Below are 72,089 nucleotides of genomic sequence, written 5' to 3' on the forward strand. Positions count from 1 at the left end.
AAGCTATCTTCCCTAAGTCATCTTTTGCAGACATACTACCATGAAGTTTGATATGCTCACCTTAGATTTATATTTGGAACCCATGAAAAGATATATAAAACTTCATTCTGTTTGATATCAGTCACCTTTCCTATACTGTCCAGATCTTTTGAGTAACTTATCTCATATATATACTTTCTCTCTTAGCTTCTCGTCAACCCCAGATTTGAGATTCATATTATTATATTGTCATACAAGCCATTGCTGGCCCTTCGGCACTAGATCCCAATGATGTTGGTGGAAACACCAATCAGCTCTCTAATTCACATTTCCTAATTCAACCAAAGTGCAAAACTATGAACTATACTCTTATTCAGTCGACATTTTTCCACCAGGCTCACTTGGCTACTGTGGAAATGAAATGAGTGTTTTCTTGGGGAAAAAACCCCCAAAACTCCACATTTATTATTATTCTGTCACCAGTCAATAACTAAAAATAACAAGAGTTGATATTTATAGAAGAGGCAAACAGAACAAAAGATGTAGAATGACTTGCAAAATGACACAAGGATAGTGATAAAAATGGTTATAAAAATTTAGATATCGAGATTCTCAATTTAATTTTCTTCCTCTCTCACTCCATTTTACTTGTGAGTTTGCTTAAGAAACAATGATGGTGAAACATGGCAACATCTCAGAAAAAATTGTCCAACCCTCACTACATCAGTTATCATTAACTTACTATTTATTCTGTATTCAAATCACTTTTCTTTTTAGTCAGAGGCAGGTCTATTGAAATTTGGGTTTTAATTTTTTTTAAATATAAGGATCCTTAGTATCCTACTTTATATATGATAAATCTGTACTGATATTGTAGCTATAAAATGTCTGGCTAAGCATATACTAATAGTAAACTAATCATATTGCGCTGGCTGAGAAGAATATCAAAATAAACTGCTCCTACCTAATATGGACTGTATCACTAGCTATTACACAGTAAATATTCAAACTCCATTGTCTTGCCTCAAGTGTGAAAGCTTTACTGCCTCAGCCTTTCTCAAGTTGCATTGATCATATGTAATGTTAATATGTGCTAATAAACATCCTCGGCTGCATTTCACCCAGCTGGGATTCCCCAGGAACAACTGTCACATTTGATGGTAGTTGATCCAAGCGTGGTGTGAATTTTGTAACTGGACACGTATAAGGCACAGACTAGATATGCAAGTACATACAAATATATGTCCATGGCTTTTCTTACTTTCTTTAGATTCCAAGGCCACCATTCAGAAAATAAAAATAGTCCTCTGTCTTCTTGATGTGTCTTAGCCCTCATTGGGAAAGAAAATGACTGAAAATAGTTATTTCAATCATATATACTCTCCAATGTAGTTTTTTTCTTAGCATAGCATTTTAAAAAACTTTTAATATTTAAACATTATAGATTCATAGGAAGTTGCAAAACGCTGTAGTTGAAAGTCCTGTGTATCCTTTACTCAGTTTCTCCTAATGATAACCATAGTATAATAGCAAAGTAGATAACTATAGTATAATAGAAAACCAGGAAATTGATATTGATACAATCTGCAGAGCTTATTCAGATATCACCAGTTTTACATGTTGTAGTATGTGTGTGTGTGTGTGTGAGTGTATGTGTGTAGTTTGATGCAACTTTATATCATGTGTAAGTTCATGTTACCAAATTTTGTTATTTCAAGAAAAATATGTAAATGGAATAATACAGTACGTAACCTTTTGTGACTGGTGTTTCCATGCAGCATAATTCCCTTAAGAGCCAACAAACTTTTTGGATGTGTGTTCAATGAAGTTTTCATTGTAGTTTCTTTTTATTGTTGCATAGTATTTGAAGGTCTGGATATACCACAGTTTGTTTACTCATTCACTGGTTGAAGGACATTTGGATTGTTTCCAGTTTGAGACAATTGTGAATAAAGCTGCTATGGACATTCCTGTACAGCTTTGTGTAAACGTAAGTTTTCATCCCTCTAGGACAAATACCTGAGAGTGCAATTGCTGTAGCATACGGTAAGTGCATGTTTACATTTATATGAAACCTCCAAACTGTTTCCAGAGTGGCTACGCCATTTTATATCCCCATCAGCAATATATAAGGAATGCAGTTTCTCAGCAGCCTCACCAGTATTTGGTGTCAAATGTAATTTTAAAGTCACAACTAGGTTGTAAATTTTTTGTGGCCAGGTGCTATTTCATATTAGCTTAAAAAATGCTTCTATAACATAATAACATGGATATAAAAGAAGCTTATTGGATATTTGCTATAACCAGGATATTGAACAGGACAAAGACATGCCTTTTCTCCAGGCAGCAAGTCTAGATTTGTTTGCATGCAGCAAATGCAAACTCAAACATCACAGGCCAGTCAGACAACATGAATAAGTGAAGCTGCCAGGAGATCAGGGTCTATGGAACGTGATGGGGACTGTGGCACACAGGAAAGCAAAAGTCTAGCTAAAGGAAGACTATATCCAGGTAGCCATTCTGTCCATGTTTCTAGACATTCTGATTTTTCTAAAAACGCCCTAAAGTAAAATTTTTTTTAATGGAAATTCCCTTGATTTGTAAATGCAGACTCAAATTTTCAAAGACTCCAGCCTCTGCCAAAATCTTGAGGATCGACTTTGGCATATAGATAAGTTACTTGAGAATTATCGGTTAGAGAGGTGTGACACCCACTAAAAAAGAAAATGAAAGTGTAGTATTCTCAGACACCAGGAAGAGGTTATTATAAATAGGAAAAATTCAAAAAGCTTTTATAGTGTAGGAGTGTGCTACTCAAACTTGAATGTGCTTATAAATCTCCTGGGGATCTTATTAATCTAATTTAGTAGGTTGAGGTCTGGGACGAAGTCTATGATTTTTATCATACTAGCTGGTGATGTTGCTGGTTCAGGAACCACTCTTAAAGTAGAAACATGTACATGATAGTTGAGCTAAACCCTGAAGTTTGGGTAGTGCTCGTATATGAATCCTGGTAGAGAGAACGGTACCATCAGTCATAAAGGTAAAAAAAAATTGGAGATATTTGGGGAATTGTAAAATTTCCAGTTTATGTTGTAAATAGTTTACACAAAAGAGCAGGAGCCAAACTTGGAAAGGTATATGTTGAGATGCGATCATCCTACATTTTCTTTATGTTCCAAATTTCAGCAGCCTGTGATACACATGTACTCAGATTACTATCAGCTGCAAACACCTGCAATTTCTATGATTACTCCTTTGATTATAAATGAGTCTGTCAGTTATAGTCATGCAGTGGCACCTAACCATGTTCCTCTCAGCTTATAAGATGCTCTCTGCCCAAAATTTTAAAAAGTGTGCGCTGCCTCAGTGCTCACTGATGTCTGTATCAAAGATTCTGTCTGCTCTGTCTCTCAAATGCACTAATGCTTAGAGACATATCTGTGTTGGTTACATGTATAACAAGGATTACTTGCCTTGTCTCTTAGGGAAAAAAGATTTTTTACCTGAACTCCAAAGTCTCTTGAAAACAGATACTCACTCTTTTGGTTGTCAGTATTTATATCCATAGGGGTTCCATTTCTAAAGGGATGAACTTTCTACTTCATTTTTCTTGTCTTTTTTTCTCTCTCTCTTTATATAAGGAATTTTACAAAAACAAACAAAATAAAACATAAAATACTTCTCACTCTTCTTTTAAAAAAAGTCAAAGGCCATGTGTTTATTAAATCAGGCAAACACCTACTTTGAGGGGTCACTGATCCACTCGGTCCATACATAATTAGAATGAGATTTCCCATATTTAAAAATAAATGAATAAGGAAATGAACAAATGAATGAATGCATGCATTTATATTTTAATAGGGAGATGATAGAGGGAATAAAAAGGAGATAAAAAGAAAAGTGAGAAGAAACAGATGGAAGAGCCCTTGAGAAGAAATGCAAATAATTAGCAAGGAGAGACAGAGGAGGGAGGTGGGCCTAAGGAGATATCCAGGCTAGAAATCATTTTACGAAGGCTTGAAAAATTAAACTGGTGAAAACCTAGGTCCCTGCTATACCTAAAAGGGTAGGGGCACCAACAATGTGCTGAATATCTGCCATCAGAATTATTTTTGGTTCTTTCTTTCTCTTTCTCTTTTTTTCAGTCTTTCTTTTCTTTTTCCTTTCTCTCTCTCTCTCTCTCTCTCTCTCTCTCTCTCTCTCTCTCTCTCTCTCTCTCTCTTTTCTTTCTCTTTACATTTTAGTGAATATAAATCTTTATTGTCTGGGTTATTACATGGTTCTATTGTATAAGATGCTATGTAAATGTTACATATATAATTTTTAATGAGGTCATTACATTCTGTTCTGTAACAGCATTTATTTCCATTTAGTAGTATATTATAGAAACCCTTTTAAGTATACTCATACTTTGAGTCAGTACTTCCTTGTGTTTTGTAGGTACATAGCATGGATGCCTGCTGTAGCCATGAGAATGTGGCTACAGTTCACCAGCCTCAACAAATATAATTGACCAAGGGCTCTATCTAGCAACTGTCCTGAAATTTATCACCACATTTGCACAGAGGCTATGTCTTCCACAAGCTGCTCCAGCCAACCACTGAGTGTGGCAGTTTGTCTGTTCCTGGTAGACATCTGCCCCTCTGGTGGCTGACTTTGTCTTGAAGACTCTGATGGCTTTGCTGAAACTTCTTTAGACTACATGGCAGTCTAGGATGCTTCCATCTAATCTTCCCTCCCTCCCTCCTTCTTGGAGAGAGACTTGCTTTGTAGCCTGATGGCTCTCACTGCCCTATCTGGCTCCCTCCCAATTTTCCTTCTTGATATGCATTTCCCCTAATGAAATCCTTGCCATCTGCATCTTTGAAGAATCAGACTAAGCACTGCCTTCTCCATAATTTATGAAATATTTCCTATTGATAGAAATCCAGCTTATTTTTTTAAAAAAATTTTGTTAATACAAATAACATGGTAATAAATAACATCGACTTATGTCTGTTAAAAAAGAGACAACAGACCCCAAAGGAAGTTAGTCGTGCTAAGCCCCTTATCACTAAACCAAGACTTAATACCTAACCTAACTGCAGTTTCTGCTATCCCAGGAATGTAACCTGAAGCAGTCGGTCTGGAATTTCCTAGTCAGCATTAGTGAGGTAATCTGCCTAATAGATGCCTTTGTCTCCTAAACAAAAGTGACCTTGCCTGAAACAATCTACTCATTTTCCTCGTCTGCTTAGAAAAGTCTTCCACTTTATACAGCGCCTTGGTGCTCTTTCCATCTGCTAGATGGGATGCTGCCTGATTCATGAATTGTTGAATAAAGCCAATAAAATCTTTAAAATTTACTCAGTTGAATTTTGTTTTTTAACATATTTTTATATATTGGTAGTTTTTTTTTCTTTTGCTGACTAAATTCTGAGAATGAAATTGCTTAAAGCATATGTATATTTGAAGTTGAAATACATGAAATACAATTACAGTAATGAATACATTTAAAATAAAATACAATATAGAAAACCCTTGGTATTAATTAAGTACTTTTCTTATCTATAAGGGACAATATAGTAAAAGTAGAGACTAATGAAATTAATCTCTTATATGGTGTGCATAATCTGTGCCGTGGCTTAACAATAAAAACTTAGTAGCTCGTATGTAAAATATCAACTAATAATTGATATATGTATTAATTACCTAGAATATGGATTTCTGTTTACTTTTTGATTGCTAGCACTTATCTCAAATGGAAAACCAAGAAGAGATATAATTCTAATGGAAATAATTCTGTTTATTTTTATTCAGCAAGTTTTATAAATTATTAATGTTCGAAAAGTGATATCTAGATGTTTGTGTTATTTGTAGCTATAGTTTATTTTTCTCTGTTAAAATTTCCAAGGATTATTAAAAGTAGACAGTAGTTGCAAATTTCAAATGCACTGAGTTCTATGGTTCTTTAAAAAATAATATAGAAATTTACTCTGTTGTATCTATCTCACCACTATGCATTATCTGGAAACTTGCATAACAATTGATTATAATATGAATTAGAGAGAGTGCTTATCTAGAACAAGTTTTGTCCATGATGTTTGTTGCAAATAGTACTAGGGAGCTAAATTCTTTGGTCAAAGATGAATGCTGCATCACTGTCAAATACCATTTGTGTTTAAATGGAATTTGTATAAATCAGCTCTATTTTGTACATTTCTCAAGTAATTATTTTACTTATGTATCAAAAAAATTATTATGCCACTTTTTCCTAATAGGCAAATAGTTTAATATAGAAGATCAGGATATAATTGACAGAATTTAAAAACCGCTACAGAATGATATTCTTTTAGACTAGCATTTCTACAAGTACTTTTATATATTCTGCTAAAATTCTAAAACACCATTTCAATCTATACAGCCGCATTATATCAAGTCAAAATTAAACATCTAATCTATAATTACTCAGAGGAAGGAAAAATGTTTTAATGGTGTTTTAAATCTTGTTAATCTGATGAGTTTATCAAAGGCACTTTTAACACAGATCCTTTTACATCTTCTTGCTGATATAAGATGATATGTAGGCACTGAGATGTACTCTATACTCATATTAAAAAATAATCTTAGAATTTTAAAAACTATCTCTTTAATGAAAACAAAGTTTTTAAAAGAAAGAAAGAAAGAAAATCAGCCACACTATCTATGTGCAACTAGGTATGAAATTAACGAGGTGGTATTTTAACATTTTCTGGTTATAAGGGACAATAGAAATTTGAGAAAAATTTGAATATCTGATAGATTCAACACTGGAAAGGTAAATTCTATCTAAGCAAAACTGTGCAAAGCATAGAACAGGAAAACTTTAATATGTTTTCATTTTACCTTGGTCAATATATACCTTTCCATTTTAAATATTTTATTGGCAGCACAAAAATATTTCAAAAGATACTATCTAGACAGATTAGTTTGTCTATAAAATATACTTAGATCTTTTAAAGTTTTCTTTCCCTCATTTTAAAGGTAAAATTACAAATGTAGCCACACACTATTTCAAGAGGTATCCTACCCCAAACAAATATAGTTATTTGTATATAAAAAGCTTACTATTTCTCTCTCTATATATATACTAACCACAGTGCCCAACAGTTTTTCTGTGGAACTCCGTATGTACTCGTCACCTTTCTCTACTCTGCTCTGTATTCCTGGGGCTGAATAAATAAGCTGCATCAATGTGTTTCCTTGTTCTCTAACTTCTGGTTAATTTGGCCAATAGCTTTGGAGAAATTCTGATTGTCCTGATTCTTCCAGCCATAATCTAGTGGGGGAAATTTCACAGTATCCTACAAAGGCAAAGTAGAAAAATATAAGTTGGGATGATGCTTTGTGGTAATTATTCACATTGATTCAATTAGTCTCCTTCTGATAATTGTGATATTAATCTACCTAGGCATTTTATTTCAGCATCATATATTTTCAAATGCTTCTAATGCCCTCCAGAATTAGACTTCTAGTATTACTAGCCAAGAAACTGTTGGGTAAATGCCAATGTTTGCTGTTGTTCTTCAGCCAGTAAGGCATTTATATTTCTTTATAACTTGGAAAAATTCAAGAATTTTTCATTTTCCCGCAAGTTCCCAAAGAAATATCTGCTTATATCCACCACTTCATAGGATCCTGTTGACCCTAAGGAGAAGCCACACTCTAACATGATTTCTGATAGATATTAAATTTTTAAGTTATATTAAGAGTTTCATTTTCCTTTGAAAGCAGAAATGTATTTGAATATGTTAAACACAATTGGAATTGCTAACTTTAATTAAAATAATTAACAAATTACCAAATTAACAACTTCAGTACTTCACCCAAAAAGTATTCATATAAACTAGTGATAGTGAGATACAACTGCCACATACACAGGAGCAGAAACCAAGATTGAATGCAACTTACTCTGAGTCATCCAGAGAGTGAGGAAAGGAATGAATACTCAGCAGAAAGAGCTGTGAGTGTATATGTGAAGGTATGAACAGGTTTCTAGTGATATGTACAGTGGCATGTTTATACTGTATAATGTACCCAAGTTAAAATGTGGAATGTATAGTAGCAGTGGCAGGAGATGAAGTGGCAATAGGAGTTATTTTTTTAAAGCATTATTTTTTAAAGCACTTGTTAGCTCCTGCCTCTGGGCATTCTGCCATACTATTCTCATTTATTTCTGAGGGCTAGTTGCTACAAGGAAGTGTAAAATGTATATTTGTCAAATATGTACCTTTGCAAAAAATACGGTACGAATAAATTGATAAAATAATAACAATCTTTCAGAATTTTTTACTATCACATTTTCTTGGAAGGTTAAAATTATTTTAGGTATGAGTTTACTAGATAGTCTACATTTAATTTAGGTTTTTTTTTCAGGTTTATTGAGATATAATTGACAAATAAATTTGTGAGATATTTAAAGTGTACAGAGGATTTGATACACATATACATGTGAAAGGATTTCCCCTAAGGAGTTAATTAACATATCTATCACCTCACACATTTACCTTACACAGTAAAGTGTTACTAACTATAGTTACCACAATATACATTAGATCCTCAGGCCTTATTCATCTTACAACTGAAAGTTTGTTTTATTTCCCCATCTTGTCCCTATTTCTCCTACCACCAGCTCCTGGAAACCACTTTTCTATTCTGTTTCCATGAGCTCGCTTTTTTTTTTTTAAAGATTTATACCACTCAGTATTTGTCCTTCTCTGGCTTCATTCACTTAGCATAATGCCCTCTTCCCCAGGTCCATCCATATTGTTCCAAATGACAGGATTTCCTTCTTTTATTAAGGCTGAACAATAGTCCATTATATATGTAATACATGTTCTTGATCCATTCATCTGTTGATTGACACTTAGATTATTTCTATACCTTGGCGATTGTACATAATGTTGCATTGAATATGAGAGTACAGATTAAATATACTGCATTTAAATAAGAAAATAAATACAGTGACCATTTAATTGAGATTGCCTTCAGCCACATAACTTCAAAGTCACTTCTACAGTGAAGTTTATTATAAAGTAAGCTTAAAATTATCAAAATAATTATTGAAAGGTATGCATAGATTCTGATAGTTCACATTTTCTTATTTGTGTTTTGTTCTAAAAGCAACAATTTTAATTATGGTCCATGTTCAGTGTTTTGAAATTGAGGTTCCTCTTACTTAACCAGCAGCACACTTCGAAGGTAACATTCCCACTGCTGGATGCACTTATCCCTTCCATGTGGCATCTGTGTAAGGGCAGCTTCTCTCTCCTCATCTCCGTTGCAGTAACGCAGGCCTATCTACTTTATAAGGCTCAATTTCAGTGTATTATACTCCAGGAAAACTGTCCCAACCAATTAGGCTGGATTATGTGGCTTGGTTGTGCTCTTTAATGTCCTTTGCACTTAAAGAATAGTTGTGACTCCATCATTACACCTACCATGTAGTTTAATGATGTTAATGTGCTTGTTCTCTCACTAGATTGTGAACTCATTAAAGGAAAGAACTGTGTTTTATTTTTCTTCATATTCCCAATATCTACAATGTTATTGTTTACTTAGTAAGCTATCAACAAATATTTGTTTCATTAATGAATGAATAAATTAATTAATTTCTCTTTTTCATAACAAGACAAAGCCTTACACAGTTGCCCCAGTGGAGTTTAAAACCTAAGCAGAAAAATGACATTGAAAGTTGTCAGAGAGCAAGTCCAGCCTCATCAGTTAAAGTTAAACCTTCCTGGAAACCAATTCTGGAAGCAGTCCTTAGGAGTTGCTGCTCCTGAATACAACCTATTCTTGACTCCTTTTTAGCAGTTTTTATTTATTTATTTTTTAAATACGGTTTTTGTGGTTTATTTTAAAAGATATCTTGCCAGCCAAACAACCTATTGATTAACTCTTGCTAACTTTGGTTCTGGTCTGTCTTGAGAAACTGACCATGACACTAGGGTGATTTTATAATTAACTGCCTGATTTTAGATATTACTCCACTATTATGTCCTACCTATAAAGCGTGAAGGATCCATGGCTTCTTTAATCCAAAGAACATTCTGTGAGAAGTATCACAAAGTATAATAGTCTACTGCCTGAACTTCTTTTCCATGTCTTAAGTATGGCTGGGCATAACCGAAATAATGTAGCTAGCATCATTTCTCCAGCTTTGCTTTTTTTTTTTTTTTCAACCTAACTTTAACTTTCTTACCATCTGTACTTGTTTCTGATAATGCCCTGGTAATATTTGGGAGTCCCCTGTTAGGCTGTTCTCCAATTTGGGCCCCAAGGTGGACCTCTCAATGCTTATTCACAGTTCGTCATCAGTGAAAACCTTGATGTATCTTACACTTTATAAATCTGATTTCATCACTACCAGGCTTTCTGACCTTGTAAGAGAATGTTAGTAAGATGAATCTGATAAGTAAATTTATTCATTGGAGGAAGGTTTTTAAAAAATCCAAATATTTACATTGTTACAGTTATTCTTTTCCAATTCTATGTTTCTCTGTTTAAATGGAAGTAACAGCTGTTTCATGGCTAATTATCAGGTACTCATTTTGATACTGAATCACTCTACATATACTCTTTCATACTGTATCTATTCACAGAGTCATCTCGGGTTTTGATATGAGATTTTGCAATGATTTTCAAGGTAAAGCAGGGTTTTCACGTCTCACTTAGCTGTCTAAAATACATTTTTTGCTTTCCAGATGACTTGTAATTTGAATCTATAAGAGATGTATAGGTAGCACATAGATTGGTCATAAAACACTGTGAACGATACACACAATACATATGATAATGCTGTTGAATATATTTGTAATGATAACTGTTGTATCTAAGTTTTTATAATAATAGACAATATTTCAATTACCTAAGAAATGATATATTTTTACTATTAAAGGTATTTTACCTGGTATTATCAGTTTCTAATATGATAAACCACATGAAATTATTCATCATAACTTTAAGATTGAAAATATTCATGAATTATGTCAATTTTACAGAGTTTTCTGCACTGAAATAGTTAACACAAATATCAATTTTACTGATAAATAAGGGGAATAAAATGGGACTAATTTTTCTTTTACAACTTGCATATAATCCAAAGTGAAACAAAAAGGCATGCAGTCTGTGCACAGTACTGATTAGAAGGCCCAGAGTGCCAAAAGTAGCAAGGATTTTATGTCCTTTGTCTAATGAAGTCTGTCTGCATGAGAAGGAGTTCAATGAGGTTTTTAGCATATTATTCTTTTCAACTATGCAAGAATTTCATTGCACAAATCCAGTTAATACAAATAGATGATTAGTGGCAAAATTTCTGCTCGTTACAACAAAAATTTTAATTTACTTTGCAGAGTGGAAATTATTGACGCAGAGCTTACTGCATTTTAGGATAGAACTAACCTAGGGAAATTGAGTGAGAAAAACGGTAGGCATGTTGGATGAAAATGGATATTTCCTCAAAGATAATACTCATTTTACAAGGATAACCAGGTAAATTTCGTATATATGTGTATATATGTGTATATAAAAAAACTTGGAGCACTTTTCAATCTTACAGTTAAAGTAAATATTAGTGACTTTATATTTTAGTATATTTGTAAACTAAAAATGTAATATAGGTCAGAGCTATGGGCGAATTTAAAGGAAAGTGGTTAAAAGCAAGAAAAATATTATCCAACATCCTCTTCTGGGATTTTTAATTGCCAGTTTTCCTTCTGGTTTTCCATAGCATTAAACTGAATTCCATTCAATTGTAAGATGCATAGAATAAGAAACATCACTCTTTGATATACATACAGAAAAATGATTTAAAAAATCAGAAACTCTTTAGAAGCTAATAACATGTATAAAATTGCCTAGGATAAACAATGTTAATGAATTTCTTTACTGAACTTTAAGAAGGCCGCAATATCATTTACTATAAAGCAAAAAAAATATTTTGGAGGCTGATATTTTTCATCTTCCTTTAAAATGAGCAGCTTCTGAAGTACTGATACCATAATTTCTCTTAAAAATCTTTCATTTTAACAAAAGCCCTTTGCTAAACATTAAGCAGAGATCTTTCTGTGAAACTAATATTTAAGGAGTACCAAGTGAATATTTAAGAATGCTATGGGATGTTCTGTGAAAAAAGTTCTTGAAGACATTGACTTTACTAGGTACTGATGAATCTTTAGAGGGAATTGGGATGAAAGGTTAGCATATTCTTGCTTTTTACCTGTTAAAAGCTATCCTGTAAATAATCTCCATATTACAGTTTAAGGGTTTCTTGCTTTTCTATTGTGTGTATATTTCAAAAGAATTTTTTCTTAGATTTAAAGAAAAAGTTTTTAGACTTTATTTTTTAGAGCAGTTTTACATTCTCAGCAAAATTGAGTATAAATACAGAAAGTCTCCCCACACACTCAGAGCCTCTCCCACCATTAACATCTCTCACTAGAGTGGTACATTTGTTACAATTGGTGAACCAACCATAGTTTACATTAAGATTCACTTGGGTGTTGTACTTTTTGTGGGTTTTGGCAAATGTATGGTGACATTATCCACTTTTGTAGTATCCACCATTGTAGAATCATACATAATAGCTTATTGCCTTAAAAATCTCATGTTCCACGTATGCATTCCTATTTCCCCTCTACCTCCTGGTAGCCACTGATTTTTTAATATCTCTACAGTTTTGCCTTTTCCAGATCATATGTTCAGAATAATAAAGTATATAGCCTTTTCAGATTGGCTTATTTTACGTAGTAATAGCATTAAAGATTTCTCCATGTGTTTTCATGGTTTGATAGATCATTTCTTTTTATTGCTAAAAATATTATATTATCAGGGTGTACCACAGTTTATCCATTCACCTGTTGAAAACAAATTGGTTTTCTATGTTTTGGGAATTATAAACAAAGCTGCTATAAACATCCATGAGCAGGTATCTGTGTAGACATAAGTTTTCAATTCTTCCAGATAACTACCAAGGGGCATATTTGCTGGATTGTGTGGTAAGAGTACATTGAGTTTTATAAGAAACTGCCAAACTATCTTTCAAAGTGGCTGTACCACTTTGCATCCCAACAAGTAATGAATGAAATTTCCTATTGCTCCATATTCTCACTGGTGTTGTCGGTGTTTTGAATTTTGGCCATTCTAACAGGTGTGTAGTGGTATCTCATTGTTGTTTTAATTTGCAATTCCCTAATGACATACAATACTGAGTATCTTTCCATATGTTTATTTTCCATCTACATATCTTCTTCAGTGAGGTGTCTTTTCAGATCTTTGCTCATTTTTAAATTATTGTTGAATTTTTAAAATTCTTTATATATTTTTTATAATAGTTCTTTATCTGATATATTTTTTATGAATAATTTGTCCCCATCTTTGGCTTGTCTTCTCCTTCTCCTAGTATTATCTTGTACAGAGCAGAAGTTTTTAAATTAAATAAAGTCCAATTTATCAATTCTTTATTTCATGGATCATACCTTTAATATTATATCTAAAAAGTCATTGCCAAATCCAAGTTCATCCAGATTATCTCCTTTGTTATTTCTATGAGTTTAATAGTTCTTTCTATATGTTACATTTAGACCTATGATCCATTTTGGATTAATTTTTGTAAGGGGTGTAAGATCTGTGTCTAGCTTAATTTTCATTGCTTATGGCTATCCAGTTGTTCTGCTATCTTTTGCTGAAAATATTATCCTTTCTCCATTGAATTGCCTTTGCTCTTTGAAAAGATTAGTTAACTACATTCATATGAGCTATTTGGGGGCTATTTTGTTCTATTAATCTATTCTTTTGCCAGTTCCCAAATTGACTACTATAACTTTATATTAGTCTTGAAGTTTGCTGCTGTCATTCCTCTGCCTTTGTTCTTTTCTTTCACTATTGTGCTGGCTATTCTAGGTCTTTTGCCTCTTCATATACACTTTAAAATCAGTTAGTTGATATCGAAAAAATAACTTGCTAAGATTTTGATTCGGGTTACACGGAAACTATAGGTCAAGTTAGAAAATACTGACATCTTAACAATATTGAATCTTTCTAATCATGAACATGGGCTGTCTCTCCTTATTTAGTTCTTCTTTGATTTCTTTTAGCAGGTTTTGTAGTTATCTTCATGCAGACATTGTACATTTTTTATTAGATTTATAGCAAAATATTTTCCTTTTTTGGTGCTAATGTAAATGGTGCTGTGTTTTTAATTTCAAATATCAATCGTTCCTTGTTGATATGTAGGGAAGTAGTTGACTTTTGTATATTAATTTTATATCTTACAACTTTACTATAATTGCTTATTAGTTTCAAGAGATTTTTGGTAAATTCTTTCAGAATTTCTATGTAGACAATCATGTCTTCTACAAACAAAGACAGTATTCCTTCTTTCTTTTCATTTTATATACCCTTTATTTCCTTTTCTTGTCTTATTGCATTAGCAAAGTCTTACAGTATAATGTTGACAAGCATGTTGAGAGGGGATAGCCTCGTCTTGCTCCTTAACTTAGTGAGAAAGCTAGTTTCTCACTGTTAAGTATGGCATTAGGTGTAGAGTTTTTGTAGATGATCTTTATCATGTTAAGGAGATTTCCTTCTATTCCTAGCTTGCTGAAATTTATTTTTTATCATGAATTGGTGTTGGTTTATTGTATATTTTTACCTGGAGATGTATCAATTAATGTTTTTAACACTCTTTACAATGATAAGATTATAGTTATGTACTAATTATAATTCATATAAATAAATTGGGGGCAGGGGGTAAGGGCTAAGCAGATTTTCCCATGACCATCGAAGAAAAAAATATTTTGGAACATACTCTTTGTTTAAAAACCCAGAATGAGGAACATAGTTTTGAAAAAAAAAAGCCTTCAAATATTTAATTTGTGTTAAACATTCATAAAGATAATAATGGCTATGAGAATCCCCTATAATCCACCACCTATCACAACTGTTAATCATTTTTTCTAAGTGCTTTTCCATTTGGCAAATGATAGCTTAGTAGCTCTCAGTGAAAATGGACAGCACATTTTCTACTTAATCACATGAAACATTTAAGCAAAAAGAGACAGTTTCACCTATAGGCAAGTTTTTCACTGACATCTTGAATTATTTTTAATATGCATGAGATTTTTCACTTCATAATCAAAGAGTTGGCTTTGATTATTATGATAGAAATTCAAGATTTTTTAACCTTTCTCTTAAACCTCTTCTAAAGTCTTACAAGAAAATAATATATATATATTTTTAAAAGTACTCAGTGGTAAAAGAGAACTGAAATAAACTACTTCCAAACTATATTTACAAACTCTTACTATATCTTCAGCTTGGGTACTTTATTTTTTCCCTGCTTTCGATGAGCTCTACCCTTATGTGTCAGTTTTGAAACCTGAACTTAATCATCTTCCTGATTCTATACTCTTCCTCTTCTTAGTTCTGAATCTAGATCCTTCTTATTTTATCTGCCTGGTCTAGGGCTCTGCTTTGCTCAGCTGCCTCTAGAACTTAGCTTGCCTATAATTTTCACAAATGGCTTTGAAATTATGCTCCTCTTTACCTCTAGTATCATAAGACCCAGAAATGGCTCTAGGAGTCCCCCTTGCTCTTCAGTGTCCTTTTAAGGACCTTTTAGCTCACTCCTTTCTAAGTTTCCCAGCATTGAATCTGTTAACAGAAACTTTATTGTTATATTATTGGTTGATCATCAGTCATGTCTTTATTCTTTAGTAATTATGGCTCCTGGCTCCCTGTTGCTCTCTTCAATATTATTCCCAACTTAGTTTTTGTCACTTCAATATTTGTTTAGTTTCTTGAGTCCACATTTCCAATGATCTAATCCTCTATTCTTTGTCAACTATTCACTTTCACTATCCAAAACCTTGCCTTTGCCATTATTATAATTATAACTTGGGACTGCAATTGTCTGAATCAAGATGACATTGCTATTAGGGCTAGGAACTGAGATCACTAGTGTCAACATGACTGTGCTATTTGTTCTAGAAAAACTTTACCCAGAATAAGTCAAAAACTATAAACCAATAAAGAACTCTATCGTTTTCTTCAAGAAATTCCTACAGATCAATTTATCTAAACTCAAAAGGCAAAAAGTTTTCTAAATCAAGTTACTTACTTACTTTTGTTTCAAGACTCTCCCTTATTTTGTCTATCAGTTCTAAACTATTATGTCACACATTTTGCTAGTTCCCAATTTTATGTCTTGAAAACTCCACTTTAAAACTCAAGTCCACACCCCAACCCCTATAAAGACCTTTTCCTGATTTTCTCCTTCTGAAAAAAGGAGATTATATTCTCCCTTATGTCAAGATTATATTCTCCCTTACTGTAATGAGTTCTAAAAACTTAGTTTTGCTTTGTTAACAGATCGCTGGTGATATTTTGGAGACTTTAACACAACTCACCCATGATGTTAATTTCAAGCAGTCTACGCTCTGACCCTATTACAACACATACCTTCTATCTCAACTCCATCAACCCTATAACTCCATGGAAAACTTAAATCCATTAATCTTAACAGCATTCACTATCCTTCACCACTTCTTGTCCTCATTCTCTGCATATCTAGCTTAAATTCTCTAATAATTCATATTCGTTCTCTTATATATACCCTTAATATTCTATCCCCTCACTTATGTCATTACATTTACTTGGAAAATCAACAACTGACAACTCTAATTCTCCTCTCTTAAGGGGCTGCACCTTTTCAACTGAACATGGTTGGAGACACACACTCATGTGGAGCAGTCTCACTTTAAATTTCTCACTAAAATCTTTAATTGGCCCTTATCATTGCCTAAAGTACATTTTCTGTTGCCTCAATTCAGTCACTCTCTCACATTTCCTCTTTCCAACCTTCTCATCTCTCTTCTGAGTTCAAATGTCCCCTTCTCAATTGATTACTCTTATAGTTCACTGAGAAATTTGAAGCAACCAGAAAAGAAATCTCTTAAGTTCCCATTCATCATTTACTTACCAACCAGAATTTGTTACAAAATCCTTCCCTTCTTCCTATTACTAAAACGGAATCACATCATCTTTTCTTCCCCTTTTATTCATTTGTTCACATTAGTATACAACGCATTGACACCAATGGACAGATCTTCCAGAAAGAAAATCACCAAGTAAACAGTAGCCTTAGATGACACATAAGACCAGATGGATTTAATTGATATTTTAGAGTGTTTTACTCCAAAGCAGCAGAATACATAATCTTCTCAAGTGCACATAGAACATTTTCCAATATACATCATATATTAGGACGCAAAACAAGTCCTAATAAATTTAAGAAGACTGAACTCAGATCAAGAGTCTTCTTTGACCACAATGGTATGAAACTAATAATCAATTACAAGAAAAAAAAAAACTGAAAAACACACAAACAGGAGGCTAAATAACATGCTACTAAACAATTAATGGATTAACAATGATATAAAGTAAGAAATCAAAGATACATTGGGACAAATGAAAATGAAAACACTATAACCCAAAATCTATGGGACAAAGCGAAAGCAGTCCTAAGAGGGAAATTTATAGCAATATAGGCTTACCTCAAGAAACAAGAAAAGTTTGGAGAAACAAGGCAGAGTGAGGGATGTACTCAGATCTCTTCCTTTGAAACAACAATAAGCTGAACATCTAAAATTCAGCAAAAAGAATACCCAAACTGCACACCACCACGTCTGAGCGTGGCATCTGCACAAAAGAGCTACCACAGGTCAGAACCCTGGATGTCGGGCGGTGGACTGGGAGAAATAAAGAAGCTGCCTCTCACAGCTGTCAGAGCTCCCTGTAGGAGGAGGGATAGGGAAGAAGTTACGGCAAGTTCCCTGAACAGCCATGCCTAGAAGAGTTGTGAGCTCCATGTGGCCGGTGGCAGGGCCCAGTCATCAGGGCAGAAAACAGAGAAGCATGACGGCAGAGAAATAACAGTTGATTTTTACCAGCCACGGTTGCAAAACTGAAGCTGAGCCACAGCCCCCAAGCCCCAACTCAGAGGGCCCCTCCCTCCCCATACCCTCCGAGACCAAACACTGTGGAGCCCCAGGGGAAACTGAGCAAAAACTACCAAAATATCAGCAATACTGACAGGGACTGAGACTGAGGGTAGCGAGCATGATTAAATATCTACAAGAAAGTAAAAAGGCATTATTAAGGCTTTATATAAAGCAGGGATCCAAGAGCCTTAGATGCCATCTACTGGAAACCAAAAGAAAAGTGTCTTCTTTGCAATAGGCTAAAGAGAGATCGTTATATAATAAATCTTTCCAAGAAAAAAAAAAAAAAAAGCAGAATACATTTCCATTAATGCCAAGGTGGAGAAATAGTCCATTAAACACAAGGAAAAACCAAGGTGACAAGCATCTCAGAAAGAAAGAGATGAATCTCCAGAAAATAAGCTTACAGATATAGAAATATGCAACTTAAATGACAGAGAATTCAGGGTGATACTCTCTGAAAAAACTCAGTGAGTTCCAAAATGAGTCATATCAACAATTTTAGGAATTGAAAAAACAACTAGATGAACAGAATGAGTTCTTTAGCAATACAATTGAAACCCTCAAAAAGAACCAAGTAGAACTTCTGGAGATAAAGAACTCTCTGCAAGAGTTGAAAAATGAAATAGCAAGCTTGGGAAACAGAATTGACAAAATGAAGGAAAGGATCAGTGATATCAAAGACAGAAATCTAGCAATAAATCAGAAGTAAGAAGAGAAAAACGAAGAATAAAAAGTAATGACAGAGGAATACAAGAACTAGCTGGTACAATCAGGAAAGGAAACATAAGAATAATGGGCATTATCGAAGGTGAGGAAAAGGAGCAGGGATTAGAAAGCATTTTCAGACAAATAGTTGATGAAAAATTCCCAAATCTAAAGAATGAGCTGGAGCTTGGAATTCAAAGTTAACAGAACACCCAATTATCTCAACCTAAAAAGACTCCAAGACACATCGTATTAAAGTTATCAAAAATCAGTGACATAGACAGAATTCTCAAAGCAGCCAGGGAGAAGAAAATGGTAACTTATAAAGGAAAACCATTATATTATTGTCAGACTTCTCAGCACAGACCTTACAAACCAGAAAGGAGTGGAATCAAATATTGAAAATATTAAGTGAAAGGAACTACTAGCCTAGAATAATGTATTCAGATCAGCTCTCCTTTAGATATGAAGGAGAAATAAAGACCTTTCCGAACATACAAAAATTGAGGAAATTCTCCACTCTGAGGTCTGCATTATAGGAAATACTGAAAGGAGTCAGCTCACCTAAAAAAAATTGACCTCCCCCCCAAAAAAACATAATTAAGAGTAAGATGACTATCAGGCAAATAGAAACAGAGGAGTGCAACCATTACTAAGAACAGGACATAATAAGCTTAAACAATAAGAAAAGATTTGCTATAGCAAGATAGTAATGAACATTCAGTATATATAGGGACAAACTGAGACAACAATGCTGAAAAGGGAGGATTCAGAGATCTAAATTCACAATGCGGAATGGAGATAAAAAACGCATAGTAGAAAATGGAATATATATATATATATTATGGAATATATATATATATATATATTACGTGTATATATATACATATATTCTGTTTTATATATACATACATAAAACAAGAAGAATCAGAGGGGAAACCCACAAAAGCCAACCAAAATAAAGAAAACAGAAACACGAGAGCAAGGAAGCAATGGAAACACCGAGCTACCAGAAAGCAGAAGATAAAATGGCTATAAGAAGACCTCATATTTCAGTAATCACTGTCAATGTAAACGGACTGGATTCACTAATAAAAACACAGAGTTGCAGAATGGATCATAAAACAAAACCCAAACATACGCTGCCTCCAGGAGACGCAACTCAGTTCCAAAGACAAATATAGACTGAAAGTGAAAGGATGGAAAATGATATTTCAAGCAAATAGCATTCAGAGAAAAGTGGGAGTAGTGGTGCTAATATCAGATGAAATAGACTTCAAAATAAAAAAGGTAAAGAAAGATACTGAGGGATATTTCATAATGATAAAGGGAATCCTGCACCAAGAAGATATAACACTTATTAATAACTATGCTCCCAATCAGGTAGCCCCGAAATATGTAAAGCAATTACTAACAGAACTAAAGGGAGAAACAGACCAAAACACTATCACAGTAGGGGACCTAAATACCCCACTGTCAAATATGGACAGATCATCTAAACAGAAAATCAATAAGGAAATAACATCCATAAATGACACATTAGATCAACGACATAATTTTCATTTACAGAGCCTTCCATCCAAAAACAACTGCTTATACATTCTTCTCTATTGCACATGGAACATTCTCAAGGATCAACCACATACTGGGACACAGAGATACCCTCAACAAATAGAGAGTTGAAATCATACCATTCATAATCTCTAATCATAAAGCTTTGAAATTAGAGATCGACTGTAAAAAGAAAGAGGGAAAAACCACAAATACAGGGAGATTAAGCAACATGCTACTGAATAATAACTGAGACAGAGAAGAAATAAAAGGAAAGATCAAAAGATACATAGAAAAGAACAACAATGATAGTACAATATATCAAAACTTTTGGTACATGGCAAAAGAAGTTATAAGAGGAAAGTTCATATCATTACAAGCTTATATCCAAAAACAAGAACGAGCCTAAATAAACAACCTAACACCTCATCTTAAAAAACTAGAAAAGGAAGAACAAATAAACTCTAAAGTCATCAGAAGAAAAGAAATAATCAAAATTAGAGTAGAAATAAATGAAATTGAAAACAAACAAACAAACAAAAAAACAATACAAAAAATAAATGCAACAAAGAGCTGGTTCTTTGAGAAAGTTAATAAGATTGACAAACCCCTGGCTATACTCACTAAAGAAAAAAGAGAAAGGACACAAATTAACAAAATCAGGGACAAAAGGGGAAATTATGACAGATATGACAAAAATACAAAGGATCATACAAGAATACTATGAAAAAGTATATAACACCAAATTTAATAACCTAGAAGAAATGGACCAGTTCTTAGAAAAATATAACCTTCCTATACTAAATCAAGTAAAACTGGAAAATCTTAATAGACCAATCAGCAGTATGGAAATTGAAGCAATCATCAAATATCTCCCAAAAAATAAATGTCCAGGATCAGATGGCTTCACCAGTGAATTTTAGTAAACATTCAAAGAAGATTTAATACCTATTCTCTTCAAATGCTTCCAAAAAAATCAAAGAGGAGGAAATATTTCCCAACTCATTTTATGAGTCCAACATTACACTGGTAAAGATAACCCCCCAAAAGAAAACTACAGACTGATCTATATCTCTCATGAACAGATGCAAAAATTCCAAATAAGATACTAGTGAATCGAATACAGCAACATATTAAAAAGATTATATGCCGTGATCAAGTAGACTTCATCTCACAGGCACAGGGATGGCTAAAATCGATTAATGTGATACATCACTTAAATAAACAAATTAAAAAATAAGAATGATATGATCATATCAAAAGATGCAGAAAAAGCCTTCGACAAGATACAGCATCCACTTATCAAAATACTTAATAAAATCAATATAGAAGGAAAGTATCTTAAAATAATAAAGGACATATATGACAAACTCTCAGCTAATATTATACTTAATGGTGAAAAACTAAAAACCTTCCCTCTAAGATCAGGAACAAGGCAAGGCTGTTCACTAGCACCACTCTTATTCAATATAACATTGGAGGTTCTAGCGAGTGCAATCAGGCAGGAGAAAGACATAAAAGGCATCCATATAAGAAACAAACAAGTTAAATTGTCACTATTTGCGGATGACATGATTCTCTATATAGAAAATCCTAAAGACTCCACAAGAACACTACTAGAAACAATAAGTAAATATGTAAAGTTCTGGATACAATATCAACTTTCAAAATCCATAGTGTTCCTATACTCTAATAATGAAATGTCAGAAAAAGAAGTGGAAAAAATAATTCCTTTCACAATTGCAACAAAAAGAATAAAATACCTAGGAATAAATCTAACAAAACGTGTGAAGGACCTATATAATGAAAACTACAAGACTCTATTAAAAGAAATCAAAGAAGATAAAAAGAAATGGAAAGATACTCCATGTTCTTGGATTGGAAGAATCAACATAGTTAAAATGACCTTATTACCTAAAGCATTATACAGATTTAACGCAATCCCCACCAAAATCCCATCAGCATTTTTTAAAGAGATAGAACAAAAAATCATCAGTTGGCCCTACTTCAAATTATACCGTCGCTTTGTAAAGTGACAGTAATCAAAACGGCATGGTATTGGCAGAAAAATAGACACACAGATCAGTGGAACAGAATCGAGAGTTTTGAAGTAAACCCATATTTATATGGGCAAATAATTTTTGACAAAAAAACAAAAAACATACAGTGGAGAAAGGACTGTCTCTTCAAAAATTGGTGCTGGGAAAACTGGAAAGCCATCTGCAAAAGAATGAAACTAGACTGTTGTCTATAACCACACACCAAAATTAACTCAAAATGGATTAAGGACCTGAATATAGGACCTGAAAAAATAAAATGCACAGAAGAAAACATAGAAACTAAACTTGAAGGACCTTGGATTTAAAGAGAATTTTATGAATTTGACATCAAAAGCAAGGGAAGTAAAAGCCAGAATAAATGAATGAGACTACATCAAACTAAAAAGCTTCCGCACAGCAAAAGAAATCATCAACAAAATAAAGAGAGAACTACCTGAATGGGAAAATATATTTGCAAGCAATGCCTCTGATAAAGGCCTAATATCTAAAATATACAAAGAACTCATACGACTCAATAACAACAAAAAAACAAACGATCCAATCAAAAAATGGGCAGAGGATCTGAACAGACCCTTCTCCCTAGAGGACATACAAATAGCCAACAAATATATGAAAAGATGGTCGACATCGTTAGCTATTAGGGTAATGCAAATCAAAACCACAATGAGATACCATCTCACACCTGTTAGAATAGCTATAATCAACAAGACAAGTAACATCAAATGTTGGAGAGAATGAAGAGAAAAAGGAACCCTCATACACTACTGGTGAGACTGTAAATTGGTACAGCCACTATGAAAAACAGTATGGAGTTTCCTCAAAAAAACTAAGAATTGATCTACCATATGATCCAGCAATCCCTCTATTGGCTACTTACCCCAAAGACTTGAAAACCCATATCTGAAAAATATCTGAAAAGATATTTGCACCCCGATGTTCATAGCAGCATTATTCACGGTGGCTGGGACATGGAAAGAACTGAAGTGTCCTATGATAGACAACTGCTAAAGAAACTGTGGTACATATATACAATGGAATATTACTCAGCCATAAAAAGAGATAAAATACTGCCAACAACATGTATGGACCTCAAGATAATCATGCTAAGCAAAATAAGCCAGACAGAAAAAGTTGAAAATCACATGATATCACTTATATGTGGGATATAAACTTAAAAGCGACAAATGAACAAGACAAACAAACAGAAACTCATAGACACGGCCTTTAGACTAGTGGTTACCAGAGGGTAGGAGACAGGGGGACAGGGGAGGTAGATGGAGTAAAGGGGGTCAAATATGCAGTGACAGAAAGAAATTTAACTATGGGAGGTGAACACACAGTGTAAATATATATATGCCTTACTGTTAAAGTGTACAGCTGAAACTTATTGGATTTCGTTAACCAATGTCAGCATAAAAATAAGTAAATAAATAAATAAATAAGTTAGTTTAAAAAAAGAAAAGGAAAGAAAATAGAAAAATCTCATATAAACAACCTAATCCTACACCTAAAGAAACTAGAAAAAGAACAAGCAAAGCCCAAAGTGAGAGGAAGGAAGAACAGAATGGAAATTAACAAAATATAAAAGAATAGAATGTAAATAAACAAAATAGAGTCTAAAAAAATACAGTACAAAAGATTAGTAAAACCAAGATCTGGTTCTTTGAAAAGATAAACAAAATTGATAAATCTTTAAGCAGACTCATCAAGGTAAAAAAAAATACAAAACAGGACCCAAATAAATAAGATCAGAAATGAAGTGGGGAAGTGACAACTAACCCCACAAAAATACAAAAGACTATACGAAAATATCATGAGCAATTATATATCAACAAATTGGACAATCTATAAGAAATAGATACATTCTTAAAAACATACAGTTTCCCAAGACTTAGTCAATAAGAAATAGAAAATCTGAAGTAACCGATTATTACTAATGAAATGAAATCAGCCATCAAAAAACTTCCAACAGACAAAATTCGTGAACTGGATGGCTTTAAGGGTGAACTTTAACAAACATTCAAAGAAGAATTAACATTGATTCTTCTCACACGATTCCAAAAAATTCAGAAACAGAGAAGGCTCCCAAGCTCATTCTATGAGGCCACTATTAATCCAATTCCAAAACCAGACAAAGACATTACAAAAAAAGAAAATTATAGGCTGATATCCCTGATGAATAAGTTAAAAAATTCTCAACAAAATATTAGCAAACTGAATTCGACAATACGTTAAAAAGATCATACACCACGATCAAGTTGAATTTATTCCTGAGATGTAAAGTTTGTTCAATATCCACAAATCAATTAATGTGATACACCACATTAACAAATTGAAAGATAAAAAAATCATATGATCTTATCAATATATACAGAGAAAGCATTCGACAAAATCCGGCATGTGTGTATGATAAAAACTCTCAACAAAGTGGCAACAGAAGGAACATATCTCATCGTAATAAACGTCATATACGACAAACCCACAGCTGACATCATAATCAGCAGGAACAAGACAAGGATGTTCATTGTCACCACTTTTATTCAACATAGTATTGAAAGTCTTAACCAAAGCACTCAGACAAGAAAAAGAAATAAAAGGCATCCAAATTGGAAAAAAGTAAAACTGTCATTATTGGTGGATGACATATCATATATAGAGAACCCTAAAGACTCCACAAAAAAACAAAAACAAACAAACAAACAAAAAACTTTAAAACTAATAAATAAATTCAGTAAAGTAGCAGGATACAAAATTAGTATTCAGAAATTAGTTTCATTTCTAATCACCAATAATGAACTGTCGGGAAGAGAAATTAAAGAACAATCCCACTTATAGTTGCATCAGAAAAAATAATATACTTAGGAATAAATTTAACACAGGACATAAAAGACTTGTAGTAAGAAAAAATACAAGATATTGAAGAAAGAAATTGAAGAATATAGAAATAAATAGAAGCATATACCATGCACAGGGATAGGAAGAATCAATATTGTTTAAATATTCATATCACCTAAAGCAAACTATAGATTTAACACAATTCCTTTCAAAGTACCAGCAGCATTTTTCACAGAACTACAACAAATAATCCTAAAATTTACATAGCCATGGCAGTCTTGAGAAAGAACAAAGTTGGAAGTATTATGCTACCTGGTATCAAACTATCCTACAAGTCTATAGTAATCAAAACAGCATGGTACTGGCATAAAAACAGATACATAAATCAATGGAACAGAATAGAGAGCCCAGAAATAAGCTCCTATCTATATAGCCAATTAATCTATGACAAAGGAAGGAAGATATACAATGAGGTAAAGACAGTCTGTTCAATAAATGGTGTTGGAAAAACTGGACAGATACATGCCTATAATTTAAACTGGACCACTTTCTTACACCATATACAAGAACGAACTCAAAATGGATTAAACACTTAAAAGTAATACCTGAAATCATAAAAGTGGAAGAAAACATAGGCAGTAAACTCTTTAACATTACTCTTAGTAATATTGTATCTATATATCTCCTTAGGGAAGAGAATCAAAAGAGAAAATAAACAAATGGGACTACATCAAACTAAAAAGTTCTTGCAGAGCAAAGGAATCCATCGGTAAAATGAACAGACAACCTACACAACTCAAAACTAAAACAAACAAATAAACAAACAAACAGAAACAAACAAAAATCCAATTAACAAATGGCCAGAGGACCTGAATAGATATTTCTCCAAAGAAGAAATACAGATGGCCAATAGACATATGAAAAAATGCTCAATATCACTAATCATCAGAGAAATGCAAATTAAAACCACAATGAGGTATCACCTCACACCTGTCTATTAGCTATCATCAATACATAAATAAAAAAAGTGTTGGTGAGGATGTGGAGAAAAGAAAACCCTAGTGAACTGTTGGTGGGATTGCAAATTGATACAGCCACTATGGAAAACCAAAAGTTCCTCAAAAAAATTAAAAATACAACTGTCTTATGACCCAGCAATTCTACTTCTGGGTATTTTTCTGAAGAAATTCAAAACACTAAATCAAAAGATAGATGTAGCCCTATGTTCACCGCAGCATTATTTACAATTGCCAAGATATGGAAGCTACCTGAGTGCCCATCAATAGAAGATGGGATAAAGGAGACACAGTACATATACATAATGGAATATTACTTGGCCATAAAAAATGAAATCTTACCATTCATGACCACATAGTTGGACCTAGAGGGTATTATGCTAATTGAAGTAGGTCCAATGAAGAAAGTCAAATATCATATGATTTAACTTATATATGGAATCTAAGGGACAAAATAAATAACAAACAAAATAGAAGCAGACCAATAGGTACAGAGAACAAACTGATGATTGTCAGAAGGGAGGGTTGTTTAGGGGGCAGGGTGGAAAAGGTGAACGGATTAAGAAGTACAATTTGGTAGTTACAAAATAGTCACATGGATGTAAAGTGCAGCATAGGGAATGTAGTCAATATTACACTAACTGTTTATGATGCTAGGTGGGTACTAGACTAATTGTGGGGGATTGGTTCATAAATTATATAAATATGTAACCACGATGCTGTACACCTGAAACTAATATAAAATAATATTAAACATCAACTCTAATTGAAAAAAAAAGAAAATAAATAAATAAAAACTAAATCAATAAATAAAGCTTACTTACACCCCCGTCTCTCTCCAGCTACCACCCCATTTCTTTGCTCATTTTTTACAGGTTAGCTCATTCAAAAGATTTATCTATATATGCTATCTACATTTTCTTCCTTTCTATTCTAACTTTAATCTACTCCAGTTGGACTTTCAAATTCGATATGGCTCAAAACTTTTCCATATTACTAAATCCAATGATTGGTTTTTATTTAGACTTTGTTTTATTTATCAGCAGTATTTGACCAATTATGCACTCCCTCCTCCTTGAAATACATGTTAAATTCATCTTCCAGGATGACATATCCTTCTGGTGTTCTCTCTTTCTTACTGGCTATCTTTTTGTTGTTTTGTATTTTATGGTTCCTTTTAATATTTCTGAACAATTGAACCCTTAATGATCTTCTCCAGGGTGGCTTTGAATATCATTTAAAATGGAAAAGTACCAAATTTACATCTTCAGCTACTACTTTTCCCTGAACTACAGATTCCTACATCTAATTGCTAAATGGGCATACTTACTTGGATGTCCAACAGATACCTTAAATTTTGCATGTCCAAAACTGAACTTCTCATCACCTTTAACCAAATATGTTTCTCCCACTATTTTCCATTTCAGTTAATGAAATCTTTATTTTCTGAGGCCCAAGACCTCATAGTCATACCTAAGTTTTCTCATTTTTCTACTTTATATTAAACTAGTTAGCGCATCATTTTGACTTTATCTTCCTTCCAAATATATCCACAATCTGACCACTTCACTGCTAGCACCCTGGTACATATCAAAGGGTTTCTCACCTAGATTCTTAAAATAATCCTCTAATGGACCTTTCTGCTACCAACCTTATCCAATATCCATCTCAACACCATAGCCAGAGTGATACTGATAAAGCAATTTCAGATTGTTTCCATCTTCTGCTTAAAACTCAGCAGTTATTTCCGTGTCATAATGTAAAAGCCAAATCATTATATATTTTATGAAGTCTGTGTGATCTCTCTCTGTTAATGTTCTGACTTTATCTCCTATCTCTCTTTCTACTCTTCATTTTGTTCCAGTTATTCTGGATTTCTTGCTGTTTCTCAAATATGCCCAGTACACACTTACCTCAGGAAATTTATATGTATTATTTTTATTTCCTGGAATACTATTCCTCCAGATAGTCGAGGCATACCTCCTCACTCCCTTTGCTGAAATTAGTCTTCTCAGAGGCCTTCTCTGACCATGCTTTTAAGAATCATAATGTTCACTTCATCGCTGCACCCTTATCTTTGTTCCTGCTTTATTTTTATTTACTTAGTTTAGTGTACATTTCCATGCACTAGAATGAAATCTTCACAAAAGCAAGTTTTTTGTTTGCTGAGTTTTTCACTGCTTTTTTCTCAAAATCTAAACATTTATCTAATATATAGTAGATATTTAGTTAATATTTGTTGAATTCACAAATGCACAGAAATTAATGCTTTAAAAATTTACTTACTTAGGTTGTTAGGAACATTTTTCACAAGTTAAATTCTCACATATTTTTATTCTGTTCAGTCACTTTGTCAAATATCAAAATATATAAATTAGCTGAATATTACTTTTATTATTTACCATATTTTCAATAAGGTCATTTTGTGTTTCCTATGAAAGTTGGATCGCAATGCTTTATTATTTAATGAGATGTCACAAATCAGGTCATTAACTAGCACTTTTCTTAAGTCATATTGATTATGTGAGCCAACTTCTGAAAGGGAGGAATAAAATCATTTCCATGCCAAAGCTCAATAGATCATAGAATCACTTTTAAAATAATACTGGGAAATTTTGCAGACAGTAAAAATGTAAAAGTTTTATATCTTAAAAGTAACATTACATTAAATGCATTCAGGAAGAATTATTTCAGGCATTTCCAATGGACACTTTTATGAGGTGCTGTTGATCAAAGTTTCTAAAATATCACATTAAGCATTTTCATTTCCTATCACATTTCTTCTCTTAAAAGTAGTAAATAGCTATGATAATTCTTCTTTTATCATGCCTGTCACATGTAACAAGGAATAATCCATCTTGTTTTCATTATTAAATACTGGTACTGAATATTGAAAGACTAGATATAACAACTCTCAAAGTCTTGCTGCTATCAGGGCAGTAATTTGTCTGTAAAGGCTGGGTGTAAAAGAGATATGTAATGGTTAAATTCAGCTTCAAAAAAGAGAATCTGCTTTTGTTTTTTAAACATAACTTTAGTGTTTCCTAGAGTGTGGTTTGTGTTCCTCTTATTGCAAATAAAATGATTTTAGGTAGTGCATGGACAGACACATTAACAATTAATTAGCATCTTCATTATAATGTATATAAGAAAATAAGTAAATTATAGTAGCTATAGTACTCAGCATATACCAAGAAGATGATAACCAAAAGAGTGGTTTGAAAAATTTTTGTTTTTAGATTAGATAACCAAACAACACTTAAATATTATTTGGTTACATAATATTGAGTTAAGTTAGTTCACTTAAAAAGGGATGTTATCTGGTATCTCCTCTCCAGAGAGAACACTCATTAAAGTACATGGCTCCTCATAAATGAATAAATAAGCAATAATGAGCAAGGTAAGCATAAGACAACACCACAATGTAAGACATACCATGTTGGTTCAATCTTCCTATTTCACTTCATTATTTGGCTCTTGGAAGTAATTGGCATTCTTTTCTTCGTAAAAGTTAAATATGTACTCAAACATTCCTCACCTTTTTTACATATATATTCAAGAATAATTTTAAGAAATCTGTCCCTCTAAATTCAGCATCCTTATATATATATAAAGCTTAATCATACCCATACTTCTGCACATCCAGGACAAAAATGTTGTTTCCGTACTTGCCAGCTCATTATTAAATATTATAAAATATTTTTCTCTTAACCTTCTTTATGTAATACTTGTAGTCTCAGTAGAAGTTAATTATTATAGTCTCTCTGTAGATATTTTATAGTCATATTCTATAAATTCTGATACTAGCAGACATTTATTTCATTTATTTTAACAATTAAAATTGCACTATTTCTTCTAGCCTATGTTTAGAATGATTAATGTGATGAAGCTGAAGAAAACAAGTGATTATTACCAGTTTTGGCATACAATTACTTAAAAATTACTTAAAAATATGTTGACATATTTAAAACAGTAGTTTTAAAATGTTCTGTGTAAACACACACACACACACACACTCATAGAAATTGTTTATATATACCAAATGGTTTCATTAGCTCAGGATGAATAATTTGGGTAATTATATTACCATCTCAAAAATGAAGACTATTTAAGACAAAATAAACATCTAAATATCATATATTAGCAATAAACTAATCTTTTTCAGATTCCCAGTCAAACATTCTTGGCAGGAAATTCTTTAAGGGGAAGAATTAAATCATATTAATATCTTTTCAAAATCTAATAGTTTTGTGTACAGACTCTTTAAGAAACCCTTAAATCTCAGATGAGAAGAAAAAAAAAGAGGAAAAGAAGGAAAATGGATTTGGTCTCTCTATCTTTCTAATACTTCAGACATTATTCCTGCTTCACTCACATCCTAAACACTTGCTTGCTGCCTCCTTAGAGGTTTAATTCCATGGAGGAAGGCCTGGTCTATATTTATTAATAAGACAATTTCTCAAACAAGGACTCATTCCTTAAATTCATTTAAATGAGACTCACATTTTTTTTTTTTATTAAGCAGGCATTACCATGGATTATTGTTATTTCAAGCACTAGCTGGTTTGACATTGCTTTTATTATACATTAATTGATTAATTAATACATGTTTTTATTTATTTATTATGTCTCTAATTGCTGTGCACAGTGTTAGATTTAGAGGTTAAACAGGTCAATAGAATATATAACACTTGTTTGACTAGGACATGATACCCAATCTAGGGGACATCATTCATAGCCAGAGATACATGTAGATGTCCATATATGGAATTTGTTGTTAGGAGAAAAATCTTCTTTACCGTGGGCTTTAGTGCTATGCAGGCCAGCTGTCCTGGAAACCATTTCCTTTCAATGATAAAAGAGGCTACATAAAAATATTCATGTCTCCGCTAATTTAAAAATTTATCAAGTACCTCATATTTCAGGCACTTGCAAGATCATTAATGAAAGAAACATATTAGTTTACATCTTTAACAATTTGCCTATAATTCCAAGAAACTCTGATGTAGAAAATATTATTTTCAATGTGGAAATAATTTAATAAAGTTTTATTCGCTGGATAAAAAAACAAACTAGGCAGTATTTACCCAAATAAAATAAATGTCAGCAATGATTCCTAGGGAAAAAGTGTGACTACGAGTGGCTAAAAACTTAGGTGAATAGTGCTAAATTTGAATGTCATTCCTTTCTCACAATTTTGCCTTAAATTAATCCCAAGAATGTCTTAGTACTTTAATATTGAACTAATTTGGATTTAAGGTTTTGATCTGTCTTCATTTTTAGATAAAAAATTAACAATATTCTATGTTAGTAAATATTTCTATATATTTCAATTTAGCTTACATAACCTTTTTGTATGAGATGTTTAAACAGAGTTGGCCCTCAGTTATGGCGGTGGTAGACAATGGGAGTGGAGATTATAATGGTACTGCATGGAAATTCTTATTGCAACAATGTTTGTTCAATGCGAGAAAAAGGAATAAGTTTAGCTTCAACACTACATGGTGTATGTAATCCTTTTTTAACCTTCTATATTTACAGAGGCAGAGAGTGCTAGAACACAGAATAAAGAGGAAAGTGTCTAAGATGTATGCATGGTACTTAGATATGAGACTATTCCAAAGTTATTAAGTAAATTTTGGCAGACATTAGCTCAAGATAATAGTTCCTAATCAAGAAAGCACCCAATCAGGACACTGTATAAAAAGAATGAGACAAGAACAAAGTGAGAAATCAAAAAACAATCAGCAGAACCTAAAAGAAGATTCGAAATTGGATTAAGGCTAAGACTGAAGACACTTCTCAAAGTTTCCAAACATTAAAGAAAAGAAACTGTAAACTTATATTGTAACTTCATATACTAATTTGGAAGAAAAGAAAGTATTTTTTCTTCAATTGTTTATCTTTAGAACAGACTATCCTATATTTACTCAATAGTTCATCAAGTAAACAATTGATCTAAAATAACTGATTACGGGCCTATAAAAGAGTAGGTCTCTAACTTTTTGTCCTAACAATAGAAATGATATTTGTTATCAGCTTGAAAGAGATGATGAAATATTGTTTTAATTTAAGATGAACAATAGGATGCCTTGTTCCTATGGTCATTGTATTCCTTGATTAGGTGTAATCTCAACTATCTTCTATTATCCTAGTTTTTATTCCTTTTAATTGAAACCTCCTTACTTGAATAGTTCTTTTGCATCCAACATGGCCTTCAAAGTTGTCTGCTGCACAAAAAGGTATACAAATGGGACCAGACTTTCTAAGACATATATTTAAGCCAGGGGATATAAAACATTTCAAAATTTAAAAAATGAAAAATAAATAGTCAAAAATACACAAAAAGAGGAGGCATTGACATGACAATATGAAATATGGTAAAATTTAAGTTTCGAAAAGTGCATGATTAAAAGCATAATTTATGATGAAGGTATGAGAAATAAACTTGTTGCACTAAAAACAGAACAGTCAAATATACACCAAAATCATTGTAAATAAAAAAAGAACATCACAAAAAACTATTCGTATGGGTGATTTTAATGTACCTCTATCAACATGAGACAGAGCTAATGGATCAAAATAAATACATAATAGATAAATAATGACAAGTGTTTCTATTTCTAGTAACATAGTAGCCTAAGATTACATAAAATTCTTTCCAGTAGAAAGCACTTAAAATGTTGGATAAATTGTAGAAAATAAATGTGAGCTTGATATAAAGAAAGGACAATCCCTAGGGGCCGAAAACAAAAAGAAAGTTGTTTTTTTTTATAAAAAAGTAATTTAATGATGATTCTCTTGCTCTAGTGGCAGTCACTCATCTTGGTACCAAAAAAAAAAAAAATTGGCTTGCATTTTGATGAACTCTGGATAAAGTTGGGACCCACATAAGAACTACAAAATGAAAGCTTGGATAAAGAAAATGTGACCAACAGAAAAGGTTGCCTGAAAAAAAACTTATTTGCCTCAACCTAAGCTAAACAAGTGTGGGTAAATGTCTCCTGGAAGAGGTTGTAGCTGTGTCCTGTCATGGCAAGGACCAAGATTAGAATTTATTCTATTTATGCTTGGCTGGGGTACCACAAGCTGAGCAATTAATGTAAAGCGAGTAACACATTTGGATACACCTGGCAATAAAACAAGATAAGAACACAAAACAGAAAATTATAAGACATCTGAGGAAGTAGTCACTATAGCAAGTATTAGCAGAAACGATAAAGAGCAGAAAAAGAACTATAAGAATTTGAGTTAAAAGAGGCCACAGACCAGCAATGTCCAATAAAAACATAATGTAAAGTACATATTTAAGTTTAAATTTATTTAGTAATCTCATTAAAAGAATAAAACAGATAAAATTAATTTTAATAATATAATTTATTTAATCCCAACTATAAAAATATTATTTCAACATATAACCTATAAAATTATTAATTGAATCTTATTCTTTTTTATATTAAGTCTTTAAGATTAGTGCATATTTTACACTTTCAATTCATTTAAATTCAGACTGAATAGCTACATGTAGCTAGTGGCTACTATACTGGACAGAGTAGAAACAAGACTATCAGTATTTTTAAAATTATTAAATACATAATAAATGAAATAAAAATATTAGAAAGAAGATAAATTGTAAATAGAACTTCAAGACACTAAAAATACATTAATCAAAATGAAAACTCAGTAACAGAAAAATATCAGATTGGAAACAGCTGAAGAGGGAAAGATGTGTTAAAATACTGAATGGTAGATTACCCAGAATGAAGCAGGAAGAAAAAAAAAAGAAAAAGTTAAAAACAGATTAGAAGGTAAGGAATATAGAGTGAGAGGGTCCAAGATACATGTGATTGTAATATGAGATGGGAAAAAAAGAATAAGAGAAAGTGAATATTTGAAGAGATCATGCCTGAAAATTTGCCAGAATTAATGAAAGATAAAAATCTTTAGATTCAGAAACACAAGTATCAAATTAAATAAATAAAATGCTATGCCTATACATATCAAAAGAACCTACAGAACAAGAAAAAGAAAGAACATCTTAAAACAAACTAGAAATAAAGACATATTTCAGTTTATCCTTGTTATTTGTGACAGTTATGTTCTATCAGGCTGCTATTAACACTGAATTAGCTAATACAGAACCATCGCTTCTAGCGGAATTATAGGATTAGGTTCCTGTGAACCTTGAGACGAAATCTTTTAATTAACTGATCATATTTATGTGTGTTTCTATTTAAAGATATGCCATTTAATATATATTTCTTACAAATAATTAACTGCATGGTCTTTGTGTTAAATGGGTACATTTTCCAATGTCTTTATAAAAGAAGCTTGTCTCATCAGCATTGAAAACTTGCTTTTCCATATAACTTTTTTACTGTTTAACACTTAGCAGATATTTAAAAATTTCTTTCACAGCCTTTTAACCTGCAGTACCTATCTCACTTGTAGTTTTTACATTTTTCATCCCATATCACCTTTTGAAATTTGCAAGTTTATCAGCATTAGCCAAGAAAGGTGTTATATTTTCCCGACTTTAGGTAATATGATTGTAAACTTGTTTAGCTTTCAGCTTCACGATAAAAAGAAATGCAAAATATATCTGTAATTAAGGGGCAAGTGAGAATATTGTAACTGGGTTCATTAAGTGAGCTCCTGAGCTCCTGAAGACTAACGAGTTTTTGAGAGATTGGCTCTGGTTGAATGGGGATTCCAGTCATAGCACTGCGCCTAACTTCATAACCTCTAACACTCTTCATCTTGTAGCTGTGTTAAAGCTAGTTTAAATGGGTTATCAAAGAGTGTCCTCCACAATATGTGGCTGGTCAGAGCTCTTGTTTGAAATAAAATTATCCATCTGGACCAGCCTTTTGGGGTAAAGGTAGTTAAGGATCTAATCATGCTTTTATAGCATTGAAATATCTCTGAATTATTCTTGATATTACTAGAAAAAGAACAAGGATAATAATAGTCCTGAAGCCTTATTACCTACTGCCAGAGAACAGGTGTTAAATCACAGCCAGCAAGTACATGCACCCTCTACATCCATCCCTACAGGTAAGAGTATTGGTGATGGAAGGAAATCTAACTTTGGGTGGTGAAGACACAATGCAATATATACATGACACACTGTTGAATTGTACACTTGAAGCATTTGATTTTATTAACCAATGTCATCCCAATCATTTTTAATAAAAAATAAAATAAAATAAAAATAAAACAAATACTTTCAAACAGAAAAAAAAAAGAGTATATCTATGCTGTTGCTGTCAGACTGAGAATTAACAAAAAACCTAAAGACTAATGAGGAATGGAACATAAAGTAGCTAACATAGACCTGTGGTTAACATTTTAAAATTTATGCTTTTAAAATATTTTGATAAAAATAGTTGACAATGCTAAGATTTTAAACACCTGTAAGAATTGTATATTTACAGTGAAAAACATGTTTCTATTTTTGGAGAAAGAGGCCACATGATCTAGTTTTTATGAATATGAAGTTCATATTAAGATGAAATTTTCTCTTAGCATACAGTAATACATTTGTTTTATTAGGAACTTATTTTAAAACAAAAACTAATTCAGTTTTCTCATGTAAATACAGTAGATATAGAGATTCGACCAAAAATTTTGAAAAATTACTGTCTATAAATTAATACTGAGTATGATTACTTGAGATGACATAAACATAGAAGATGACTGATGAGAACATCTGATCATTTAGCAACACTCAACAAACAGATGCTGAATGCTGCAGAGCTCATCAACCAGAGAGCTTCAGGATGGCAGAGGAGTCAAACGAACCTGGTATTTCCCACTTCTGCCTTAAGATATTTACGTTTCAATGTATTTTACCTATTAAATAGTTAAATTTGATTCATTGAACTCAGTACAATGAAACCTGCTCAATAACACAAAGCTCTCTGACTTTTTCTTATTTTATGTGTATGGGATCCATGTTATTTTTTAAAATTCTACTCTGAATTTAAAATTATTTTTTCAAATCTTCTATCTATAGAATTAAAAAAAATTTTTTTTTCTGTTGTATGTATGCATTTTTTAGAAAAAGGAGCAGTGAGAAATATGGAAGTAGTAGAGTATTATATTCTGGATACTGTAATTCAACCAATTTCTGGGTAAATATGAAAAACTGCAGTAAATAACGCTGATAGAAATTCATCAACTTAGTTCTAAACCTGGACTTATTTCAATTAAAAACCATCCAGCTTTCAGATAATCAATGTCATTCTATAAATATCTAAAAAGTTCGCTTTAAATTTGAAATACAAACATAATATTCTGCAGCTTTATTGAAGTATAACTGACAAAAATTGTATATATTTAAGATGTACAACTTGACATTTTAATATGCATATTTTATTTTGTGAAATAATCACCACAATCAGGCTAATTAATTTATTTATCACATCATATAGTACCATATTTTTTTTTTCCGGTGTGGTGAGAACATTTAAGATTTGCCCTCTTAGTAAATTTCAAACACGCAATACGGTGCTGTTAACTAAAGGCACATGACTGTGCATCAGATATCCAGAACTTATTCATTTTGTACAACTGAAACTCTGTATCCTTGACCAAAACTTCTCCATTTCCCCCTCTTCCTAGCCTCTGGACACCACCATTCTACTCTCTGCTTCTATGAGTTTGACTATTTTATATTCCACATATAAGTGAGATCATGCAGTGTTTGTCTTTCTGTGCCTGGGTTATTTCACTTAATGTCCTCCAGGTTCATTTATGTGTCACAAATGGCAACATTTCTTTCTTTTGAAAGGCTAATATTATACACACACATACCATATTTTGTTTATTCATTCATTTTTTTCCATGCAGCTAAACTATATTCCTAAGCCCCTCAAGTTAGGAACCTTGTAGCTAAATTCTGGCAAAGGCCATGTGGGCAAGAAATTATGTAAGTTCTAGGCCTGGCAAAAAACTCCTCCTTGAGATTCTCCATTTTTTCCCTTTCATGGCACACTTGGAGAGAGGCTTCACATTGAAGATATGGTGTCATTATATGAAAGGATTCTGGGTCTCTGAATGACTACATGGAACAGAGCTCTTCTCTGCCACAGCCAACCACAAGAGTAGACAATAAATTTTCATTGTAATCAACTGAAATGTGAGTGTTATTTCAGCAAACAGCTTATTCTGATTAATATGAAGACTATGGACAGCAAAATCAATATAATAAGTAATTAAGGGCTTGAGTTCTCATACCAGACAGCCTAAATTATACATTTTAACCTTTCTTATTATTATGACTTTATGTAAATAACTTAATATACTCAATTTCTTGAGGATATGAGGGAATATATTCGTAATGCCTGACTGTAAGACCTTAAAAATGTGTCTATTACTACTATTGCATGGTTCTTCCAAATTTATAAATTATTATTGTCAATTGTTTCCAATAATTCTTTTGATGAATACATACCATAAAACCCTAAATCTCCTAACTAAATTCTATTAGTTTACATAGGATATGCTGAAATATCCTATGTAATTATATAATTACATATATAATTAATGGTAAGTATAAGGGAAGTAACTATATAATAATGGTAATATATAATTAATGGTAAGTATAAGGGAAGTAACTATCTTCAAGTTGAAGAGACATACAGACAGTTCCCAAGTCATATCTTATGGAAAATTAATGCTATGGACTTCATTACCTGGAGAAGATAATATAGTAGTATGTGTCTCTTGTCAATGCTAATTAGATGTTTTGCTTACCATAGGAATCATAAGAATAAATTTTATCAGCAATTTTTGCAGGGTAATAAATAACACTCATTAAAATTTTCAGATACCTCTTATATGAAGTGTTCACATGTCATTTTTTGTCATGATTACACATGACATACTTAAAAAACATTTTGTCAACCTAAAGATTTGTTGTAATTGAGAAATTTGAAGATAATTTTTCGCATTAAACTAAAGATTTCAGGGTCTATATAAAAATCAATACCGCATAAGATTTCTTATAGATATTATGCATGGTACACCAATCTATGGTAGAGTTTTAATGAAAATGTTATTCCAAAAACAAGAAAGCTTTATTACATGCAATGTTCACACTTTTCAATCAGGGCACAGAGGAGTTATGTTAAGTAATTGATTTCTCTGTCTGCAGCCCAAGAGTGAAAGTTATATTTCATTATGTTGGGAAAAGCAGCATACTATTGTAACTTTTAAAACTTTAAAGATCTATAATCTGTTAAACATCATTTGTCAGAAAATTCTTAGGATTTCAGGCCCTTTATCATATAAATATGTAACTACTAGAGTCTCCAAGAAGTTTTCAAGAATATTTTCCAGATGTACTATTTCCACTAAATGAAACTACTGGCAAGATTGACAAATGTTGGTAACTATATAAATTGGAGATGGGTACACATGCTTTTATCATACAGTTCTGAGGTTGAAAATCTCCTTAACCCAAAGTTTTTAAATGATAAATCTGATTATACATTTCTGTTTTTGTTTGTTTTTGGATGAGTGTAGGATAAGAAAAATTAGCGAGAAAAGTAGATAAGGAACAAAATTTTGAGCTCTAATTTACCTTCCTCCAATCTCCTAAATCATTTATGTATACTGTTTTATTTTAGGATATAATTTATTTGTTTAATAGAACTTTTTTTCAGACAGGTTTTTGGGATTATTTATTTTCTATTGTAGTGAGAACATTTAACATGGATGTGGAGAAATTGGAGCCCCTGTACACTGCTGGTAAGAATTTAAAATGATGCAACCACTATAGGAAATAGTATGGAGGTTCATCAAAAAATTAAAAATAGAACTACCATGTGATTCAGCAATCCCATTTCTGGGTATATATTAAAAGGCAATGAAATTACTACCTCGAAGAAATATCTGCACCCCTATGTTCATTGTAGAATTATTTATAATAACCAAGATATGGAAATAACCTAAAAGTGTATCAACAAATACATACATACATACATATATATATATATATACATATATATATATATATATATATATATGTATATATATATATTCAACCACAAGAAAGAAGGAAATTCTGCCAGTTGTGACAATATGGATGACTCTAGAGGTCATTATGCTTAATGAAATAAGCCCGTCACAGAAGGACAAAAACATGATTCCACTTACATGAGGTATCTAAAGTAGTCAAACTCATAAAAACAGAACCTAGAATGATGGTTTCCAGGGGCTGGAAGGAGAGGAAAATGGAGAGTTGTTGTTTAATGGATATAAAGTTTCAGCTACTCACGATGAATAAGTTCTAGAGGTCTAACTGCCATACAGCATAGGGCCTATAGTTGACATCGCTGTATTTTACATTTAAAAATTCGTTCAATGGGTAGATCTCATGTTAAAGGTTTCTGGGATTTTTAAATGGGAATGAATTATAGCCAGTCAAAATGCAGTCAGTTACCAGGCTTATTTAGGTAAAACAACCAGAAGCACAGTAGTTCCTTCATCTTCCTTGCTTTAGTGAGCAACTAAGAAGTATTCCACAAAAGTATGATATACTTAAATTTCTGGAAATTGTCATAATTATTAGCACATTATTGTAATATGTCTATAATGGAAGTGATGGAGCTATTTTGCCTTAAAATATGTAATAAGTAATAGTTATAATAAAAGCAATACATTCATTATCGATAGTGACCTTTTGAAATTTTCAAATATTGCTGTAAGAGAGAACTTCTCCTTATAATTCCTGATGATGTTTTCCAAAATCTGTGATTGGGTAACTAGTTCTAAGAGATATCTGGAAAAAAAAAAGTGCTTTTTGTAATCATGTAAGTTTGAAAATGACTCTGTATATGAGACCCTACAAGTGATTTAAAACCTATTTTAACATATTAAGAGTGCTGAGAATCTGTGCGGTATGGAATCCTGTTTATCTTAGAATTTCTCAAGTTTCTTAGTCCCAGGGCCCTTTTATGTCCCAATAATAGCTATTAATATCCAATGGAACTAGCGTTCATGGAACGAATTCTGGGAGTCTGTTATCCATCTCCCTACTAAGTTTTATTATTGAAGACGTGACTTGTCATCTGTTCAGAAGTGAAATACTAAGTACGTACGTAAGAATTGTCACACCGTTCCACATCGGCATCTCCCTCAGTCAGGAGTCTCCGAGGGGTCAATGGAAAGTTTGGAGTATGTCTCAAAACATTTTTCTTTTTCTTTTGGTAAAAACCTATTATGTAATGTTAGCTATGAATTTTCCATGTTATGATAATATATTCTTCTTGTAATTATAAGTGTGAAATAGTCCCCCCCACCTCCCTAATTTTAGCAACAAAGAAGAAAGGTTCATCCTGGCTATTTCGTGAATTATTCTAAATAATTGAGCTTCTCAATCATTGCTTCTGCATGCAGGAAAACGCTTAACTTTTTAGTCTATTAATGAAACTATGTTCTTCTGGGTTTTTTTTATTATTGTCTTTCATTTGTTTCTTTTCCAATTCCATTTTTTTTTCTCTTCCAAGAAGCAGTGACCAGAACGTCACATAGATTTTTCAAGTGCAGAAGCATATGTTTGTACCGGGGCGGCAAAATATTCTCTATTTCCTTTCCAAAGTCTCAACTATTTCCCAGCTGCAATGTTTTATGAAAGTTTAACAAAATATTCTCTGCCAATCTCTGATTCATTTCCTGGGCTATAACAGAGACCTCAAATTCTATCCCATTGGAATTAAGGTTTGGATACTTTTTCCTGAATGAATCATATGGTCTTATATATACATTAAATTTTATTATGTTTCCAAATTGCTTGTTAAATCTACTAGAAATTTTAATTTAAAAGTAAGAGAAATAAAAGTCTTGAGATAAAAAATCTCCTTTAACATCATATTACACTTGAGCATGATTTTTTTAATGTTCCAGAAAACCACTAATTCTTTATAGAAAATGTTTACATTATATTTTACCAGCAATTATCTATTTAGCAATTGAAGTAAAATAGAGAACTCTCTAGCTTCCAATTTATTATCCTAATATATTATTAGAAATTTACATTTTATTTAAAGTCTTAATTTGACATGAGAACATGCAAAATTTATTGGTTTGTTGTTGATGCTTATCCTCAAATTTTTAATTATTAATCAAGTTATGTTCAATATAGAATTTTTTTCTCAGTGTTTAAATCATTTTGAAGTTTGTTTTAATTTTTTCTTGCTGAATATAGTTATTGTGTAATCATTAACTTTATCTTCATTTTGACAAGTTCACCTGTAGAATGCCCCAGCATCTGCAATACATAAGTAAAAGAGAAAAGAAAGGTGTAGGTTCAGGTCTTTACGCTCCTAGCTGGATGATAAGTCTTTGGAATAACCTGTTTAATCAGTAAAGGAAGATGCCAGATGTTTCATTATTCTTCCAGCCACTGCTAATGATATAGGAAAGTGTTGGTATTTATCAGCTGAAGCTTTCGCGCTGCCAGTCTGATGAGTCAGAGCAAATCAGCACCTGTTCGGAGATTGTGCAGAGAATCGTGGAGCTAAGGAATGTATTCGAGTTTGAAGTCTCGAGTGATTACTTCTTTTACAAGATTACTTCTTTTACGTTTTAGTAGCATGCATTTCTTGGGGAGATATACGCTAGGAAGGGTGATGAAAGAACAGAGATTTTTTAAAAGAACCCATTCAAGTAACTAGAAAGGCTATTGTCAATGCTTCTGTAAATTGCTTTTTGTACAATGGATCTCTCTTCACTCCATGAGTGGACATCTGAGTATGTGGACATTGCCACTGTTTACTTTCCAAACAGATCATTGCTGGATCTGAAAAGAAAGGAATTAATCTTTTTGCTTTTATCGAAAAAAAAAAAAGACTTTCAAGCAAATATAAGCTTTAAAAGCTAAATCCGCACAAAATAATGACTGCAATCTCTCCAGTTCTTCACCATGATTTTATCCAATTTGATGTACTCCTCACAAGGAGTGAGAGTGATTTTGCCACCTTGGGAAAATGATTCAGGCAGTAAATATGAAATTGCACTAGTCTATTTCAGGCCCCAGATATCCTGCTTTTAGTATGTACATTAAGGAGAAGAAACATGTCATTAAAGACATACAATGGAAATATTTGCAAGATTAAAAGCATAACAAAAATAAATAGGTATATTTGCTAAATTACAACTTCAGATTACAACTTTAAAACAGAACACTGTAAAGGAGAAGGTGTAAAGCACTCTAAAGTGATTCTTTAAGGGTGTTGCTCCTTTGTTTTATGGGGAACACATACATTGGAAATCCTTGAGGCACTAATTAAAAATACAAATTCATAGGATTCCTATAAAACTTATTTTACTGAACCTGAATCTGACAAGTAGAACCCAGGAATATGTATTTAAACAAGTGCCTTAGGTGGTTCTTATGCATACTAAGATTATGAACCATTGATATAGGGTAGTTAGAAAGGATATTTTGAGGATACATATTAAAAAGGAATAATTGATTTTCATATTTATTATCTGTATGAAATTTTTTGCCATCTCTCTCCAACATGAGAACTTGACAAGTAATAAAGGATATTTAACTTTAGTTCATATGAAAAAAATATTGGGCCCATCTAATGTGTCGAATAGGGTTGGGGGCGAGAATAAAGGCTGTGCTTGATTCATATTGGATCCCGTGAGTGGAGAACAGTGGACTTTATTTCAGCCTTAAATTCTTAGATTTAAGAATAATATGTGCTCATGATAAATTATCAGAAATACCTTTAAAGAAGTAGACAGGAGCTCTGCCACTTTATTTTATCCATCTGTTTGCTGATTTAACATTTCATTAGGCTCAAGTTAACAATGCCTATTGTACATAATAGAAAGATTCTAAGGTTTTTTCTAAGTAGACTTTTTCTACAAACTACAAAAAAGAAAGATAAAATAACTGTTTATATTCCAAATAGATTCAACATTTTTAGGCCTTAAAATCTGATAGTTTTGAACCTGTACTTTTTATATTATTTATATTGTTTTTATTATCAATATTAGCTAATGGCCTAATAATTGGTCATTCAGATGCCCATATTAGAAAACTTAGAATCAACTTTAATATCATTTTCTCTCTTCTCTTTCCTTCATAGTCAACCAGTTGCCAAATCCAGCAAATTTTGCATATTTCATACCTCTTCTATCTGTTAGCTCTGCTAAGTTCCACTACTACTACCTTGGTAGTTAAAAGCATTTATGTCCTTAGCTAGATTACTGGAGCATTATTTTAACTGTTTTCTCAGTCCTCATTCTTGATACCTTCTAGCACATTCAATAAATCGATATCTAAGATTCTTTTAAAACAAAGGACTAAAGTTGTTGTTTGCCTACTGAAAAACATTTGCTGATTCTTATCCAAACTTCTTAGTATGGCATAAATCTTTTCACAATCTGTCTTATCATATATTTCCAATATCTTCTAACTCTGTCCCACAAAAAGTTGGAAAGGACTACATTATAACCTAGGGAAATCTACTACAGTATTTCAAGCAAAGAAGGGATACCAGGATTTTTGCCATAGGGGGTCCTGAAAGTACTTGGGAGAAATTGATCTCTATGGTTTCTTCTCAAACCATGGAGCTATAACTTCCTGCATTAGAAAGAATTTTATTTTTTTGGTGTTTTTCTATTCACATCCGTATTAACAGGAACACTCAGAAATAAATTGGGGTCATTGGGAACTAGAAGATAAGCATTTGGATGACAAAATATTGATTTTTTTTTTTAAAAGCAAAGGACTTTCATAAAAGAGTAAATAAAATCCTTTGTGAACAATTTACAAGTGAAATATGTGAAATTGGCTTTTTCTAAATCATATATTGATTCGATGTTAATAAACACTTGTTTGTCAATGCAGTGTGATCACTGTTTGATTTTTATGAAACTACAAAAGGACATGACTACATAATTAAATTTAAGTGAAACATTATTTATGTTAGATTGGTATTATGAGATGAGCTTCTTTGTAAAGTTTGAATACAAAATGTCACATCTAGATGTTTCAGTAGTGGTTTTTTGAATCAATTTCATCAAAGTGGAAGTACTTTATGTCACATGAGTTTACCAATTTTATTATTTATGTTAGTCTGATGAGAAATATATCATGAGAAAGTTTTGCTTGTATACAGACACGATCTAAACATTACAATATTGAGATGGAAGCGATATAAAAGATAGTTGACATGTAATGCTTACTATATGCCAGACCCTGTTTTTGACAATTAACTCACTTGATCAAACTTGGTGAGTTAATATCTTTAGTGTTATAAACTTAATTTATGATTGTTAGGAATACATATTTTATATATCTCTAGAAAGTACAAGATAACAATTTTAAAAAATATTTTAGAAACTACTTCCATAAGCTACAGACTGGTAAGAAATATTTGCAAAGTGCCTATCCGATAACACTGGCATCCAAAATATACAAAGAACTCTTAAAGGTCAACAAAAACAGTAAACAACCAAATAAAAAAAAAAAATGGGAAAAGGATCTGAACAGACACCACACCAAAAAAGATATAAAGATGGTAAATTAAGCACGAGAAAATGCTTAATATCATGTCATCATGGAACTTCAAATTAAAACAAGATACTACTAAACAACTGTTAGAATTCCTCAAACATGAACACTTGCCCAAATGCTGGCAAAGATGTGGAAAAAGAGAAACTCTCATTTATTGCAGGTGGGAATGCAAAATGGTACAGCCACTTTGGAAAATAATTTGACAGTTTACAAAACTAAACATACTCTCACCATGCAATCCAGTAATTGTGCTCCTTGGTATTTACCCAAAGGTGTTGAAAATTTATGTCCACACAAAATCTTGCACACAAATGTTTAAAGCTGCTTTATTCATAATTACCCAAACTTAGAAGCAAACAAGAGTTCCTTCAATGGATGAATGGCTACATAAACTGTGGCACATACAGACAGTTGATTATAAAAAGAAATGAACTATTAAGCTACAAAAAGGCATGGAGGAAACTTAAATACGTATTGTTAAGTGAAAAAAAAAAGCCATTCTGAAGAGACTATATACTGTATAATTCCAATTATATGACATTCTGAAAAGAGCAAAACTGTGGAGACAGTACAAAAATCGAGTTTGAGTGGTTGGGGTGGAAGGAGATATAAATAGAAAGAACACGGATTTTAGGTCAGTGAAAATACTCTATAAGATACTATGATGATTGATACATGTCATTATAAATTTGCCCAAATCCTCAGAACACAACACGAAACACAGCACACAGGAGTAAATGCTAATATAAACTATGGACTTTAGTTAATAATAATGTATCAACATTGGATCATCAATTGTAACACATGTAACAACTAATGAAGGTGTTAATAATAGAGGGAACTGTGTGTGTATGGGGAGGAGGATAGTATGGGAACTCTGTCATTTCTGTTCAATTCTTCTGTAAACCTAAAATTGCTTTAAAAAATAAAGGCTACTAATTAACAAAATTAGTCCCAAGTTAAGTCAAAATAGAACTATAACACCTTAGCACTTTGTACATTTAATATTTTTCTCCTGGTCTTAGTTAACTAAGTGAATTAGGTGGGAAGTTTCTCCTAAGCTGCCCCCTGCAATTTCTTAGCTGTTTGAGAGCAATCTTTACTGTTCTATTCTAATTTGGGGATAATCCTATGCTTGCTTTATTTAAATTTCCAGAGACCAAAGTGACCAATGAGTGGCAGACAGCCAAGTATCAAAAATTTGTAGCTTTCAAAACTCAATTCAAAAATGTGTATTAAATACTCCTCTTGTGATTCCTTGTTGAAGATTCTTTGAAGCTATAGTCCATTCAAGAAGGAAGTGTGTAGCAGGAAATGTTCTCATTAAGAGTATCACAATAGCCTCCTTTTTATGGGTTTATTTAAGAAAGCCTGTGTATATATGGGTATGTGATGTTTGCTCTTTAGGAAGGTACTCAGATAAATAGTAACCCTCATATCTTATTTTTCAAGTGCAGCCGAATGATTGCTGTCACCAGAGCCAAACTATGAAAACAAAGACTATTTGGTGAAACTATATCAAGAAAATTGAGAGTAGATTAATTCTTAAATCATTTGATTCTAAAAATGAATCTTTTTATATTCATGATAACACTATTAGAATTGCAACTAATGTAAATGTTTAAGAAATTATTAAATCAAATTTCCTTTTTAAATTAATTAATAATATGATGCACAAACACTTACTTGAATATCTTGGTTCTAAGTACAAATTGAAAGAGCTTTAGACTGAGGTTCTACAATTTACTTATACACTAATGTAGTCCTAAGGTTGTAGAATGATAGATTTAACTAGGAAGTACAATTTAGGTTATGCTATGCACTTGAATTTCAAATTAATTTTAATATATCGAAAGCAGTTCTGAAGTATATACAGTGGCAATAAATATTCCATAAAGATAATTATGAGTAAGTGATTGAAAAATTTCAAACTATTATCAAGGATAGGTTTTTAATGCCAAGATTTGAAATAATAATAAAATAAAACATAATGCCTTGCTCCTGGTCTTGTGGGCCTATCCACTGGTCTGCCTGAATGTCCTTGTAACATTGCAACTGGCTTCCATCAGAACAAGTGACAAAGAGCAAGGAAGAAGCCTCTGAAATGCCATATCATCACTTCTGAGGTATTCTAGTAGTTATGTAGACCAACTCTGATACAATGTATGAGAGAGCCACACAAGGGTGTGAACTCCAGGAGGCAGAGATCATTGCTGGTGTCATTTGGAGGCTGACTACCATCTGGCTAAATGGTTTTCATTTGAAATAATTGTCCAGTGTTTGGAAATAAGATATAGTTAACCCAGCTTTTATAAGTAGTAACTAAAAGCACATGGCACTCATTGTACATAACTACTCTCTATTTCACACTTTATATTAAAACTTGAAAATGAAGAGGCAGATATAATTTGTAATTTTCAAGCTCTCTCCTTAGACTCATATACAGAATTGACAATGTAGGTATCTATTAATGACAATACTTTCATTAGGAACTTAGTTGAAAACATCAACTCACTTCACATACTATAGAGTTCTCAGATAATAATATATTTAAATTATATGAAACTACACTGTATAGAAGATTAGAGGTGAAGCGTTTCAATTAATACTTTTTAATGATTGTTCCTTTTAGGTTTTAAACTTTCTAATTTCACCTGAAAAATGTACCCAATCATGACAAGAAGAAATTATAATTACAGATAAATAGATTTTCTGCTAAGATCATTAAACAGGACTTTTATATCTCAGAGAAAAATGACTTTGACCAAAGAAATAGAGAAGATATTAACAAGTATTACTTTAAAAAAACAATATTAAGATATTAAAGAGTTCTGGAAGGAAGCATGAAAGTGTAAATTTTATTTTTCTCTTTGGGATGATATAATTCTGGTATTTCAGGGCTCAGTTACTTTCATTTAAACTCTTTAAGTTGTTATTGAAATTTACTTTCGAAGTCTTATTTAACAGAACTTGTGACATATTACAAAAGCAATCTATTTCGTATTTAGTAATTTATGGTTTATATCACTGGTCCTCATTACCAAAGTGCTCAACATCAATGTAAAGTATATTTGAAATTCAAGATTTTGAAAGCATTAGAAGGTTTTCGTTATTTTAGCATTAGATTTACCATCTTTATACTCATAATGCTGTGGTAAAACATTTTGTGTTTATAATTAAAAATAAAAGATGAATGTTCTGTATTTTTTACAATCAATAGAAGTTTAAAAATCTAAGCTAACTTGGTTTCTTCTCCAAAGAAATTTTTCAGAAGAAAAATTACTCTTAAAATTATATTAATTTTAAAAATAAAAATAAGCACTATCCAAAATCTAGTACATATTTCTTTGTTCTGCCTTTTTTTTTTTTAAACAAGACAGTAGGTCCACTTAATACATTATTATCTACTGTTACTTTCCTCAGTTGATCATGGACTGAGAAAAATATTACTGCCATTAAGTATTGCACTTTGATACTGTGAGCCTAAAAAATAACAAAGAACATTATATTCTCCATTATCCATAATAGTTTATAGGAATTCTTGTCTAGAATTGAATGAGAAAATCTTTAGACTTATATTATCTCCTTCGAACACATGTAACTATTTTAGAAATGGGATTGGCTCTTTCAGACTTGTAAGCGTATTTAGAGTTGATATTATTTTCTGTAGTTAGAGCTTGGCTTGTTTTCCTTTTGTGAGTGTAGATTATACAATGGTATTGTTATTGTTCATTATCCAAATCTGCAAATGTGATTTCTGGCATAGGTGTGGTTCTGTCACAGGATGAATGTTTGTATACCCCCACAATTCAGAGGTTGAAACCCTAACCCCCAATGTGTTGCTATTTGGAGATAGGGGCCTTTGGGAGGTAATTATGGTTAAATGAGGTCATGATGCTGGGGTACTTATGATGGAATTAAAGCCCTTAAAAGAAGAGATACCAGAGAATTTGCTCTCCTTCTACACACAAAGAAGAGGTCACGTGAGCATACAGCAAAATTGTGGCCACCTACAAGCCAGGAGAAGAAGTCTCAGCAGAAACCAACTGGCACTGTGATCTTGGACTATAGCCTCCAGAGCTGTGGGAAAACAAATTTCTGTTGTTTAAGCTACCAAGTCTTTGCTATTTTGTTATGGCTGCCCTAGCAAACTAATATACTTTTCTTCTCTAACCATACGTTGCTAAGAAATATCACAATTTTGGGTAAAAGAAAGCCAGACAATTTAGGTCTAAATCCCTGCTTCTACCCTGTTCTTGCCTCAATGATCTGAAGTTTGAAAAGACATTACTACTAGTAGCTATCTCAAAGAGTATTGAAATGTAAGTGTAAAGTGCCAGAAAACAAACTCTCAGTAAAAATTATCATAATTTTATAATCTGTAATTTTTATTACTAATCTATATATCTCAACTGATAGAATACATGCAAATAGATTTGTGTAAATTATAAACAAGAATTGAAATGTGAGGCATTAGCTTAACTATAGTATTTAAACAATGGGAAAAATAGGCTGCTGAGGAACAGAGCAAAAGTAGAGAGTAGAAAAGAAAATGGGGGAGAACTGAACATAAAAAATGGGGAGAAATATAATAAAAATGTGAAACTCAGGAAGGAATGAGTTGTGAAGAAAGTGGAATTCAGCAAATATGAAGTCGTAAGGATTTTATAAAAAAATAAATGATGCCTCATACCTTCAACGATCAACAGTGTATGAGTCATGTCACAAAATCTAATTGACTCATCCAATGAACATGTGGTCTATATTTCCTTACAGAATGAGCCACAGGACATATCTGCTCAGAAATTCCACGATATCACTTGTTCTCTTCAGACTGTTTTCAGTGCACATCTACAAGTTTTTGCGTAAGAATAGAAAATCTGAAACGCACTAAAGAACCATTTTTATTGCCCAGATTACAAATTTGTTCTTCAATGAAGCCTTATTTTAATGTTAATGGTATTTAATCAAGATTCCTCCCAAGTGGGGTTGGAGATAAAATATAGGGCAGAGAGTTAAAAAAGAACTTCAGATAATAAATACTTTTTAATATAAGTAAGCTCCATAAACTATTTTTTTTTGTTTATCTAAAATCTAAATTTAACAGCATCTTATATTTTTATTTTCTAAATCAGGTAACCTTATCCCAGCCATATCTTTTTGTGTGGGTGGGGGCAATAACTTATACTTATTATCTATCAAATGGTCCACAGCAGTGTTATTAATCAAGCACCTATGGTATGCAGTGATTCAGTGACTAGTCTCCAGTAATGGAGATCAGAGACAAATCAAAATATTAGAAGAACAAAGGAATGAAAACATTGTGTTGCCCTTCCCTTATATAATTCAAAATAAAAATACCATCAAGCTGTATGATAGATGTCAGGGAATCCAAATAAATTCTATTTTTTCACATATTGACTTCAGCTTTTCAAAAAAATCAAATGTCAATTTTTGCAAAAAGAATTTTTCTCTGTTTTGTGTGTGCATGTGTGTTTTTCCTGCCCTTGATTTGTAGATGTTCTAAAGCTGAGCCTGGTATGTTTACTGCACACAGTGTAGAGTAAGCTCTCAATGATTTTATGTTGAATGAATAAATGTATAAATGAACAAGTTTGGAATATAGTAAAGAAAATGTTAAAAAGATATAATACCTTGTTAAAAGAATAAGATACAATGTAAGTTCTGAACTATAGATACAAATAAAATACAGGGAGTCATGGAATTGTATAACTCAGGGAAGGAGCAGATTAAGAAGACTGATAATTTTGACAAGAGATTATGGAATAGGAAATCATTGTATGACAATGAGCTCCTTTACTAAAACACTAGATTTTTAAAATAAAAATTACATTTTAATTTTTTGGTCTCAATATCTAGAATAGTACTTGGCATATTTTTAGTAATAAAAATCTATTAAAATCTAGTAAAAATAAAGCAAGAAAAGAAGGAAAGAATAAAGGAAAGAAAGAAGAAAGGAGGAGGGGAAGGAGGGAAGGAGAAAAGAAAGAAGAAGGAAGGAAGAAAAGAAAGAGAGAGAGAGAAAAAGAAAGAAAAATCATAATTGTAATTATTGGGAATAGATGTGGAGATAGGAAATTACATAACATGTTCAGGTAGGGTAGAGAATAACGTACACCGAAATGAGTAAAATATAAAAATGAAAATGAACTTGAGTTCAGAATATATACAACTTTGAATACATATACAACTTTGAATATATATAACTTTGAATGGTAGACAACTGGATATTTCTCAATTTTTAAATTTTTTGTATAATATTACAATAAACTATTTATATGATTATCTTTCTAAAGTAAAATATTATTGAAACATTCCAATATATGCATACTTATTTATCTAGTACATATATATAGTACTATATTTCATATGTTTTAATATACACATAGGTAGAAAATAATATAATGAGTTAAAAGTAATATAAGAAGTTCTGGTGTTTGCCTCTTGTGCCTCATTGGCTTATCATTCTCATCCTTCAGGATTTGTGCTTTTCACTTTGGAAAGCTTCCAACAGAAGTATTGTCTTATACACTTTTTTGCTAAATTGATTCTCTAAATACACCCAGGGCAAATATTATGCATTTAAGTTGCTAGAACTTTGCCCATGCAATTTCTCTTTTAAAACTTAAATGTGTCCAGCTGAAGATCATCTGTAAAACAAAATCTTCCTTAAGACCCTAACAGTTACTTCCTTGTCTCTAAACAACATGAAAAGCTTCTATTTTATCCAAATTTTTGGTACTAAGCATAAACTGTCTTAAATTATGTTGTATTAAACAAGTTTTATTGTTTTTTTATATATGACTATGCCATATCTTTCCAGTTAGATTGCAATCCAATCTTATTTAGGGCATTAGTTTTTATACTTTTTTTTTTTTTTAATCCATGGAGTAGATAACCCAGTGCTTTACTTAATAAAGACTTACCGATTGATTGTGGTGAGCAACACAAGTATTTTTAACTCTCCTGAGTAATTTCTTCACTGATGTTTCAATTGAGTTTCTTCAATTGAAACAAACTGACCCAAACGTAAGAAAAGCTGAAGGAAAAACAGCAAGGAGAGCATTTCTGACTCAAACATAGGCTTCTCTGGGAAGATCAATTTCATGATTCACCTTATCATTTTCTGCTCTTGTGTCACCCACTGAAAATTAAAATTTTTAAGACAGAGTATGATGTACCTATTTTGGGTCATTTGGGCATTCCCTTGGCTTTTATTTTGATTGATACTCCCACAAGGAAAGCAAAAAGGGGGTTTTACTGTGGGAGGCAAGACAAAGATGGCAGCAAAGTGGACACTGAGCTCACTTCCCTCCCAAAAACACATTGAATGTATGCCTATATTGAGATCGGTTCCTTCTGAGAGACAAATGAACCAATTGAACAGTTCTGCACAATAAGCAAGAGAGAGAAATAACATAGAGAAAGTCAAGGGAACAATGAGGGCTCTTAGGGAGCCAAGAGAAGAACCTAGGACTGCAGCAACAATAAACATCATTGTTTATGTTTTCTCTGAATGTACATAGTGGGTGGGAGCTCCATCCAGGTTCTCTAGTCCATCTGCAGGGCACTGTGGCACATCCTCAGCCACCCCTCCTGAAATGAGTTCCAGCAGAAACATCGGGGCTCAAGAGCAGAATCATAAGGAGCTCCTTCACGTAGAGATTGATCAATAAGATAAAGCAGGAAATTGCTTTGTGCAACAACAAGACTGCACATACAAGGAGATCCCCTACCTTAACAGCTAACAAAATACTTCAGTATCTACTTGCAGGGCTACCCTGTCCAGAGAAAGTACGAAGACACTGTGCACTACTGTGTGTTCATATGGGGCTATTTCTCCTGGAGAGAGTGTAGAGCTAACAAAATGCTGTGGTACCCACACACAGGACTGCCTTGTCCAGGGAAAGTGTGCACATGAGGCAGTGCCCCACCCAAAGGAAGCGTGGACCTAGCAAAACTTTGTAGTATCCACATGCTGGCTGCCCATAGCAGGATTAGTGAGGTGCTGTTGTGCGTCGGCAAAGCTGCCCCACCTGGAGAAAGGGCAGAGCTGGTAGGGTGTTGAGAAGCAGGCACACAAAGCAGCCGTGCCCATACTCCGTTCTGAAGGGAGACAATTAAAGCAACAGGGCAGGCAGGGCTACCCAGGTGGAGTGAGTGGGGTGTGGCTGAGTGCTTAAAGAGCTACAGTACCCAGAGAAGGAACAGGATTAGTAAAGTGTGACTGTGCATGGAGACTGTGAATTTGGTGCTGCATTGAACAAGCATGAAAAGAAACCCCGTCCAGACCTTGCTCTTACCACATACAGTTAAAGCAACTTGCCGAGGGTGCACCTTCCAGCCACACCCAGATTAGAAGGGCAAGTAAGCATAGACATACAAGGCTACCCACGAGGAACCCACTCCTTCAGGCCAGAAAACACATTAGGTAGCACACCCTGACTACAACCAGCCTGCCAAAACTATTCAACACACAGTCTACACAGGGATCACTCTTTTAAGACTGGCAGGGATAGCTATTGTATCCAACTCATAGGAACAAACACAGAAAATCAGACAAAATGGGTAGACATAAGAATATGCTCCAAATGAAAGAAGAAAAAATTCCAGAGAGAAACCCTTATAAAACGTAGATAATAATATGTGTGATAAAGAATTCAAAGAAATCATCATAAGAATGCTCAACAAACTTGAGAGTACAATAGAAGAACTCAGAGAGCACTTCAAAAAAGAAGTAGAAAATGTAACAAAGAACCAATGAGAGGTGAATGATACAGTCGCTGAAATGAATAAATTAGAAGGGATCGACAATAGATTAGTTAATATAGAAAAAAAGAATTAATGACCTAGAAGACAGAATATTGGAAATCACACAATCAGAAAAAGATAAAAAGAATTGAAAAAATGGGAATAGCATAAGAGATCTCTGTATATTCCCAAGCACCCATACATTCACATTATAGGGATCCTAGACAGAGAAGAGAGAGAGAAAGGGGCAGAAGGAATATTTAAAGAAATAATGTCTAAAAACTTTCCTAATCTGGGAAAGTTGTGGACTTTAATACTCCACTGACTTCAATGAATAAATCATCAAGACAGAAAATTAATAAAGAAATAATGGCTTTAAATGCTACATTAGAACAGTTCAACTTGGATGTAGAACATTTTATCCAAAAACCGTAGATTACACATTTTTTCTCAAAGGCATGTGAAACATTTTCCAGGATAGATTATATACTAGGCCAGAAAAGTAGCTTCATTAAATTCAAGAAGATTGAAATTAAATCAAGCATATTTTTTGACAATAAGTGCATGAAACTAGAAATCAATTGGAATTCTTAACCACAGCAATCAGACAAGAAAAAGAAATAGAAGACATCCAAATTGGAAGGGAAAAAGTAAACCTGTCACTATTTGCAGATGACATGACAATGCAAATAGCAAACCCTAAAGAATCCATCAAAAATTAATATAATTAATAAAAGAATTCAGTAAAGTGGCAGGATACAAGATTAATACACAGAAATCTATCAGATTCTTATACAGTAATAATGAACAATCAGAAGAAGTTAAGAAAACAATCTTATTTACAATTGCACCAAAAAGAATAAAATACCTCGGAATAAATTTAACTATGAAGGTGGAAAACCTGTACTCTGAACACTATAAGACATTGAAGAAAGAAATTGAAGAAAGAGGACACAAACAAATGGAAGGATATACTATGTTCATGGATTGGAAGGATTAATATTGTTAAAATGACCATACTACTCAAAGCAATCTACAGATTCAGTGCAATTCCTATCAAAATACCAATGGCATTTTTCATAGAACTAGTACAACCCTAAAATTTATATGGTATCATAACAGATCATGAATAGCCAAAGTAATCTTGAGAAAGAACAAAGTTAAAGATATCACACTCCTTGATCTCAAATTATACTATAAAGCTATAATGATCAAAACAGTATAATATTGGCACAAAAACAGACAAATAGACCAATGAAACCGAATAGAAAGCAGAAGTAAACCTCGCTTATGTGGTCAACTAATCTATGACAAAGGAAATAAAACACAATGGACTAACAGCAAGTGGTGCTGGGAAAAGTGGACAGATATATGCAAAATAAAAGTGAAACTAGATCACTCTCTTATGCCATATACAGAAATAAACGCAAATGGATCAGATACTTATATGTAAGGCTTGAAACCATAAAACTCTTAAAAGAACACATAAGAAGTGAACTACTTGAAAGTAGTCTGAGTAATATCTTTTTGGATATGTCCCCTCAAACAAGGGAAACAAAATCAAAAATAAACAAATAGTACTTCATGAAACTAAAAAGCTTCTGAACAGTGAAGAAACCCATCCCAAAGAAAAAAGAAAACCTATTCAATAGGAGAATATATTTGCAAATTATATATCCGATAAACAGTTGATATCCAAAATATATAAGAAAGTCATGCAACTCACTCACAAAAAAATAAACAATCTGATTTTAAAAAAAATGGGCAGAAGACATGAAAAGACATTTCTCCAAAGAAGACATACAGATGGGCAACAGATATATGAAATGATTCTCTACATTACTAATTATTGGGGAAATGCAAATCAAAACCACAGTAATAAACCACTTCACACTAATCATGGATATTACCAAAAAGTCAATAAATAACATGTGTTGATAAGGATATGGAAAAAAGGGAACCCTCATGCACTGTTGGTGTGACTGCAAACTGGTGCAGCCACTATGGAAAACAGTATGGAGCATCCTCAAAAAACTAAAAATAAATATCAAATGACCTAGCAATTCCACTTCTAGGTATTTATCTGAAGATGTTAAAAACACTAATTTGAAAAGATATGCCCCCCTATATTCGCTGCAGCATTATTTACAACAGCCAAGATATGGAAGCTACCTAAGTGTTCATAGATAGATGAATGGATAAAGAAGATGTGGTACATAAATATAATGGAATATTAGTCATAAAAAATAATGGAATCTTACCTTTTGTGACAACATGAATGGAATTGGAAGGTATTATGCTGAATGAAATAAATCAGACAAAGAAGGACAAATATTGTATGGTTTCACTTATATGGAGAATCTAAAAAAAAAACATAAAACAATGAAATAAAACAAAACAAATTCAGAAACAGAGACTGAAGGGATGGGACGGGGGTGAGGGGATTGTTGTAAAAGGTGAAGGGGAATAAATCAATTATACAGTGATAAGTTTGCACAGTGACAGATTATTAGTGGAGTGACCATATTGTAAGGTATAAAAATGTCAAATCACTAGATTGTACACTTGAAACTTAAATAATATAAAATTGTACACCAATATACTTAAATAAAAATATTTAAATAGAAAAGGGGGGACTTTGCCAATAATTGTGGGGTGAATATTAGGAAGGTATAGCAAATTTGTCCCACACCAAATTTCACAAACAGTGATGCTATACTTAGCTAATAGGAAAGAATTTTGAATGTATATTTTTTCTGTTTGGTATATATTATCTACCTAGTTTAATACTTTTGGGGGCTCTTTTTATACTAATTACTTACATTTAATTTCACTAAGCAGTGGAGATGGCTTCCATATTCTTTTTTTTTAAATTAATTAATTAATTAATTCATTAATTAATTAATTATTATGGTGACATCGGTTAATGAAATCCAGTAAGTTTCAAGTGTACAATTCAACAGTAAGTCATTTATATTTTCCATTGTGTGTTCATTGCCCATTGTTAGATTTCTTTCTGTCACCACATACTTAACCCCTTTTTACCCCATCTACCTCCCCTGAGTCCCCCCACCCTTTGGTAACCACTAGTCTATTGTCCACATCCATGAGTCTCCGTCATGTTTGTTTGTTGCTTTTAGGTTTATATCCCACATATAAATGATAATCATGTGGTTTTCAACTTTTTCTGACTGGCCTATTTCGCATAGCACGATTAACTCAAAGTCCATCCATGTTGTCACAAATGGCAGTATTTCATCTCTTTTTATAGTTGAGTAATATTCCATTGTATATATGAAACAGCTTCTTTATCCAATTACCTATTGTAGGATACTTTAGTAGCTTCCATATCCTGGCCACTGTGAATAATGTTGCTATGAACAATGATGTGTGAATGTTTTCAGATATATGTTTTCAAGTCTTTGGGATAAATATGCACTAGAATGATTGCTGGATCATATAGTAGATCTATTCTTAGTGTTTTGAGGAACCTCCGTAGTGTTTTCAATAGTGGCTGTACCAATTTGCAGTCTCACCAGCAGTATATGAGGGTTTCTTTTTCTCCTCATCCTCTCCAACACTTGTTATTACTTGTCCTATTGATAGCAGCTATTCTAACAGGTGTGCGATGGTATCGCATTGTGGTTTTGATTTGCATTTTCCTAATAGCTAGCAAGGTTGAACATCTTTTTATATGTTTGTTGGCCATTTGTATGTCTTCTTGGGAGAAGTGTCTGTTAAGATCCTCTGCCCATTTTTTTAATTGGATTGTATTTTTTTTGTTGTTATTGAGTTGTATGAGTTCTTTGTATATTTTGGATATCAGCCTGTTGCTAAGAAGGCGTTTTTCTTTTGGTTTCCAGTAGGTGGCGCCTAAGCCTCTTGGATTCTTGCTTTATATAAAGTCTTAATAATGCTTTTTTTTCCTTATAAATAGTCAATCTTGCTCGCTACCCTCAGTCTCAGTCTCTGTCAGGGTTTGTGACAGTTTTGGTTGTGTTTGCTCAGGTTCCCCTGGGGCTCCGCTGTGTTTGGTCTTGGAGGATATCCAGGGAGGTGCAGTCTGGGTTGGGGGATGGGGCTGCGACTCTGCCTTGCATTTTGCAATCCCAGTTGGTAATAATCAACTGTTGTTTCTCTCCCATCTCTGCTTCTCTGCAGTCCACACTTCTCTGCTTTCTGCCTTGATTCCTGGGCACTGCCGCTATGTAGAACTCACAGCTCTCCCAGGCAGGGTTATTCAAGGAATCCGCTACACCTTCTCCCCTCCCCCTCCTCCTGCAAGGAGCTCCAGCTGTGAGAGGCAGCTTCTTCATTTGTACCACCAGTGTACCACCCGACTCCATGGTTCTGACCTCTAGTAGCTCTTATGCACAGGTCACTTGCTCAGATGTGCTTGTGTGTAGGTTGGGTGTTATTTGTTGAGTTTTAGATGTTCAGTTTATTGTTATTTCAAGGAGAAAGATCTGGGGACATCTTTCACTCCACCATGCTTCTGAGGTCACTCTAGTTTAATATTTTGATGTGTGCCATTATGTAATGAATAGGCTTCTCTGGCTGCTTTAGATACAATGTGAATGATTGAATTGTAGGGATATTGGAGAAACTAGTGCTGGAGCCTACAAAATCGTTACAAAGTTTTGGGTTTTTTTTTTTGACTAAGACATTTTCTGAATCCCATGGCATGGTGGATTCCAGGTGGTCTGTTAAATCTCTTAAAATGTTTTGACCCTGAATATCTTGCCTTTTTCTATGTTATTGAGACCCAATTCAATAATTCTCAAACTCAAATGTGCATAAGGATTTCATGGTATGTTTATTTATAATAGATTCCTTGGTCCATCCCCAGAGTTTCTGATTTAGAAAGTCTTCAGAGGGATTTGAGAATTTGCACCTTTGTAAAGCAGCCCAGATGATTTTGACATAGGTGCTCTAGTGGTCACACTTGGAGAAACACTGCCATAAGGATTATAGCTTCTCCTTACTATCAATACCAATTATTATGATTATTGTTGTTGCTGTTATTGTTATTATTACAAGTTACTTACTAATAGCTTCTCCTCCAATCAACTCTCTACAATTTTCCTGAATGGGATAGCAGTGATAAAGAAGATCCAAAGCCTTTTAATATTACTGTGAATTGATTTTTGTTTTTATATTTGAATGTGAATATATAATCTTAGCTGTATCTCCTAAAACCTTAGTTCTATTGCCTTTTAATGGGTGTTCTACAAGAAGACAATTCCATGGTCAACTATCTTGCACAGTGTTTGATAATACTTGTCTTCTATTGGAGAGTTACAGACATACACATAATTACGTAGCTTTGTTTTAACCAGACTTCTGAAGATTCTGACTCTGGATTCTTTTTAGTAAGGGACACCTGTTAATATCCTGCAGAAAATTATTCCTCTTTGAAAGCTAAATCTCATCTTGCTCTCTTGCTAAACCTGGTATCTTTTGACAATTCAGACTATAGCTTTGGTTTCAAACTCCTCTCTTTAGCTTACTTAAAGCTTACATGGAGAAAGATTAGTCAGAAATAGCAGTCAACAGGAGCTGAGCACAAGGCATCTTCCAATCTAAATCAAATTATAGGGGCTAAATGATTTTCATATAGGTAAAGATTGTGACAGGTGCAGGTAGTATAAGATGCCCTTCCAAACCCCTCTTTTTAAAAAAACTTTGAAATAAAATAAGATAGCTTTGTGAGTAAAAATAAAGAATTCAATACTTTGTTGATTAGATCAAAGATATGTAAAATTATGTTTAGTGACTACTAGTGTAGACTGGACTGTGGTCAAATGAGTTTTCTAAACATTTGAAGATTCATTTTTCATTATTGAGACCTGGAAAACAATGAACAGAAAAATAATTGTCCATGTGCACAGCAATAGATAGGAGAGAGAATATTTTGTCAGGAGTAATACTGTCTAGTAAGGCTGTCTTTTGAGGGAAAGAATGTGTTAGGCTGAGAGAAGCCGTTTAGGATTATCCAAATTTCTAGTGCTGATTCCTTAGATAATAAGTAATTTTCTGTTTTAGTTTTCATGTAATTCTGCCATAAAAAAGCATATCTCGAACATGACATAATGTGTATTCTGGTCAGAATTAAGTCATAATTCTTACTGTAAATGAATAAATTGGTATTATGTTTTTCATCCTAGTCTCTCTTTAATTTAATTTAGAGTAAGATAACCTCCCTGAGTCTAATCACATCTGAGAAACTACGCAGTTGATTTTCTGGGCAAAGAAGTTTTAACAAAACCTAGACTTTAATGAAAACACTCTTTAAATGCTATCCTGAAAGATATTTGGTAGATCATTACAAAATGTATCATTATTTTGTAAATATATAAAAAAGAGGCGAACCCTATCTTTTTATTTGTTTCTCTTCAAAATGCAACATAATCAATATAAAGATTTGTATGAGATCATCAGCCTTGTTTCTAATGAGGATTTTTTTGTTGTTTTGAGAAGAAGGAATAAATTTAGTTGTGGGCATTTGCTGTTAGTGCTACAGTTAGCAGGCTATATAGAAGGGACTATTCACTTGAGAATTAGTGTCTTCCTTTATCATTTTTTCTCAGAACTCTGGAAAAATAGAGGAATGGAAGAACGTTACATTGGGCAAATATCTTATCCTCCATTTTAAATCTCGCAAATGCAATTTCCAGAGTCCCTCATCAAGAAACACTAGCTTAAATTCAGCTCATGTAGTTACAAAAGAAATGTGTTGGGACTCAAACTGCATAACTAAGTGTTCAATTTAGAAGTTCTCCCTGCACCTCGTTTTCACCCAGTAGGGACTTCCTAAGGAGACAGGAAAGCTTTTTCTGCCCCCTTTCTCCCTCTAATCCAAGATCTGAGATGTAAAATTTAGAAGGTTCTTAATATATGTTATAAAATATTAACCCTTCATACTTTATAGGAATTAATAAAATCTCACATATAACTACATAACAATCTCAAAACTGTCTCTATCTCCTCATACATTTCAAGTGAAACCCCATTCCATAGTTCTTTATACATAGTTTCCCTTTTTTCAATATTTTTTTATTTTGGTTTTTGGTTTTTTGTTTTGTTTTTTAAGAGAGAAATATCTGCCTATTTAATTTCCTAATGTACACATCTGTAAATTGGGCAATGGAGATTCTGCTCTACTTAATTCTCTGAATTAATGTTAAATATCACTAGAGTATTAATCAGTACCAGTAGCACTGAGATTTGTTTTCAGAGCAATTGAAACGAACCATTACCCTGAAAATTGCTCCAATATCTAATTAGAAGAGCTTTATAGCTATTCCAGTAGGCAAGGATCTACTCTACCTCCCCCTACATCCCACCTGTTTTCTGCAAGGATAGCTTACATTTTATTTCATGTAAATATGAAAATGTTGACACGATATTTTCTTATGTCATATTATAAACAAATAAATTTAAGTGGAATGAAAATTAATGTTTAATTGAATCAAAATGTATTTACATAAGTCTTTAAAACATATTAAAACAAAAATTTATAATCAGGTAAAATGCTTATCAGAATTATTTATTTTGCCATAATAAGATAAAACACTTGAGATATTTTGCCAACTGATAATTTTAAATAGCATCTTTTTCTTGGAGTCTCATTTAGCCTTGCTTCATTTTCACTGTGTAAAATTACTATCCTTTTAAGAAATGAGAGAATATTTTTTAAAACCGCTGGTTAGACCATACAAATAATCCGATTCCCTTTGAAATGAATCAAGGGACTATTTCTTTAGTTAATTTTTATAGATATTTTGTTATGTATTTATTGAATACTTACATTAGGCCAAGTATTGAGTATGGAGATATGGACTAGAGATAATATTAATGGTTCATGGTCAAATGGTTTTTAAAAATCACTGAAGGAGTCAGATAATCACACAATCATTTTCACTGTTATGAATTACAAGGTCTCTGGAAGAAGGTTTTGTTACTTTGTAAAAACTGAAAAAGAGTATGATTAGATAATAGTGTATGAGGAGTAAATGATTTTCTATGTGACTTAAGGCTCATGAAGAGAGCCAGGCATGTGAGAGCTTTACACCATGTTAATAATTCTAGAGCGAACAAACTAAACCAAACCAAAACAAAACAACAACAACAAAAAACAATGAGAAACTATTAAAGACTTTTAAGCATGGCAAAAATGAAATCCTGACAGATTTACATATTTTCCTCCATATTTTCTTATGAAAATTTTGCAAACATTCAGAAAATTAAAATTATTGTATGGTAGACTCCCAAATATCCATTACCTTGATTCTATAATTGTAAACATTTGCTGTATCTGCTTTAGCTCATTTATCTGCCAATTCACTTATCTATTTATCCACCTTATCTTTTGAAACATTTTGAAAATTGAGATATAATTTACAAACAGAAAATTTATCCTTTTTATATACAGTTGTATGAGCACTGACAAAACCTAGTGTCATGTAACCACTACAATCAAGATACACAACAGTTGGCTTTTATTTTTTAATACATTTTAAAGTTTTTTTGGACATCAGTACATTTCACCCCTAAGTACTTCAGCATGCATGTCATTAATTAGAATTCAAGATTTGTTTAAGGTTATTTATAATTTTTTAAGGTAAAATGTACATACAGTGACATGCACAAGCCATAACCTGAGTATTGACAAATGCAAAAACCCAACCTGTGCAACCTCAAATCCTTATCAAAATGATCTTAAAAGTTCTCATCACAAGAAAAAACTATTTGTAACTATGTAGGTGAAGAATGTTAACTGGACTTATTGACCATTTCACAATATATACAAATATCAATCATTACATTTACACCTGAAACTGATATGTTATATTGTTAGGTAGGTAGTCAGACATAAGTGACAGGGGAGCAAAGGAATAGAGGCCCAGCCTAGAGGCCACCCAAAGAACACCCTATTGGTAGTTAGAGAATTCCTCTTGTATCCCCAGAGACAAAAGACAGGAGGGCCATAATCTACAACTGGTTTAATCCACCCTAACCTGCTCACAACCTCAGCTTTATTATACTGGCATTATAATACTATGTCTATGCCTGGAAGTTCATGAATCTAATAACAGATTGAATTCTGGGCAAGAGCATGTGCACTAGGCTAAGTGTTATAGGGCATCCAAGTGTCAATCAAAATGACCTCATCTGCCAATCACCTACGAATGCCTTTGTAACCACCCATCACGGCCCTAATGTAATGCAGACATCCCCCTCCCCTGAGGTTACAGCTCTCTATCTTCCTTGGCTGTAACCCACTTGGGGTATGTATCCTCATTTCCACGTGGTCAGCCAATTCAGGCATGACGTGTCTTCTACCTCAAAACATGCTTTTAATAAATAATATTTCTCATGATCGTCGCTGAGTGAAAATTCATTTCTTATGAGTGATAAGGACCGAGATCTGTGTGTTATTGGAACTCTGATCGCTGCAATGGTAACAATATTATCTCAATTTAAAAAAAAAAAATTCCCATCACCCCAGAAAATCTCCATATTCTCCTTTGCGCTCAATGCCTGTTTTCACTTTTTCCTTATTGGAGTGTGTTCGGATTTTTTCTTTAACCATAGATTAATTTTGCCTATTCTAGATCAGATAAATAGAATCAAAGAATATGTTCCACATAAAGCTTCTTTCAGTCAGCATAGTATTTTTGAGATTCAGACATGTTGAGTCTATTAACAGTTCTTTTTAAATTTCTGAGTACTATTCCATTGTATAAATGGATTGTTTATCCGTTCTCTTTTTGGTGGCTACCTGAGCTGTTTCCAATCTTGGCTATTATGAAAAAAGCTATATGGGCATTCTTATACAAGGCTTTTAGTAACAAATATGTATTTTCACTACTCTTAGGTAAATATCTAAGATTGGAATTTCTCGGTCAGGAATTCCAAGTGATGCAGGACAAGGCAAATTTCACCAAATTGAGGGAGACCTAATCCTGTGGAGAGTGTAGAAAGAAAACACATACACCAAAGTTATGATCAAAAGGAACGTTTATTAAAGAGGGGAAAAACAAAGACTAGAGAAAGCAAAGACAAAAACCCAGGACAAGGTATAAAGCCCTGAGTGTAGTGTGTGTGTGTGTGGGATCCAGTTTACATATTATTCTTTAGTTTCTATGAATTATAGTTTAAAGACTTTGTTTACCCATTTCCTTTGATTTGGGCATACAGTGAGGAAGGTGAAGGAGAAGAGTGTAGGGCAGCCACTTAAAGACATTGTTTTTCCTGTTTCCCCTGTCACAATGTAGAAAATGGGTTGTTAGAAATTTCAGCAGAAATCTTCCTGTGTTCTACAGGAGTCCTCTTGGCCTGGCTGCAAGGCCCATCAGCATATTGCAGTCTCTGAATGTAGCTTGATTTAACATTTTAGTTCTCTTGCCTCCTCCCTACATTACAAGGATGAATAGTAACTTGGAAATAGGCAAAAGTACATAAGGGAAGGCATACTGCAATGTTTGAACATAATAGAGGTCAGAGGGAAAAGAGGAGTGAATATCATTAAGACATACTTAGGAGATAGAATCAAAGAGATTTGGTAGTGGATGGGATTTGAGGAGAGGGAGTTGGATTAGTTAATTTTCATGGAAGAACAAATGGTCGATGGTGGTTTGATTTACCAAGATGGAGAGAACAAACAAGGCAGCAGGTTTAGAGGAAAAGTCCTGAGCTCCATTTTGAACATTTGCAGTTTGATGTGACTATTTTCTCTCTTGAAATAATGACTAGCTGACCTATGATAATTGATATATTATCAGAAGTAGAAAAAAAAATGAAATGCAGCCCATTTTGGTAAGCACCAAATAGACTTGTCTTTCTAAATTCACCATTCTGTTGAACTAAAACACTTAAGTAGTGTATCCTCATCATTTACACAAAAATGGGAACATAGATTTCTATTATTTATTAATGTTTAAAGTTACACTAAATATTAATAATATAACCCATTATGTTATATTCATTTAAATACCTTGGAATGTATGACTTTTATTTGAAAAAAAATCACAGCACTTTTTCTGGACAAGGAGATGATTTATTACATAAGACCTAATTAGGATAAATGAGGAATGGGATATGATACAGTATTTTCACAGATGGTGGAAATAGCTTTGGGAAAAGCTTGGATTCAAGTTCATCTATATAAGCTGCTTAGGATAATTTGAAAGAAATATGTTTACTAGCAGTTTAAAGCATTAAACTTACAAACAAACATAAACAATAATTATAATTCTTGTTCGAGTTACTACAGAATTAAAACTCTTTAACCAATAAAGTCAAATAAATTCTTTAAAGAGACTTTTAAAGGTCTTTGTAATTTGTGTTTTGTTTAAAAATACTATGGCCGTCTAATGTTAATGAGGACTCTAGTCCAAAAGACTTTAGGTATAATTTTAGCCAGAACACTTTCTTCCAATTTAGCTATCCTTAAAATAGATAATAACATTTTTAATAATTACAGAAGTGCTACAGGTGATAAAAAATTAATAAATAGATAAGCAACATATATAAAAGGAATCTCTATAAGTCATTTGATCGTTAAACATGTTTTTATTACTTAGGGTTTTATAAATGATGATAAAAACAATTCAAAATCTACCTTAGCAGTCCCTAATCTCATGTTATACCACCTAACACAGTTACGTAAAATAAGAGTTGTCATTAAAATGTAATTAAAGATTCACATTTCGTGCCAAGCTGTCAACAAGCCTCATTTTGCTTAATTATCTACAGATTTTCAGGACCACCTGTTTTCAGAAGAGCTTTTCATTTCTAGGAGGTCAATGAAAGGAAAATAAAATGAAGATTCTGCCAACCACCTTGTCTAGAATCCATTTGTTCCAGACTGAAAAATAGCTTTCCTTACTGCTTGGTATTTCACTCTGATCTAGTGGTCACAGGCTTTCAACAGCCAGTTGCAAAGTCTGGCTAGAAGCTAAAAAGAAAAAGGTGACCTATTTCAACAAACTCAATTTAAATACTGCAAAAGCTGGTGTTTAGTAATAGCAATTTGCGTTTTGACCTATCAAAGTCTCTTGCATGTCCTTCTTAAAGTTAACTAAAGGTTTTATTCATTAGTGACTCATTGTTTCCTACATGCTAGTGCTATGTCTGGGAACATATGAATTTTGATTAGAAAGATTATATTAATTTTCTAATAATCTACATGAATACATGTAAATAATGTTTAAAAATAAAGAATATTAAATGGATTATTATTTATAAGAATTGACATTGAGAGAAGATCCCAGGACACTTGGATTTATTGGCATTTAGAAAGTAAATATTTACAAACTTGTTAAAATGCACATGATGGTTTTTCTTTAAATTGTAAACTAGTGCATTTCTTATGGAAATGAAATGAAGGACAAAGGTTAAGACTCAGGCTTTAGTGCCAAACTGCTTGGGTTTGAATATCAGCATTCTCATTTACTAAAAATGACCTTGGGCGAGTTACTTAATCTCTCTGTAATTCCATATTCTCATCTATAAAATAATAAGAAGAACAGCCCAACTTCTAAAAATTGTTATGAAGATTAAGGATATGTAAATTGGTTGTTCCAGGTCGGAGATTAAGTCTTGGGCTAGGCCAGTAAAATTGGGCATAAAAGAAATTAAACACAAGAGCAGTATATTTTTCAAGTGGAATTGGCAAGTTTTGGTGAGCTATTAGGATTTGGTGAACTTTGGCTGCCAGCTGATAATATCTTGCAAAGATATCTCTCCTTTTGACTTGGAATGATATATATGATATAGGTCTCTCTCTATATATAGGAGTGTGTGGCCCCCTGGTTATAAGAATCCACTTAAAAGAGAGCAAAAGATTTGGTCTGGTGTGGTAAGTGAGTATATGGGTCAATGGACTTCACAAAATGAAGGTTATTTTAAAGTTAGTCAGCATATACCAAGCACCTTGCTAAGCACAGGTGAAAAAATGCAGAATATGCTAAAATACCAGGAGTTATCCTACAGTAGAGAGGACAGACATATAAACATAATTATAATACGATTTTGCAAACGCAAGCAGAGAAGCTTGCAAAAAAATCTTCAGAGGTGCCATAAGAAGTTATACCATGAATCATGCATTTGATTTACATATACTTTCTTTTCTATCATAAGAAAAATGATACCTTTAAAGAAAAACAGTTGAAATTTCTGACTATATTCCTGTGGTGTTTAATTTTGGGCATCTAAGTTTACACAGTTTCCTTTCTGACTCTAGCCCTGACTTCTCTTTTCTTAGAGCATTTACTTTAGAAAACTTGTAATTGTAAATTCTTCCTCTCCCCTTTGCGATATATATCTTTTTAAAAGCATCTTGCCAGGTTTACAATCTAGGAATATTCTTCTCAAGGACGTGGGAGCCATCCTTTTGAAATAAAATCAAGGAAGATAATTCCCTTATCTTAGAAATCAGGTGGGAGCCTAACTACTGTGGGTACCTTGCTCCAGGTTATAAAACTAAGGCCTGTCATGAAAGGAGAAGAAAGTTTACTTTTCCTTTGGGTAAAGCTACTTAGGAAATACAGATGGCCTGTGGTCTCCTCACCTCACACCCTAATCCCTTTCATCTTTGTCTCAGAGGAAATGAGTGGCCAAACTTGGTCTGTGCTCTCTCCTTCATCACTGGCAATATCAGAATTAAATCAATTTCTGTTTGCTCATTTTGTCCAGTGATATTTTTCTTTAACAGTGGTCAACGCATTTTGTTAATGTTTCTTTCAGAATTTCTTAAATTTCACCATATTTAATTTGCCTATCTTTTAGATATTGTTCTATGTGCTCCTTTTTTCTTCTTTTCGATGAAGAAGGTATTCTCCTCTACTAAAAGAGTTCCATCTTTCTATTTGTGATCTGATTCCCATCCCTTCTCACTTTTTCTTAGGGACATTGTTTCTTCAGTCACCCATCCTCTTTCCTGAAATATTGATGGCACTATTAGGTAATTAGTCAAGCATGAATGACAGGATCTCTGTAACCATAGAAATCTCCCTTGAAGACCTTCCTTAAGGACCTCCCAGAAACACCTTCCTTTTAGGTTTATAAATTACCCCAAATCGTAGAGCACAAAAGGCCATAAAAAGCTGCTAGCTTAACCAGCCACAAACCCATTTGCGGAAAGTACTACCCCAACGTGTCCACAGCCTCAGCCTAATTATATTATCATTATAATATCTTGACTATGCCTGGAAATTCATGAATCTAATTATAAGATACTGATTTCTAGGTAAGCACATGCGCAGTAGGCAAAGTATTATATAGCAGCCAACTGTCAGTCAAGGTGACCTCACATATAGATTATCTAGGCCCTCCCATCACCGCCCAAATATAAACAGAGCTTCCCACTTCTGAGTTGTTATAGCTCTTTTTGCTGAAAACCCGCTCCTACCTTGGGGCGCACGCTGTCTTATCTCTTCACCTCCCAAATTCCACAGGGCTGCAGCCTTCCTTAGTGCGGCCTGTCTTCTAAAATGTACTTTCAATAAATCTTACTTTTTCTAAATCTCGTTGACTTGTAATTCTTTGCTGTGTTGGCGAGGAAGAACTGACAACACACAAAAACACAGCACTGTCCTCCCCCATGTCACTGGGGCGACTCCAGATTTCACATCACCCCATCAGTAACAGCACTATATATATGAGAATTTCACAAATAGCCTATAAATGTGCCTTAGTGTCTTCTATTTTTAAAATAAAATCCTCTCTTGACTGTCACTATTGTCCCTTTCCTTGGGTTACCATTCACAGGACAAACTTCTCAAGAGTTGTCCACACAGTAAAACCATTTATTGACCTCCTGCTCAATCCTCAATCCACATATTACTAGCTTCTGTTTTCATTTGTCCACTAAAATGGCTGTTGTCAAGATCATCACAGAACTTCTTCATGCCAAATCCAACAGTCACTAGTCAGGTGACAGTTAGGTAAATTTTCCATCCAAAAGTCAAGGTTCTTCTCTACTTTAAATTCTACCTTAGTGATCACATTAATTTTCATGGCTTCAAATATTTCATATCTGTAGTCCAACACTCTATTATGAGCTCATATATCCTCCTATTAATCAAAGAGTTCTATTTAGATGTCTGACAAATGTCTTAAATATAAGATACTCAGAATTAAACTTTTTATGTCTACCTGAAATACCTTCTACAAACATTTATCTCCCAAATTTATTTCTTTCCAAGAATGATAATCCAATTTCCATAGTTTTTCAAGCTGGAAGCTTGAGATTTATTCTGAATCATTCTCACACCATACTCATGCTTGTCCCTCAATCTAATCTATGAAACCTGTTAATTAATATCTTCAAAATATGTTTTAAATTATCTCCATCTCTATCATTACATTCTAGTGTAAGCCATTATTTCTGACCTATTTTCCCAATTGCTACTTTCTAATCAATTTAATCAATTTCCACATAGTGATCACATATTTTAAATCATAAATTCGATTATTATATTTCTCTGCCTTTAATCTTTCAATTGTTCTCCCTTGTACTTAGAATGAATTAGACACTCCTATTGAGGCCTATTGAGTACATCCTTCCCCCCACCTCCAAAAGACTAGAAATTATTTCTCCAATCTCTCTCTCTTTTTTTTTTTTCATTTCTCTGTATCAGCCTTACTGTCCTTTTAGTTCCTATACTCACCCTCAGGGCCTTTGCACATGTTCTTACTTAGATTGCTCTTCTTCACTCTCGTTTTCACTGTATCATTAGAAGCCATATATCCTTAGACAGCCTAAGAGGTTGTCTTACTGGTTATATCCAGACTAATTCTCCCTATATTTAATACCATAAAAAACCGTTTATTTTCTTTATACTCTGTATCATGATTTATAATTATCTCTTTTCTTTTATTTTAGCATCTGCTTGCCCCCTGTCTTTTTTATAAATCTGAATTGCCATGAGGCTTGGGACTATGTCTGCTTTCTTAAATAGGGTATCTTTCACACCTACCATTCTGCCCAAAACATTGGAGAGGCTCAAAACATATACTGGTTAAATGGATATTCCTGTCAGAAATCCATCTCTGACTCTGTGTGGACAAATTTTGCGTATATGTAAATAACCTAAATTGACTCTCATTAAGAGGGCACAAACATTAATTCAGAATGTTTCTGCTAGTTCTTTGATTTTTTAAATCAGAAGTCACTATAGAGTAAGAAAAGCCTTTTTCTAAAGTGCCTTCTGCTTTTTGTGTTCTTTAAAAATTGTGCCTAATCAAGTTCTATTAAGAGTATATTTTATAAAACTACCCTGACTGAATGCAAGTGGGCAAAGAATGGGCTGAATTTGGCTGTTGTTCTATACTAATAAGATTGTAAATACATACTTGAGATCACATAGGATGCACATTCACAGCTACAGCTCTTAGATGCTGCTCTGTGGCACTACTGAGATTATAAACAATGAAGAGACCAGAATTGAAGCCTCCCCAGAAAGAAACAGAAAACTTTAAATCTACTTGATCAGCACAACTCTTGGAAAGGATTCCTTTGGAGAAAGCAGATGCTCAGGAACACAAATTAGCTACCAGAAACAATTTATTGTAAGACACATGTATAAGTACATTTATATACATATAGATGTACCAACAAACATAAACCCCATAAATATCTGAGTTACATCTAAATATCAATTTTATTAAGTACTCAGTATTGTGATATTCTGTGATTGAGCTACCAGCTTTATAAGAATGATTATTATTATTACTTTTTTTTAGGATGAATTGTTCTTTTATCTTGCATGTGGCTGAAATGCAGAGTTTCTGTGATTTCTCACACAAAAAAAATGAGTTCTAAGCAACAATAGATAACATGTTCAGTTAAAAAATCAAGTGTAATTGTTTTGACTCAAAATTTTATCCCCGTTTTTGGTTGTATGTCCTGGTGAACATATATGAGCTAAAGGTAAGAAAGTTGTATGCAGCTGGTTTTATGTTTGCTTCTCAATATGTGTTACCTTCAAATTAGTTTTTCAATACTCATATGGTCTGCAATGAATCCTATACTCTCAGAATAATTAAATGTCCTATTCTGCTTAAAACTTTTCTTAAACGCTAAGTCTGAATTAGGCACTCATTTCTCTGTGTTCCATAATGATTTGGGCTTATATACATCATTGTTATGGTTAGTCTTTCATTTATTTTATACAATTCAAAAGAAAGAATATCTTTTACTTATAGGTTTCTACTGCACAAAGCAGATGACAAATTTTTTAAATTTAACGATGGATAAATAATAGTTCTAATGAGAAGATTTTTACTTTTAAAAACTCATATGCAGGGGAGTGACATCAGAAGCATGGCAATGTGAGAAGTCCTCTTGATCTCTCCCCTTGAAGTTACAACAAGTTAAAAAGCTATAATTCAACAAAGAATTGCCTGCTAAACAAACACTTCTGAGAGATCCGCACATCAAAACATCTTAGGGTGGGTGAATCAGAACCAATGAGAGGAAGGAAGGGAGAAGAGCAGAGAAAGGTGATGCAGATGAAGCCCAGAGCTCACTGCAGGTCTCAGGAGAGGGGAAGAATCAGAATGCAAGTGAGCTCTTGGTAGCCCTGAGCATTCCTGTCTGACAGATCAGCATGTAATGTGGCTGAACCCAGTAATTGGGACAGAGACTGAATATCGAAGTGAGATAGCTGTGTTTTAGCAGCTGTCATTGCCAGACAGAAAACAAAGTCACAGAACTTGGCCACCTCCTTTTACTCTCCTAGAGCTTGCTTTCCCTCACTCTCTCAGAGCTAGCAGCAGGTCTTAGAAGAAACTGTAGCAGTGAATATCTGGTTTCAGAGCAGAACATCTATAGCCCTGAAAACTGGAGAGATAGCTCCTAAGCAGCAGATGCACACTGCAACTAATCCCAGTGACAGGGGTGGAGATACAGAGGTGAGGCAGCTAAGGTCAGGCAGTTACCATTATTGGGAAGAGAACAAAGCCACAAATACACCAGCAGCCTCTCTTAGCCCACCCTGCCCCACCCATCAAGGCTGATCTCAGAGGGTGTACCTGGAATGCCTCGGGTAGTTCAACTCTGTATTTGGTTGCTGTGGCAACATTGGAATTTCATGAGCTCGCTCACAAAATTTTCTCATGGGGGTGGTACCCTAAGACAGAGGTGACCTGGCCGCAAAGGATAGGCCCACCTCTCCAAAGAATACAAGGCATTTTCTACCACCCAGCAGAGATCCAAGAAGCTGGAGCAGTATAAGAGAAAATAAAACACTTGTGCTTTAGTGCCATCTACTGGAAAACAGAAAACTTGTTCCTATCAACCTTCTAAAGTGGTATAACTCTTAAAAAAAGCAAATTCTCATAAATGTTTAATCAGAGAAATAATCCCTCATATACCATGAACAATCAAGGTAACAAGGTAGCTCAGACCGAAAATGAAAAATCTCCAGAAGATAAACTTAAAGACATGAAAATATGCCATTTAAATGACAGAGAATTTAAGATTATAGTTATGAAAAAATTCAATAAGACACAAGAAAACTCAGACAGTTTAATTGACTCAGAAATAAAATCAACAAACAAAAGGAATACTTTACCAAAAAAATGGGAACTT

This window comes from Pteropus medius, unplaced genomic scaffold, assembly GCF_902729225.1.
Source record: "Pteropus medius unplaced genomic scaffold, Ma_sr-lr_union100, whole genome shotgun sequence".
Taxonomy (NCBI): Eukaryota; Metazoa; Chordata; class Mammalia; order Chiroptera; family Pteropodidae; genus Pteropus; species Pteropus medius.